The 58,262-nt window shown below is 37.9% G+C and overlaps 1 protein-coding gene across 3 annotated transcripts; it reads right to left on the reverse strand.

The window, feature by feature from the left end:
* Positions 1-5,376: 5,376 nt before the first annotated feature.
* Positions 5,377-25,434, reverse strand: LOC121878122 (C-type lectin domain family 4 member M-like). 3 transcript variants are annotated; one of them, XM_042384119.1, is made up of 6 exons: positions 25,333-25,434; positions 14,273-14,367; positions 13,707-13,958; positions 8,047-8,265; positions 7,077-7,241; positions 5,377-5,971 (listed from the first exon to the last, which is right to left on the reverse strand). In XM_042384119.1, exons 3-6 carry the CDS (start codon positions 13,930-13,932, stop codon positions 5,736-5,738), a joined length of 846 nt encoding a protein of 281 aa, XP_042240053.1. In that variant the 5' UTR covers positions 13,933-13,958; positions 14,273-14,367; positions 25,333-25,434; the 3' UTR covers positions 5,377-5,735. The 3 variants fall into 3 exon arrangements, with proteins under 3 accessions (XP_042240053.1, XP_042240052.1, XP_042240055.1); XM_042384118.1 differs by lacking the exon at positions 25,333-25,434 and adding an exon at positions 14,686-14,797; XM_042384121.1 differs by lacking the exons at positions 5,377-5,971; positions 25,333-25,434 and adding exons at positions 6,183-6,904; positions 14,686-14,798.
* Positions 25,435-58,262: the final 32,828 nt, after the last annotated feature.

Consider the following 58,262-nt stretch of genomic DNA (forward strand, 5'->3'; position numbering starts at 1 on the left):
TATTCATAGCATTAAGGAGAACTCAGGGTATCCATAAGATGATCGGGAAAGTCCAGTTGAGCCGGACTAGTGTACTGTAGGACTAGGTATGGATCATGGTTTGAAGGTCATACTATTTACGTCTGTGAACGTGTAGCGAACATGACTTCCACAAATATCATATGAAAATACATGAGAACAATGATCTGGAAAAAGGATAAATGTATCAGAACTATGTGAGGTGTTAGAAGTGACCCAGAAACTATACTTGAAAGGAAATATCTTGTATACATCGGTGTGAACTTAATACACCTCATATCCTCGCGTGATGCATACCCACGACATGTACAGTGATCAGAGAATCTTATGTCTGTGTTCAAATAGTGCAATGTGTGAGAGGAGGATCCCTATTTGCAGTTTTAAGTGAAGTGAATATACCCACGCCATGAACTTTCTGCTTTTGTTTTAGGGAGCATCCTGTGTAATGTAATTAGTCTAATCTTAACACTTACAATGAGTACTCAATTTGCCATATTTCTATATTGTCACACTGACAAATGATGCAATAGACACAGTCTACCTGTGTACACAATAAGTACTAGTTAAACTTACGTGTTGAAAGTCTAGAGAGAAACCAGGGTAGGTGTTGCCTCTAAGATATGGGTAGCTACACTGAAATGCCCTCCCGATTGCCTGGCCCCCCTGGCTGTTCAGCTATGGCTGAGTCAGGTGATTATAATTATACATAGACAAACTCCCTTCACACACTCCAACCTCCTTCTGGGCCTCTCATTTCTACCATCTTCGTACTCTACATACTGTATACGGGCTGCTTGCGGTAACAAATACATTATGCTGCCAATATCTGTATGACTAGACAGTGCAGGTAAACAGCAATGGTAAACATTAAGGCAATTTGCCTAAGGATATACGACAATGCTGTGTATTACTTGTATATACATATCCTGTAGCAGTTATCATTATCTGTTTTAGCCTCTTTCAACTTCCTTTTGTTATTGCTAAGTTAAAACTTCAAAATTGCCATAGTGTGTCTTGTTGTCTGGTATACTTTTGCTGGATGCCACATATTAGATGCGAAATCCACTAGTATGTCTCTATTTTTGAGTGCCCAGTCAATAAGTACTCGCTGCAAGTTTCCTGCTGAAGAATATAAGTGGGGAACAATGGTAACTAAGTGGGTTTGTTTCATTTTTTATTCCTCTTGATCTTGTAGGTTGGTGAGAAACAGTCACTATGCTGTCAGTCCACTTGTAGACTCGACCTTTTCCCAACAATAACTTTACTTTTTTTTTTTTTTTTTAAATTTTCGTCACTTATCAGCTTACTAGCCGTTCGGGCGGTTGGTCTGTCCAGTGTCAATTCTTACTTTGGTTATGTTAATAAAACTTCATGTACAGAACCTCTTTGGTATAGGAAAAGGCTTATTGATTTTAGTTGCCATTCGGTAAAAGTTCAAGATCAAAGAAACTGGTTGCCGTCACAAGTCGGGGGACAAGTCAATCCAGTCTCGACTGTTTTATGTTGTATGTGCAAGAATGTTTGTTGATGTAGTCCAGCAATGAGAAGACATCCCCACTATTTTTCTTAAGCTCCCTTCACAGGTACAAGTATGCTTAAAACTTCAACTCGCTCACGGTTGCCTCAACTTATTGTTTCCAAATCCGGTAATTTAATCTTTACAGTTTTTCCTTTTCACTTCTTAATTCCACTTCTTCTACTCACTCTGCCCAGCTCTCTTTTACTTCTGCCTCAAACAAGATCTTAACGTCTTTACTTTTATAGTCTCGCCCAATTTATTTATGCTTTTCTGTTTCACGTACTCTAATATTTATGTATAGTCCCACAAAAAGTATCCTTAGATTTCCCCTTTGATGATACCCAATGCATTATCATAAGTTGGTATGCTTGCTCGCCATATCAGCAACAGTTAACTATGGGGGTAGGATTCGGGGAGGGAGTCATTTTTGTATGGCATACTAGATACTTCAATATAACAAGAAATCCATTAAGCTATATTAATATACATTATGTATCACTCGAAAACATATACTCATTTTTACTATTGGTTATTAAATTTAGTGGCAAAGTTTGGAGTACAGTTTGACTATTTTGAGTAATTCAGTCAGGTCTTGACACTGTGGGTGATATCACTGCTCACTGCCACGCAGGACAGTGGTTCATATACTGTACAGTATAAGTCATATTCTATTTGAGGACTAATCAGTGTGGGTTAACAAATTTGGGATAGATCGCAAGAATGTTTTTAAGTACAGCATTGAACAAGCCAAGGTCCCGGTCCACATTTTCTTTCTTATATACGTCACTGGCCAGTCTTTCAGCACAGTCATGATTCCTAATTCCAACATGGGACGAAATCCATACAAACTCAATACGAAAGTTATTCTCTTTAGCAGTTATCACATTTCTTTTAATATCACAGGCAACTTTCGACATAGATGCCTGAAGGTCTGTTCATTGATTTCAAAGCACTTTGGGAGACAAAATATCACTCCATCTCCATTTTCTTGAAGGTAGTCTGTGGCTAAGTAGATTCCCATTAGTTCAATTTGTGTTGTGATGGCCCAGTTATTCAGCCTTTGCATGTATGTCAGTATCATCTCATTTTCTTTATACATTACACATGCACAACCTGTCCTACCTGTGTTTGTCTGCACAGAACCACCAGTAAAAGCATAACATCCACTTGATTTAAGACTCTCAGTGTGACTATTAATAGTTTCTAGTGCAAAATAAGGAATGGCATTAAAGGCTTCGTCTGGGATGATTGCGATAGTCAGTTTCAAGAAATCTGCAACACTTTTAAGAAGCCATGCCCATAGAGAGTCTTTTGTGGAAAGTTGGTGAGATAGTCAGGATTATTTAAACAGAGCATCATCTCCATTTAAGCTGTAGTTTGGGGGAACATTGTTCTTCAAAAGTTTGACACAAAACATGGTATTAAGTAGAGATATCCTCTTAGATAGAGAGGGCAACTTGAGCTCTTTCCTCATGTTTCAATTTTGGTAGATTTGGGGCATCCTAGAATGATGCGTATGGTTTTATTTTGTACTACCTCCGGTCTGTTTAGTTGTTTAGAGGGAATAGTTATAAGATGGAGAGCATGATAGTCAACTACAGATCGAATGAAGTGAAGATAGAAAGTACGAGCATAGGTGATGTTAATTCGCGGAAGCAGAACTACTGTAGCAAATGGTTATGTTCTTTATTTTCTCTATACTTCTTTCTCTATTTCTCTTTGCCCTTATTTTCTATTACTTACTATTATTCTTACTACTTCTCTTGCTTTCGTATACAGCATTAGGTGAAGGAAGGGAGAGGGGAAGAGAGGGAGGAGGAGGAGGAGGAGGAAGGAATGTGGTTGAGGACGGCCGGTTTTAACGGTTAACAAATTTATTGACAAAGCTTGGAGTACAGTTTGCCTATTCTGAGTAATTAAAGTCAGGTCTTGACACTGAGGGTGTTATCACTTCTCACTGCCACGCAGGACAGAGGTTCATACTCAAGAAATAGATAATATTCATTAACAGTATATATAGGTCAGAGTCATTTGGGTGATGTCACTGTTCACTGTCACGCAGGACAGAGGTTCATACACAAAGAAATACATCATATTCATGAACAGTATACTGTATATAGGTCAGCGTCATGTGGGTGAGATCACTGTTCACTGCCACGCAGGACAGTGGTTCATATACATTAGAAGTGATAGTGAATACTCTCATCATTGTGGGTTTTGAGCCATTTACAGACCATTATTTACATAAGTGAGCAGGCCATTTCCAGCTCCACTATTGTATGATGTAATCCCTGCTATCCTGGGTGCAGCTTTCTTCTGGGCACTGGACCTGTAAGGTTCTTGTAAACCAATTACATCAATGTTAAAAACTTTAACATACCATTATTGGTCATTAATTCTGCAGTTAACACTCCTGATGTTCCTTGAAATGAACCAAAGCGTTCGTGCTACTCGTTCCACCTTGAATTGAGTAGAGAGAGTTGTGCGTTGGCTTCATAGATCAACCTGACTAATATGTTAACTCTTTCAAATTCACTATCCTTGGATTTCTTGATACTGCTTCTCACAGCCCTTATTCCAGTGTGATTTTTATACACAGATTCCTTCATTAGTCCGGCGAGTTCCTCCTCCGAAGATGGAAAAAAAGACGGGGTTATAGACAGTTAAGGGCGTAAAAGCCTGAAGGGTCATAGGTTTTGTCAGCAAGTTACATAGAGTGACAGAATGATGAGTCAGGCTGGGGTCAGCGAATGTCAGCAACAACACATCTGACTCGTTTCCTCTCGAGGCCTGCCTGTCTGCCCTCTCTCCCTGGGTGAGACACTCATATACCACTTGTTACCCAGTGAACACCTCGCTTAAGTCTTCTCCTATAAGTGCACTAAGACACTTCCCTAGTAGAGAAGGTACAATACATTATCAACTGAATTCTGTACCTGTGAAACTATATCTTTCTACAATAAAGGAAAACCAACAAAGTGTTTACTTCAGCCCTGCCACTTATCAATTCAAGAACTAATATATATATATATATATATATATATATATATATATATATATATATATATATATATATAATATATATATATATATATATATATATATATATATATATATATATATATATATATATATATATATATATATATATATATTGCGTGACCAACACACCCATATAATTATCTAGGAGTGTAGGTTATTGTTTTGAAGTGTAATTATCAAACTTAATAGAAAACGTTCAAAAAATAAAGTAACCGTTAAGAAGTGTCATAATTCACTCTCCCCGTATTGAGTAAAGTTGATTTATCATAAGTGTCTTGTAGGTATACAATGGTAGTGTAACAGTACCATGTTTTTAGAATAAATTGTGTTAAGGTTAAGAGAAAATTTGTATAAAAATTCAGCTTAGACAATGACACCCACAATAACGCCCGAAACGAGTGTTCCCGCTCAAACTTTGAGTGCCTAGGAGGGCTGACCAATGACAGAGTGAGTACCATAAGCCCGAGCCAATAAGAAGAGCCTGTGAAATGTGACATTATGAGTGCGTGTCGTTCCTTAGAGTCCGTCTGTGTTTAAGATCAGTCTGTGTTGGAATTTTGTCTATAGAGGTGTGGGGCGTCTGAGGCAATAGCGACATGGCAAGTATTTGATATTTAGTAAATCCTTATGTTCCCATTTGGCGTGAGATACAAACTCCACATGTAACAGCACCATTTGTGTTATATAAATATTTACCCAAATGTATAGTACCAAATTATTCACTAAGTTATTCAACAATGACTCGGTAGTTATTCACCAAGGTGATATTTTTTTTTATTATTATTATTTATTGGGCACTCCCCTACATCCTTGTGTAAGGTGAAGCGCAGAAGCGTTTACAGCGACCAACAGGGAAGCATGCTAAGTTCATGCTTGCCTTTGTCTCATGAGTTAAGGGTTCTGTCATTGGTCAGCCCTCCTAGGCACTCAAAGTTTGAGCGGGAACACTCGTTTCGGGCGTTATTGTGGGTGTCATTGTCTAAGCTGAATTTTTATACAGATTTTCCCTTAACCTTAACACAATTTATTCTAAAAACACGGTACTGTTACACTACCAACCGTTCAGAAATAAGTCAGTAACATTGCTCAGAAAGCCTCGAATCACATTTACCCCCATGGCTAACAATACTTTTTGGGGGACTGCACATTACAGTAGTTATATCTCCAGCAGTTGTTCACAAATAAAAGGTTGTTTGGTCTCGCAGTTAACATCGTTGAGGAATGGGTACTCGTCGGTAACTAGTAGAAGACAGTCTTCATTCCCGTTGGCGTCGTTAGGTTCATTTGACTTCCAGGCTGTTATTTGGAAATCCACTGAAGCACCCGATGTCCACACCCACCTGTGTTCTATGTTGAGGTCTGATGCGCCCAGCCAGAAGTTTTTCTTCACTTCTGAAAGAGTGAACAGTGGATGCGTCAGAGTGGACGGGACGGGCAAGGCTGCAATCTATGTAGAGGGCAATGTTTGCGAGGAGTAGTTATCCACACTTTATGGGTGTCTTAATATGTATACAGCAGTGTTTGCTTGATTTTCCGAAGTGAATTAAATCACATAAAATAACTAAATGAAGTTTATTCAAATTGGAATAAGAAAAATCATGAATTGGATTAAGAATTTAATTTTCATTGATGTTTACAGTTATATGTAAAATTACCCAGAGGATTCTTTAATTTACATCATAGAGTCTTCTATTGACTGCCTTTCTTAATATTTTCCTTCCCTGGCTCTTTTTAAATATATCCAGCATTTTGAATTTTGTTTCTTTAACGTCCAGTTATTTAATTAATTTTCTTTTTTGCTCTGGTCATTCTACATGTGGAAAGTGACTTGGCTAAAAATTGGACCTTATTGAGTATTGGACAAGTTTGCCAGTAATCATCACAACAAAAGAGTAAAGCAGTTGTATGATGCTGTAACTTCGAAAAGGAAAATTTTATGATCATAAACATGTTATGTGAATTGTCACCTTTCATTTTCCTTTAAATTAATTTCGCCACAATTGCACCTGTATACCATCCCTCTACCTCCCCGGCATCCAAGTCCTGAAGACGCAACAGCGTGGTGGGAACGTAGGTCTACTGAACGCTTGTTATGGTATGGATATGGGTGTGGAATATGAAAAAGAGTTCACAAATGGCCGAGGCAAGTGTGTGATTGTCTAGAGAATGTTTCATCTTAAATCATTAAATAACCGTCAATGGTCCTCACCATTAAGAAATATAAAGCAAGCAATATCCAACCACACACTGGGAACTTTTCCCAGGCTAAATTTCAGATAGGAGAGGAGACATGTAACTTCAGTACGCCTGTGTGATGTTTTTTTTCTGAAATGAAAAACCAGTAACAAATTCTATAAACACGACTGATACTAAAGTGGGAAGTCAGTCATCATATACAGAAGGAATGAACCTAATTGGGAAATGTCACAACAGGAAATTCATTGTCTTCGGTACAGGATACTCACGGTGGGAAAAGGGAGGACACTCAAATACTCACCTTGTCGCTGGTGTAGCGCAGCCACCAGCACTTCGATGTTTTCGGGCTCGGCCAGGTCACCACCCAGCCGCTGGCAGAAATTTGTGGCGGCCATCCAGCCAAGGTCGAACCACGCATGCACATAGAAGCACTCAGAGTTGAGTCGGAAGAAGGGCACCGGACACTCTAATCAAGCCACATCAAAAATTCAATATGGTTATTCTACCACTCCGCGGGGAATGTATGTTGTGGGTTATTTTTTATTCTTACGTTATATAAAGAGCATATTGGTAGACACCCTTTTTGTTTAAACAGTTTTTGTTATTCATAATTCTAGGTTGAATGTATGTAATGTTGGCAGTTACAAAACAGACATACATCATTTTTGCCCTTTGATTAATAGTTCAAACAAACAAAAAAAGGAAAAAATTGCAGTTCCTCTATTCCTCCTTGATTAATAGTACGTAAAACCAATCTGTATAGTATTCTCGCTTCAACAATGATATCTTTCCGCTCAGACTTTCACAAAACATAACATTTTAGTATTTGTAATATATATACTGTATATATATATATATATATATATATATATATATATATATATATATATATATATATATATATATATATATATATAGGAAAAAGGGAAACAATAGAGAACCTTAGCTTTCGTCTTTATTCAAGACATCTTTCAGAAGATGTCTTAAATAAAGACGAAAGCTAAAGTTCTCCATTGTTTCCCTTTTCCCTGTGTGATTTTATCAAGATTTATCTTATCCACGTTTCCATTGTGGATCTACATGATATATATATATATATATATATATATATATATATATATATATATATATATATATATATATATATATATATATATATATATATATATATATATATATATATATATATATATATATATATATATATATATATATATATATATATATAAAACAGTACCATCAAAAATTTTACTTTATAACAGATACAGTACCTTGCATAGCACCAAAACCGTCTTGCTGTACAGCTGTATTGATATATGCCCTTCCTGATTGGGGGGGTTGCCTCCTGAAGAGCGCCTCAGTCTCACCACGAAGTATGGTGAATGTTTGGGTCATGAGATCAGTGACCTCCTGCAGCTTCATGAAAGTTTGTGTCATGGCTTGTGCTAGGGCGGCCACTTGCACACTCCCTCCAAACTCTGCGTCTTGTCCTGGAGAGTGTAAATCGAAAACACGACATAAAAACTACCATTCTAAAACATATACAGTATAGTCTCGATTTACGCGGATTTACTTTACACGCTTGGTCATTTACGCGGCACATGACCAGACGCGGCAATCGTCAGTTACGCAGTACATTCCATCATTTACACGGTACACACGGCTCGCGGGAGGCCCAGACGCGCCAATCATTAGTTACACGGTACATTCTTGACCATACACGGGAAGCGGCGCGGGGAGGGTGAGCAGTATGTCGCTCTTATGTTATCGCTGACGTCATATGACGTATTGGACTGTGATTGGGCCACGCATCCTTACCTCCCTCCGCCGCTAGCTTTGATTGGTCTAATGTAACATGACGTGCCCTGCCCTGCCGGAGGGTGAGTCGCTGACCTAAGCTGCGCCAGTCTCATTGTTCTCAGTCTCCGCATATACTGTTCTCTCTTGTGCCCGCTAATCCGTTCAACAATGGCGTCTGCTGGACCCCCACCACCCCCGAGAAACCATGAACTACCTGGACCCAGTCGCCCAAAGGCAAAGAAGATACGACGCTCTTTAAGCTATGAAGTAAAATAAAAATCGTGCAGGAGTTGGAGAAAGGAACGAGATAAGTTGATTTGGCGCGCCAGTATGGCGGGAGCGAATCTACGATCCGGACGATCAAGAAGGATGCCGCCAAGATCAAAGAACACATGAGCATCACAAAGTCTGCATGTTCGTCAATGGTTAAATATTGTCAGAATAAGGTGCTGCTCAAGACTGAGGGTTTATTGGTGAGCTACTTGATTCGTCAGGCGAGAAGTAACTTAGCAGTGGCGCGGAAAATGGGAGTTGCAGAGCCCAAACACTGCACTGCTTCTGCTGGGTGGCTGCAAGGGTTTAAAAGACGTAATAAAATAACAAACATTGAAATTGTTGTGAAGGTGCTAGTGCTGACCGTGCTGCGGCGAGTGATTTTCCTCCATTTTTACGAGAAATTATGGAGGAAGGACAGTACACCGACGACCAGGTGTTCAACATGGATGAATCCGGTCTCTTTTGGAAGAAATTACCTTCCAAGACATTTGTCGTCAAGTCTGCCAGCAAGTGTCGGGGCCGGAAGTTGCAGAAGGAGCACATCACCGTCCTGTTCATCCCCAATGCCACCGGCACCTGTAAGCTCAAGTTGTCTGTGATCCACACAGCCCGCAAGCCTACAAAAACATGGACATAACCAAGCTAAATGTCCACTGGCTAACCGCACGTAAGGCGTGGATGTTCACTGGTCTGTCCCTCCCCTGGTTTGATGACTGTTTCGTTCTTGACGTCAAGCAATTCTGCAAGCAACATAATGTTCCATTTAACATTTTGTTGCTCCTTGATAATGCACCAGGACACTCGCCCCTATTGCTGGATCGTCACCCCAACGTAAAAGTGGTCTTCCTTCCCCCTAACACTTCGTCGTTAATCCAGCCCAGGATCAAGAGTTAATTTGTAATGTCAAGTCTGCTTTCTCCACAAAGAAGTTTCGGCTCCTTAATGACTTGACCAACACCAAGGATGAATTGCGAAACCTTCTGAGTGACACCGATAGCGAGAGCGAGGACGAGGATCAAGAAGAAGAGTTGGCGGAGCATGAAGTTCGCGTCAAACAGTTTTGGAAGAAATTCAACGTCAAGGAAGCTGTTGATTTCTTGGTGGAGGCATGGGGGCAGCTGTCTGTGGCAACGATTCGTCATGCATGGCGGCATGTGTTGCAGGGTATCCCAGGTGGGAGGCAGAGTCAAGCGGTGGCTGGTGAGGTTCAGTCTGTTGCAGCGGCATTGGACCTTGCAAGAGAGGCTGCACAGAGTGTTACAGCTGCAGGCTTCTCCGAGACCACCAACGACGACATCCTGGAGGTATTCAGGCAACCTGAGGTGACTGCCGACGACTTGCTGGAAGATGATGACATAAGTGAGGCTGCAGGTGGTACAGCAGAAAAAGAACAAACATTGTCATAATGATGTAAAGGAGGCCATCGAGTATGTCGAGAAATTCAAGCTCATCCTTTCAAAAGACCCAATGAATCACCGCCAAGTTACCAATAACCTCCTGTTGCAATCTATAGAGCCGTATATTCAGTTGTATCACAACATCAATGCTAGTCGTCAACGCAATATTACGGAGTTCTTCGCCCGCAACCAACCACAACCACAGCCAACCCAAGTCAGTGATAGTGACAGTGACGATATGGACTTTGAGGGGTTTGTCAGGGAGGCCCTGCAAACCTCTGTGAATAGTGATAGTGATTCACCGGAGGGCCACTAATCTGCCCTCTGCCTCGGAACCAGCCGCCATCCCCGTATGCCGACCCATCTCTTCTACTAACGTAAGTGTTAAACATAACCTTTATATTTGTACAGTAGTGTAGTTTTTTATTTATATATTATATGTGTGTCAATACCATCATAAAATTATGATGTTATTTTTACTACAAGGTACGTATTGTGTCGGAAAAAGTGGAGTTTGGGAGTCGGCCCAGTCTCTATTTCAATTAATCCCATATGTTCTGTTATTTCATTTAAGCGTTCCTTGCTTTACGTGAACCTCCACGGGTTCAATTGACCGCGTAAATGGAGACTATACTGTAGAGGAAAAGGTAATTACTGCCAGCGACTCACCAAAATGTCTTATACTGCGAGGTGGAGTTATCACTGTGGTCTACTTCTTTATACTGTACTGTATTGGAATGTTTGACGTAGTGACGAAAAAAGATTAATGTATTTGATATTAACATTAGTAAGTGCCGAAGACTCTTCACACACACACACAGCTACTACTACTTTGTCACTCGGAATCGAGTATGGCGATCATCCAGATCCAGCTATGATACAATGATATGAGTTATTACGGATGTCACCTTTGTTGGTGAGCTCTGAGGTGACCCGGAAGGCCGATACCGGCCAGGCAGGGTCGTCCACAGATGTTGCACGTGTGGAGGGCTACATCTACTGTAGGAAGGCGGCAGCAACGTTTTCCGGCGTTGGCGCTTGTCTGCCTCGGTATGCAGTCGGGCTAACTCGAAAGTATTGACACCTTCTCGTGTGGTGCTCCTCCAAGCGTTACGGCGTGAAATGATCGTTTCCCAGGTGAGGGGGTCGATTTAGGACTGTTTCAGGTTTGTCTTAAGACTGTCCTTATACCTTTTCAGTTGCCTGCCAGCGTTACGTTTATTATTCGTTAGGTGACTTTAAAGTAGCTGTTTTGACAGTCTACTGTCGTCCATGCAGGTAACATGACCAGTCCAGCATAGCTGTTCATGGATAATGGTAGCCTCGATGCTCTTACAGTTCGTGTCAATGAGAATACTGGCACTTGTTCTCTTGTCTTCCCAGCGAACTCGGAGGATAGAACGTAGACTACTTTGGTGACAGTTTTCAAGTGCCTTGAGGTGCCTCCTGTATGTAACCCATGTCTCACTGCCATGTAGCAGGGTGGGGATCACCACTGCTCGATATACAGTACGTGCAGCTTTGTAGATAATTTCAGCCCCCTACAGCTGAAGACACGGGTACGAAGTCTGCCAAAGGCTTCAGATGCACATCTGATCCGATGTTAAATCTCTTCATCGATGTCCGCGATTGTGGACAGGTGGAAGCTGAGATATTGAAAGTGATGGAAGTGTGGCTGAACAAGGGGCAGGCTGAAAGAGAATCTGAGTCTTACATACATTCACCTCAGGGCCGAAGTATACATACGCAGCTGCGTAGATGTTCAGGATCTCCTCTCGGTCGCTTTCAATGTGAGCGACGAGGGTGAGGTCGTCTGCATACTGAAGTTCAGTAATGGAAGCTGCCGACACCTTTGTTCCTGCCTTGAGCCGTTTTATGTTGAAAAGACCCTTCATCCAGTACTAGATGTCCACCTCTTTGACTAAATTGGCACTGGCACGAATAAGAAAGGCAGCCAAGAAAATGGAAAAGAGAGTTAGTGTTAGTACACATCCTCGTTTTGCCCCCGTTTGGAGTTGTCTCACAATGGCGATGAATTTTGGTGGGCAGCCAAAACAGCTGAGGGTTCCCTGTTGACTGAGTCGAAGGCCATGGTTAGGTCGATGAAGGCCATGTACAGGTAATGACACTGTTCTCTGCATTTTTCCTGTATCTGGCGGGCAGCAAAGATCATGTCACTGTTACCGTGATGGTCTAAAGCCACATTGAGATCCTGGGAGGAAGTTTTCCACCTCACGAACAGGGCTGTTTAAGGGGACTAAGGCGATAATCTTGTCAGCTACGGACAGCAGCAAGATCCCGCGGTAGTTGCCACAGTCTAGTTGGTCTCCCTTGTTCTTTATACATATTGACGATGAAAGAGTTTTTAAGAGCTTGGGGGATTTCCTTCTTTTCCCATATATTCTCTAATAAAGAGTGGAGACGGCTGGTAAGCAGAGGTCCTCCTGCTTTATGCACCTCGGCTGGAATTCCATCTGTTTAATGGCAGTAGCTACCTCATCCAGGGATTGAGGATAGCAGAGGTGGGTCAGCTCAGGAGGCTGAGGGACCCGCTGGGTGGTCAGAACATCCACATCGGTGTTTCTGTTGAGCAGTTAATGCTTTCTTCATCTTTAATTAGGGAGTTACCGTCGGATGAACGGAGGAGGACTGCACCATGAGTGATTGGCCCATAAATAAAATGTTTTAGTAGAATAGAAAGATTCGCGCAAGTTGTGCTGATCTGCAAGTTTTTGCGTTTCACATGCTTTATTTTTCAACCATTCGTTCTTTAGATTGCGAAGTTCGTGCTGGACCCTCATTTTCTTCTTGCAGAAAGTATCAGTGGACTTCCATATACAAACAATACCTCACTAGTCGGTCCTTTGCGTGTGAACAGAGATCTCTACCACTGCGCCACAAGGACAAATGAGATATACATATGTAGCCTCGTGTTTCTTAGCTGGATTCGGTAAAGTACTACTCCGACCACATAGTTGGTACGGGCAATCCCCAATGGAGGTTCACGGTGCTTAACAAGCACGATGGACAGACTTTGTGTGGAATATAACAAAGCCTAGGAATGCTTTTGTTGTCCTTGTGGCGTGGTGGTCGCGATCCCTGTTCACACGCAGAGGTCCAGGGTTCGATTCCCGACAAGTGAGGTATTTTATATATATATATATATATATATATATATATATATATATATATATATATATATATATATATTATATATATATATATATATATATATATATATATATATATATATATATATATATATATATATATCCAAACATCACACACACTTCTTCATGCTCACGCATACATACACACACATAAACCCGAGTACATAAACCCAAGTACACACACATAGACCCGAGTACATAAACACCAAGTACACACACAAAGATTAACACACACATAAACCCGAGTACATAAACCCAAGTACACACACAAAGATTAAAGATACTAACCAGGGTGGCAATGAGGAGGTTGGAGTTGGGATTCGTTAATTAGGTTCATCAGCAGCTGACCCATATTCTCGATCACCATTTGATTAATCACCACAGCAGCTCGCATCTCGGACTCGGTAGCGGTGGGGAGTTCGTCTACTTGGTTGTCCTGAGCATCCGCCCCGTCACCCGAGCACCACCACCCTACCACCACCACCACAGGCAACAAACCAACTACACGTACCATCACTTCACTATACGCTGTCTCTTTTCCTGTTCAGTAATGGATGGTGTTAAAGATATATACTCCAATATTGTCTTCATATACTGACATCACAGTTTTATGGTTTCAAGTGGTATGGTATTTTTTTAGTATACTGTATGTATGTGTATATATATATATATATATATATATATATATATATATATATATATATATATATATATATATATATATATATATATATACCGTACCACCAATATAGTTCAGCTTTAATTTTGCATAGGCATTAGCATCCTAAGCCGCTTTGGTTAAATTTCTAAAACAACAAAACTTTTACTTTTTTAACTGGCCAGGGTGAACTTACCTTAGACAATTTCTAAGATGGGAATGTAGAGGGAATTAGTAGAGAATATCTGTAAGTAGGACGTGCTTACTGCTGAGTACTAGCCTTCCTTCACTCTGTAATTAATTCAAGTGTAAGTAAATGACAAAAACGTGGAATAGTACCAACCTAAATTATATTTGTTTTGCATGAATAAAATAGTTTTATATATATATATATATATATATATATATATATATATATATATATATATATATATATATATATATATATATATATATATATATTATTTTTTTTTTTTTTTTACTGTTATTCTTAAGAATTGTCCTTCCATTTCGCTATACAGTTAGTAAGATGCGGTTTTAAAGAATATCGAAACCAAGAAGGAATTTTATAGGTGTCTATCTCATCCAGAACGATGAAGATGAACTCACGACACAGCACACTACGTCAGGTGTATAAAGTAACTGTCTCCTCTCACAGCGGCAGCAACAACTACAACAACAGTGACACCACCCCAGCTAAACTAGAACTGAGGCCTCTTTGTTGATCTGATCTGTAATGTCCATACAGTGTAGTGAGAAACGAGACATAAGAGTGAAGCTATCATAGACGTCATTTTTACAAGATTCATGTGGAAAGGATCATTATGACTATTGTGGGTTAGCTTGTTTATACCCCCAGTGTCGTGCTTGAAGATTAGGACAGGGATGCCAATTGTTTAATTTCGCTACTTGTTTATGGCGAAGTCCTCATTACTGATTTCATATTCATTTTTTATTGGTATAAGATGGAAGGTATTTCAAGGCGGTGTTTTTCTCAATTTCCTAATACAATATCTACCGTATTATGTTTACCTTCTGTGAGTCAGGTTTATAGTTTATTGTTCACTGTTGGAAACTTTTTCTGACATGACATCACTGATATATTAAGTACAGCATGACCTAAAACATACAACACTCCTGAGTGACTGCTTCTGGGTAGTTCGCTAAAGTGGGGAATCACTCAATATGGTCTCTCTCTCTCCATGTTATGAAAATGTTACTACCATGACTAGGTACAGTCAAACAAAGATGCACTGAACCCACCCTGGGTTTCGTATTCACAATTTTACGTGGCAATACTAGTAAATTAAGGTTGTATGTAATGGTAATTGATGGATCTATTTTTGGCTGTATAAATATTAAGCAAACCAAAGGTAGCATTTTTATAATAATAACCTATTCATCGTTATTTAAGATCCTGAAAAGTTTCCAGATTTCTTATATTTTCTTAGATAATGAAGAAAATTATAATAATGAATTGGCAATTCAACTACAACCACAGCTGCCACAAGATTTTCACATCAAATCTTCTTCATTATTTAAGCAATTAATATACAAACATTTGGAAACTTCTCATAGGGTGGGGTCAGTGCAACTTTGGTTGACTGTACAGTACATCTTATCATAGTGTTATACACAGTGGTCGAAGTGGAAAACCAGAAGTGGGGGTACACAACCACTCACACATAAAATAGTGTTAACGTTTTCCATTGGTGTATTGGAATCCCCAATCAAGAAGCATGACTCCTGCATCCTGTACATTGCATCACGTGATTGTCTTACTGAAAATATTGCTTTGGGTATGAGAATGACGCATTGAAAGAGTGGTAATAGTAGTGTACTGTATATAACATTTTAGTTGTGGATTCCATGAAGGAACTTTTACATATGATTGTAATTGTTCTTATCCATGCACTGAATCGTTCATTTATACTTGAAGCTATTCACTCAGGTGAATATAATAATTTTTATGATAACATATTTTCAAGCAATTTGCATATATAATTTAAGAAATTTGATATTTCTGACTGTAGGACATGTGAAGCTGAACAACTAGCAATTGTATTTATCATTTCACCACTTATCAGCTTACTCGCCGTTCAGCCGGTTAGCCTATCCAGTGTTAGTACAAGAGGAAACCGGAGTCCGGTGTATTTGGGCTAAGCAGGACTCAAACTCTTAACATATTATTGAGAGATTCGCACATTTTCGTTGTAACATTGATTATAATTATGAGACAGGGGGATAAGAGTGTGAGTGTGTGTAAGGCAAAGGTTAATCAACTATTATGATACATTTCATAACTATGGCATTTTGCATTAGTGCAGTGGTTCCCAAACTTTTTTTTAGTTATTACCTGACTTCCTTCATAATGGTCCCACCCCACCTGATGTCTGGAGCATCTGCTGTGATTATATACTTAAAGGAAGAATATTTACAGTTCATTTTTTTTTCGGGGGTTCTCTCAGCTCTGGTCTCAGTTACAAATACTATAAACAACAAAATACTCAGTGAAACGGATGAGGTTGTTTTCCTGCAGCCAAATTCTCGATATGAGGCTGAGTGGTGGTTAGTACTAATGTGACTTCAGATGACACATCCAGCCTGTTATAGCTCACTGTGTTCAGTGGAGGATGCAGGAAGAACCGGGCTTACACAAACATGCTGGTGAAAACTTAATAAAAAGTTCCAGCCCAATAGTTGGATACGTCACGCAGTAGCTACTGTATACAGTATATGCAATTCCTGTACTTCCATATATTTTTGGCAGTGTATCCCAATAAGACACTAAAAAAAGTCATATTACCCCAATAAGGTAACTTCCTCCATGTTTGGGAACCACTGCATGATTAGTAGATGGAAAAGTGAGTAATATTTGCTCATTTTATAATTATGGAATAATGTAATCTGTGACCATACACCGCAACGGGATGACCATGCCCAAATAGTAGGGATACATAAAATGACAAATTAAAGAAGTAGGGGTATGTGTACCCACGTGTTAGCTTCCCTTTCGAGCACTGGTTATACTTGTTTCTTGGTGTGTAACAATCATCGCACGACTATCTACTGTACGGTACAAGCTTTATGACGCTTCAACTTAACTCATTTTATTGTAAATTTCTTTTCCTTTTCCAGAGACCCAGAATGTCTCCAGATCGCTTCACTTAGTGTCTGAGTCTAACGTTTGTCTATAGGGGGTGATTGTAATGAGTGCGGGTATGGAATTATAAGGTTATTACTTATGCTGCGTAGACGTATTTCTGGAAAAGGCGACATCTGTAAACATCTTCTAGTGAAGTGAGAGGACAGGTAGCTTTATTACAAATATTCAGAATTGTATTGGAACATGATTATTTGGGCAAATTTAGGGAGATTTTCTTGTATATATTGATGTGTTACGAACACCTTTCGCTGCTTACCAGCTTCCCCCGCTGATTACCAACGGCCAGGTCGCCTCTACAGAAGCAGTAGATATATCACAAGTGTCTTTGAATTACCACTAGCTGTCCCGCCAGTCTCCGGTAATTTCCCGACGATCGGTATCAGCGTACAAACAACCTGTTGGTTGGCAGGTAGATTTCCACCAGGTCACAGAAACACACTTGTGAACTGCAGTCCTCTTTAATAATCACTAAATCTTGACAAAACTCTTCCCAGGGTATGTCCTCACAACTGGACTTCTCACTTCGAATATATACTGTCAGCACACTAAGAGTGTACAATTCCTAGTCTTTTCACTATATATCACTCACAAAAATTCCACACTCTGAGCAGAAAAGGGCGACTCCTTGCCCCTTGGCAACTCGTTGGTGCTTATACTCGTATACTTCTTTTCAGACGCCCGGAGCATCCTAGTGCCACCTAAGCATTGCAGGTAGGAACGAGATATACCTGGAAAGTTCTAGAAAGATCAAGGCTTGCAACACGTAAGTAAATTATAAATAAATGATGCAATACATTCTAGAAAATTCTTATAGACAATAGATCAATATATGCAAGAAAATCTCCTACAACTTGCCAAGTTAAACTGGTACTTGAAATAGACAATACTCAGAACACCTAGTTCACAAAAATTTTGCGAAATTATACCTCTGCATAACAGATGTATTACCTATGTAAGAATTTTCTAGAATGTATTGCATCATTTTTTTATGATTTACTTACATATTGTAAGCCTAGATTATTCTAGAACTTTCCTGGCGTATCTCGTTCCAACCAACAACGCCTAGATGGCGCTAGAATGCTCTAGGCATCTGAAGAAAAGTATATAAGCACCAGCGAGCTGCCTAGGAGAGTACTAAAGATAACCAGAAGCGGAATAATCCCCCACATCAATGAAAGAATAGCAATTGCAAAATCACAACTTACGAAGCTCAGAAGATTCCGCCAATTAAACACCAACACGCAACTGCACCTATACAAAGCACTATCAGACCAAACTTAGAATACCCTCCGATACCTCTGAACACAATCGCAAGAACAAACAAACTTAAATTTCAAGCAGTGCAAAATATAGCCCTCAGAAGAGCGGCAAAACACAGACCACCATACACACAAACAGCACAAGACATACACACACAACACGGCATAGACCCACTCAACACCAGAAGACACACCCAAGCAAATGCAATATGGGAAAAAATCCATCAAGAACAGGATCCCATACTAAACCAACTAAATGAGGAAAACAACAACACATCACACAGATGGTGGCCTAGAAGCAGGAAAACTAATAACGAAGAACCAGAGCCTCTATATACACAATAAAAAAGAAGCAAAAGATGGGAACAACTCTCCAGTCACACAAGGACCTGGAGGGACCCCACAAACAAACAAAGACCTCAAAAGATCACAAACACCCACAATAAAAACTAGAAACGAAACAGATGGGGATCATCCCTCCAGTGCCACATCAAATAGAACAACTTAGTTTAGCTTGGCTGAGACCGGCCTTCCCTAACCGCAAAGTCCTCTAATGCAGCACTGTTGAAGGAAGACAAAACCTCGTCCCCGCAAAGTGGTTAGCCCACCTGCTGTCAACCTCCTCCAATATTTCCCACTTCTGAACTTTACCTTGTACTGTACCCTTCTTGCACCTTCAGAGCTAATGCTCTCTTCTCTCCGTATCACCACCCACCACCAGGAGAGTACAGAGAACGACTGCTGGATCCGGAGCTGTGAAGACTTGCCTTTTTTCTGCTGCGTGGTTGAGAAGTCTGCAACTTCGTTGTGATTGGATACTCAATCCTAGTGATTGACCTTACCCATCATAGCGACTGTGCAATTACCATCTCAGATTGTACGAGAAACAATCAAGCCTCTGGAAAACATATATTTGGGCTCCCAAAAATTTTGACTACTCCCCGTGCGTCTACGTCCTGGATTGGCCAATCAGCGGTACCCCACGGTGGCGTGATACATGCACGTTTACTGCGGTGCTCTGATTGGCTGACCGGACGTGGCGTGGTAGGGAGACTGTCCCTACTCTCTAAGTCCTCTTCTTTTCCTTCTTTCTTCCCCCTCATGCACCCCGTTCCTCCGTTCCGGGACTTAGCGATACGGTCGATCCGGCAAGGGAACCTGTGATAGTACAGGGCACCCCTTGTCCGGGGGGGACACTGGTAGGTGGCGACATAAATAGACATAACTTATAGTCACAGGTAACTTGGACGCAGAACCCTACGAGCCCGACGCCCGTCCAAGACGGGGGAGGGGGGGTCAGTGCTCCCAGGCAGGAGCCCTGTGTTATAGACAGGATTGTGATGTAATCAGGGAAGATGACCACAAGCATTAGGATTAAACATAGAGATAAGGGACATCCTATTGGAAGAGGAAAAATGGCAGAAATCACCTATAACAAATTACAAGTCCCATTAACAAGAATATTCAGTACCAACGAAGGTTTCAAAGTAATCTGCAAAGAGGACTAAATCCTCTCAAAAGAATCCAGAGATGTTTTTTACAATGAAGGAATTGTTGTTGTCATGCCCCCAGAACAAAAAGCAAAAAGATCTGTTTTTGTTCGCCAAGTCGACCCGGAGATCGAGAGGAAGACATCTGAAGATCTGAAAGATGAATTGGAACGTCAAAACAGTTGGATGAAGATCGAGGAAGTTATCAAGATAAAAGACTACACTCGTGTTTTCAAGATTACCTTCGAAGAAGTTTCAATGGCTGAAAAAGTAATACAACAAGGCTTTCTAACATTTAACATGTCAGTAACACCTCATCAAATAAAGAAGGAAACATTTATCAATCTGCAAACCTGTTTTCCTTGTTACAAGTATGAAGAACACACAACGAAAGACTGTCCAGAAAAAGAGAAAAAGTACTGTTCAGACTGTGCAGGCGACGACCATACCTACACTGAATGTAAGAACCCACAGGTTGGCTGTCTCAACTGTAAGAGAAACGGGAATGCACATATAGGACACGGGACGTTAGCAATGGCATGCCCAATAAAAAAACACATGATAAAGTACAAGGAACAAGAAACAAGGAAAAGGGAACTAGTAAAGGAAGACACGACATACGTTGAAATAGCCAAGAGAGCGGTCCAAGAGGCTCACAGACCAAAATCCACCATCTTAAACTTAAGCGAACCAATACATAACAGGAAATGAATAGTATGATCCACGCACACCTGCACAATATCATTGCACCCGGATCATACAATGACGAGTTAAGGAAAATGTTTAAATTGAATAGCCAACCGGAGATGATATTCCCAGAGAATCCAGAATCCGAAAAATGATTTCAGCCAATATACGCAGGCGAACTGAAAGAAAGACTACAGCTAGAAAAAAGGTATGAGCAAGGAGCAACAGCTGATACACAAGAAATACAAGCGACTGTTAGAGACCCCAGAAAAATGACTAGAAGTGACAAAGAGAAGACAGAAACAACAAAAGGACAGACTACAAGACAAAGGACAAGGAGGAGAGAAGAGAAGATGGAGACTGATCACAACAGACAACCTGAATCTGCTGAAGATATTGGATTAAAAGTGATCACTACACCAAAACATGGAATCCCAACATCGAGACCAACAGGAGGGACAATAGCAAAAAACTGTAAGGAGGGATATACAAGTGGACATATCAAGATTACGTCTGGACACTAATCACTATGGACAAACTAAAGATTACGACCAATGACTTTAAAATACTAGACCCGTCAGAGCTTAGAAGAGTCAGAAGCGGGAAACAGGACGATAGGTCTCCACTCCAACTGCCACAATCCAAGTTTAAGAAATAATGGACAACAGACAACAGTAAGAACTTTAAGAATAATACAACACAACGTAAGAAACTGGAAGACCGAGAGAATTAACCTAAGTAATATATATCAAGAAATTAACCCTGACATTATACTAATAACAGTCACGGTGAGACAGACAACAACATAAAAATCTTTAACTATTGTTATTGCTATGCACAATTGTGAGAGCCGGCCACATGTTAAGTGAAGAAACTGTTTACAACTCAGAATAGCTTACTAAGCGAGAAGGAGCTGGTAGCAGCTGTGTGACTGCCTGAGGGACAGTCTATCGCCTTCTACTGTAAAGGCAACATCTCGATTCTCGTCAGCCAACATCTTCCTGCAGGACATTAGATTTGTTCTCGTTGGTCTAACCCTAGACCCCAAAACGTGAGTGTGATTGTGAACTGTTGAATACTCTGAGAACTCTAAATAACTTTAATAAGTGTAATTATGTACTGTATATTGATCGTATTATTCAAACTGTGTCCTAATGTACCAGCAGTTGTTATATGTGAATTGTATTCAACAGGTTTTGACCGAATTATACTCATCGCGTCAACGACAAGGGTCTTCTTGTCCTGCACAAACCAAAATCGCTCCTATGAGCGAGAAAAATGACGGAGTAGCTATAGCGGTTAAAAGAATCTTAAAATATAAACTAATCGATGACTTCCAGGATGAATGTCTAGTAATAAAAATAAATACAACTCAAGGAGACGTTATCAATGCTACTACTTATCTGCCACCGAGACGACCCTACTTACCTATAGAAGACCTATTAAAATTGGCTAACAATAGTCACCCGATGTACATCTTAGGAGACTAACGCCAGACACAGGATTTTCGACAATACGAATAATAACGCCGTGGGAAACGCCCTTAATCAATTAATAAACCAGGGGAAAATCAATTATCTACGTCCTAACTTTCCAACCTGGAGAAATCACAATACACAATCGACACCAGACAAAAATTTTACCAACAAAAAAGCCTTTTTCAATTACCATATAAAACAAGGACCTCTCACAGGCAGCGACCATCTACCAATTATACTAACACTGTCAACAAGCCCCATACAGATACCAATAAAAACAGAGACTGAAAATGAGCAAAACAGACTGGGACAGCTTCAAAGAAAACTTAGGTAATCACCATTCGATTAACCTACAAGGGAAAACAACAGAAGACATAGACTCAGAAATGGACAGACTGCACTCAGCAATACAAACATTTATAACCAAACACACTCCTACTTCACACTTTAGAACATTACCCAACAATAGACGAACAGAAGAAGTTAAATTAATCCAAACCCATTACAATGAAATAAACAGGTATATGGAAAGACACGGCAGTAGCTATATACGACGCAGACAGCACTACAGATAAAATTAAGAGACGCATGTAAGGAAACAAACAACAAAAAATGGAATGATATTATAATGGCTGCCGATAAGACTAAAGACACAAAAACATTTTGAACTTCCATAAACAATGTGAAGGGGCATAACAAGCAAAAAACACCATACATTAAAGACCAAAATGGAACAAAACTGTACGAGGAAAATGAACAAGAGTCAGCATTCAAAAGGGAATGGGTAAAAGTTTTTAAAATATCAGATGAGGAAAATTAAGATTTTGATAGCGAACACGAAGAAGGGATAGAAGATGAAATGGGAAGACACATACATACTGTAGAACCACCCCAAAGCAATATATTGACTATAACTTACTACCTAATAATCAAATAATAACTATGGGTGAAATGATGCACTGTCTGAGGAAGTTTAAAGGAAAGGACCCCGGTCTCACAGGTATTACACGAAATATGATCATAAAGCTATCGTAAAACATCTTAAAAACATTATTGAACACCTATAACGCATGCTTAATAACCGGTTACTTTTCATACAAACTAAAATATGCTAAAATGATATTTATTCCCAAGGAGGGTAAGAAAAATAAGAAAATATTAAACTACAGGCCAGTATCTTTATTAGAAATTACCGGGAAACTACTGGAAAAAAAATAAATTCAAGACTTATAACCCTTTTAACACAACAGGGGAAAACAAACAATAGACAACAGGGATTTATGCCCAACAGAAATACCCTAACTGCAATAGCTACAATAACGGAAATAATGGCAATAGAAAAAAGCAAGGGAAACCAGATCAATTTAATTTTAAGAGACGTTTCTAAGGCTTTTGATAACGTTTGGCATTTAGGATTAAAATATAAAATATTAAAATTGGGACTTAACGAACATTTGCTAAGAATATTGTGAAACTATTTAGATGATAGGAGCACAAATTCAAATTGAAAACATTATGGGAACTATGTTTAATCTCGAGAGTAGAGTACCTCAAGGAGGATGCCTTTCTCCAACACTATATACAATTTATACCTCAGACACACCTCAACCAACCCCCTTTAGCGAATATGTAATGTTTGCTGATACAGTATTACTCAAATAGTATCATACCCAGGAAAATCAACCCAATTTATGGCACGCTACACGGTAACAACGATAAAAAAAACATAAATGATTTAGGGAAAAAATGGAAAATCAGGACAAATAAGAACAAATTCAAGATAATACCAATAGCCAAGATCAAAACAAGTCCAGTAATAGTCGACCAGGAACTATACCCAAACGACACTGAAGGCAGAATGCTTGGACTAAAACTAACATAAAGAGGATATATAACATACATAAAGGATAAAGAACGACAGGCAAGAATAAGATTATAAAACATAAAACGTTTTAAGAACCTTACTATAAATAACAAAAGAAAGATTTATATAGCCCTTGTCAAATCAATTATGGACTACCCATCCATCCCATTGAACACCCTCAGTAAAATGAGCATTAAAAGGTTACAGTCACTATAAAATATAGCCCTCAGATTTATATATAGCATAAACTATAGGCCATATCAATAATGAACAGCTACACAAGAGAGCAAACCTCCTAGCAATCAATGTAGAAATGCACAACAAAGCCGCAAATATTTGGAACAAAGTGACTGAACTCAACACAGAAACTTACCAAAACTGGATAAATAATATAGACAACGAAGAATTCCAAGAACACAGTTGGTTTAAATCAGCCAGGAAGAAAGTAATTGAATCACATCCTGCCCCAATATACACATAAAACATTAATAGAGAGAATAAAAGATGATAGTGACCTACCAGCTCCACTAAGAACCTGGCAGGCCTCTCCACACAGTGTACTTTTAGACGAACACAACTAACATATAACTAACACCTTAGCAAAAAAAAAATGTGACTACCCTCCCAGCCACACAAGGACCTGGGAGGGCTCACTAGCTCCATCGCAGTAAAAAAAATATAATAAGCAGCCCTATATAAATAAACCAACATTAATACAAAGGTCTGACGACCCAAGGGAGCAAAACAAAGATAAAACACCAATAGGATATATGAAGCGCTCTGGTTAAGCCCAGATTCTTTCTACTCCTACTGTATTTCAGTTTCACCACTTTTTCTTCAACCCCTAATAATCTTCTTTCACCTCATAACTCATGACTCTAAAGCCAAAGGAGAGTACACACTCTGAGATAAGACCTCAGCCATGAAAGTTGGGATGGAGAAAATGAAAATCTGAGGTTAAATCCTCCGTCCTCAACCCCTCCTGAGAAGCTGAACCTCCTCACCGTGAAGAAGTTTTGTATTTATTGAGGACTAACACACAGCCGATTTTTCATAGAAAACGATTATAAAAACGCTGCATTTCCACTGTGTTTTAAAGTGAACACTGTCGTACTTTGTGCAAATGTGTCAAAAAGTGGTTATTTCTAAATTAAGTCTAACCTAACCTTAATTGATATGAAAAACAAGCAGCAGAAGCTTTGTTAGACCTCACCAACCTAACCGAACAAACCTACCTAACCTTACCTATCTTCCTAGCCGGGGGGGCTCCGCCCCTCGGATCCCCCCGGTATATTAAACAGAAAGAACTTACTATGATATGGCGTGATTTTGCGTTTTTTGTGGACGTGAGAGCAGCCACCCGAACCGAACAGTTTATAAGCATACACTGGGCATTGTCGCTGATCCGGCCCAGGCGCAGTGTTACCACAAGTTCAGATGAAGAATTCCCTAGACTAAGGCTGAAAATTCCCTAGATTGGATCAAAATTCCCAAAATCCATTTTCCACACACACACACACACACACACACACATATATATATATATATATATATATATATATATATATATATATATATATATATATATATATATATATATATATATATATATATATATATATATATATATATATATATATATATATATATTAGTTTAAAATGAAAGTCTTATTGTGGTTTTTAATATTTTTTGTGGCTTTATTGTTTTATCATTATTATTTAATATTTGGTTAATATATTTGTGGCAGAAACAAAATAAAATTATTGTTATGGTTTTCCTGACAAGAGTAAACACTCCATTAACATTTCGAGTATTTACATGTACTTAATCTAAGGTATAGAATCCAGCAAAACATAAATGTATACCAAATTAACTACTTAATTATAAAAAAAAGCAAATTTGATTCCAACACTTTGCTTAGAGTTTATAATATTTTATGAGTTATGACTTGAGTATATCAACAATGATTTGATAACCTTCTGAATCAGAAGCATTGCTCTTGACATTTCGCACAAGCTTCAGCAGTTTTGGATGATCGTACAAATTCCCCAGAAGTGGGAACGCTGCAGGCGTCAAATTGTTTTGAAATACGATAATATTCTGGGATGAGACCACTGCATTACCGCCAAGAAGACAAAGTAGTGCCCGCCTAGCCTCCAAATTATCTACCAAACGAAGCATTTGCACAAGAAATTATTATCATATCAGTATTCACTGATGAAAATAGAGTAATAATGTAAACATAAAAAAAATCGTCCCTGGGTCAGTCACCAATATTAACCAGAAGTTGTTTACTTCTTCAGGTATAAAGGGAGTTACGAAGGTCGTCCGCCGGCCGAGTGATGTCCTTATGGTTAACCTTCGGTGACTAGGGACAGGCCAAACAACTGAAGGGTGTTACGGGCATCAACGACGTGCCAGTTAAGCTTACCTCTGAATTCTGGGACAAAACGGCATGGGGGGATCATCTCCCACACACTTGTCAACCATCAGTGAGACAAGACGTGCCCTGAAGGCGCTCCGGGTTTTGGCAGTCAGGCCGAGTCTGTTTGGTCCGCCCACCCCCTCCCTGCTATATCCCAGCTCCCTACCAGCCTTATTACACCGGGATTTATTCAGCAAAATATTCAAGTGATCAGTGCAATGATTGATTACCAAACAGTGTTCCGATAGTGCATCCCAAGGAAAAGCACAAAAACACAGCAGTGTAATACCAGATAGTGGGCACTTTGTAGGTCACCTTAAAAGTGCCAGTGACAAGGACCACCGAGGTGTTTACATATATCGTGGATACTGTGCCGGCGACCCTAAGCGCCAGAGACAAGGACTCTTGGTGTTTACGATTGACAAATATTAACAGATGTCTACCAGTGTCAGTGGCCCTCTAAGTGCCGCCAGTGAGTTTCTGGCCTCCAGGGACAAACACTTGCGTCCGTCCACAACAACAGATTTCAACAGATGGCCACCAATTACTTACTGTCGACGCTCTCTGTACCTTCTAAAGATGGGAACGGTTATCCTGTGGGCAGTGTTATCGCGCAACTCAAGTCACTGAACACATTACATGCGTGCAGCCCTAGACAGGGGCGTCATAAACAAAAGCCCATTAGGACCATAACCTCCACCAGGAAACCAGACCGTACCATTACACTGAAGTTCCACGGATATGGTATGATGTCCCATCTTTACTGCTCTCTAACGTCACTTCCTTAGCTAACAAGTTTGACGAGCTGGCAACCACAGTCAGGTCAGTCGCCCCGAACGTCGTTGCCATATGTGAGGCTTGACAAATTGTGCCTGAAACATGTCATATTTAGGGATATCAACTCTTTCATCACCTTCGTTCGCATGAACGCGGAGGGGACGTTGCCCTCTTCTGTCAAGATGACCTACGCCCGTCACGCCTGGATGTTCAAGTCCCAGCAGATGGGGAGGCATTATGGGTATGTGTTGTGCCACGGGCCCACCCGCGCCACACTGCTTCTATCATAATCTGCGTGTCATACCATCCGCCTCGCTCACCCACCAGAGACACTCTTATCAATCATCTCATTACCACCTCAGACCTCCTCAGAGTTAGGTACCCGTGTGCCAAGTTAGTATTATGCAGGGATTACAATGAAATTGACACCACTGATATCCAGGACCAGCTATCACTATCACAAGTTGTGAACTTCCTACACACGGTCAAAATACCCTTGACCTTATCTTGACCGACTTAGCGGACCAGTACCAACCACCTCAACCAATGCCTCCTATCGGGTGTAGCACACACCTATCAGTGCTCTGGTCCCCAGCTGCCACTCCCACTCAAGAACAGAGACCCTACAACAAGACCTACAGGCCAATTACTGACTCTGCAGTGCGTCTCTTCGGGCAGTGGATAGTTCACCATCCCTGGACTGAAGTACTTGGTGTGGATGACGTGGACACCAAATGGATAAATTATACCAACACCACCACGGAAGTTCACCACCACTTCTTCCCCGAGAAGTCCGTCAGATCTCACCCAGCTGATTTGCCCTGGATCGCACCTAGGATCAAAAGACTTATGCAACAGAGAGACAGAGCCTTTTATCTCAATGACTACAACCACTACAGGTCCCTTCGCAACCGAGTCATCCGCGAAATATGCACTGCAAAGAAGTCTCACTACCCAACCAAATTGCAACACCTGAAGCAGACCAACATCAGTCAGTGGTATGGTAAGCTTAAAGAACTCTGTGGACTAAGCAATAAGACACCCCTCCCCTTCTTTAGCCATCTCACTAACGTTGATGCAGCTGAGCAATCAAATAACCATTTTACTATATGCCAGACGCTCCCCCGGCTTAACACAACCAATCTCCCTGCTTACCTACCAGCCCCCTTTCCCATTGACTTAGTATAAGAATTTGAAGTAGCAAAACGTCTGGACAAACTGAAGTTAAAGCGCTCCACCACCCCCATTGACTTACCAATGAAACTCTTCAAGGAGTTCTCCCCAGAGCTTGCAAAACCCCTCTGCTCCATCATCAATGCTTCCCTCAGTCAAGCCAGATGCCCAGCTGACTGGAAGACTTCATATGTGTCACCAGTGCCCAAGTTAACCAGCCCACGACCCTTAAATTATTAATTATCTGTTTTAGTGATGGTGAATTATTAATTATCCGCCTTAGTGATGGTGAATTATTAATTACCTGCCTTAGTGATGGTGAGTTATTGTATGACCTACTGAAGCTGAGTTATTAAATATCTGCCTTAGTGATGATGAGTTCTTAACATCCCATTTAGTGAAGGTGAACTATTATTTATCTGTTTTAGTAATGATGAGTTATTAAGTATCCGCCTTAGAGATGGTGAATTATTAATTCCCTATCTTACTGACTATGAGTTATTAAGTATCTTCCTTAGTGAAAGTGAATTATTATTTATCTGTTTTTGTGAAGGTGAGTTATTAAGTATCCGTCTTAGTGATGATGAATTATTAATTACCTGCCTTACTGATTATGACTTACTAAGTATCTGCCTTAATGATGGGGAGTTATTAACATCCTCATTAGTGATGGTGAATTATTAAATATCTGCCTTAGTGATGGTGAGTTATTAAGTATCTGCCTTAGCGATGGTGAGTTATTAAGCATATGTCTTAGTGATGGTCAGTTATTAAGCATATGTCTTAGTGATGGTGAGTTATTAAGTATTTGCCTTAATGATGGGGAGTTATGAACATCCTCCTTAGGGATGGTGAATTATTAAATATCTGCCTTAGTGATGGTGAGCTACTAAGTATCTGCCTTAGTGATGGTGAGTTATTAAGCATATGTCTTAGTGATGGTGAGTTATAAAGCATATGTCTTAGTGGTGGTGAGTTATTAAGTATCTGCCTTAGTGATGATCAGTTGTTAAGTACCCACCTTAGTGACGCTGAGTTATTAAGTATCCGCCTTAGTGATGGTGAGTTATTAAGTATCTGCCTTAGTGATGGTGAGTTATTAAGCATATGTCTTAGTAACTGTGAGTTATTAAGTATCCACCTTAGTGATGATGAGTTGTTAAGTATCCACCTTAGTGATGATGAGTTGTTAAGTATCCACCTTAGTGACACTGAGTTTTTAAGAATCCGCCATAGCGATGGTGGTTTATTAAGGATATGTCTTAGTGATAATGGTAAATTAAGTATCTTCCATAGCGGTGGTGAGTTATTAAGTATATGTCTTAGTGATAATGAGTAACTAAGTATCTTCCTTAGTAATGGTGAGCTATTAAGTGTCCTCCAAAGTGATGATCAGTTATTAAGTATCCCACTTAGTGATGTTGAGTTGTTAAAGTATCCATCTTAGTGACGGTGAGTTATTAAGTATCCGCCTTAGTGATGGTGAGTTATTATGTATCTGCCTAATTGATGGTGAGTTGTTAAGTATCCACCTTAGTGACACTGTGTTATTAAGTATCTGCCTTGGTGATGGTAAGTTATTAAGCATATGTCTTAGTGATGGTGAGTTATTAAGCATATGTCTTAGTGATGGTGAGTTATTAAGCATATGTCTTAGTGATGGTGAGTTATTAAGTATCTGCCTTGGTGATTGTGAGTTATTAAGTATCTGCCTTGGTGATGGTGAGTTATTAAGCATATGTCTTAGTGATGGTGAGTTATAAAGCATATGTCTTAGTGATGGTGAGTTATAAAGTATCTGCCTTAGTGATGGTGAGTTATTAAGTATCTGCCTTAGTGATGGTGAGCTATTAACATCCTCCTTAGTGATGGTGAATTAATAAATATCTGCCTTAGTGATGGTGAGTTATTAAGTATCTGCTTTAGTGATGGTGAGTTATTAACCATATGGCTTAGTGATGGCGAGTTATTAAGCATATGTCTTAGTGATGGTGAGTTATTAAGTATCTGCCTTAGTGATAGTGAGTTATTAACATCCTCCTTAGTGATGGTGAGTTATTAAGTATGTGCCTTGGTGATGGTGAGTTATTAAGCATATGTCTTAGTGATGGTCAGTTATTAAGCATGTCTTAGTGATGGTGAGTTATTAAGTATCTGCCTTAGTGATGATCAGTTAAGTATCCACCTTAGTGACGGTGAGTTATTAAGTATCCGCCTTAGTGATGGTGAGTTATTAAGTATCTGCCTTAGTGATGGTGAGTTATTAAGCATATGTCTTAGTAACTGTGAGTTATTTAGTGTCCACCTTAGTGATGATGAGTTGTTAAGTATCCACCTTAGTGATGGTGAGTTATTAAGTATGTGTCTTAGTGATGGTGAGTTATTAAGCATATGTCTTAGTGATGGTGAGTTATTAAATATCTGCCTTTGTGAGGGTGAGTTATTAAGTATCTGCCTTGGTGATGGTGAGTTATTAAGCATATGTCTTAGTGATGGTGTGTTATTAACCATATGTCTTAGTGATGGTGAGTTATAAAGTATCTGCCTTAGTGATGGTCAGTTATTAAGTATATGTCTTAGCCTTAGTGATGGTCTTAGATAATGAGTAACTAAGTTAGTAATGGAGAGCGAATAAGTGTCCTCCATCCTCCTTAGTTATGGTCCACCTTAGTGATGATGAGTATCCATAGTGAAGTTATCTGCCTTAGTGATGGTGAGTTATTAAGTTTCTGCCTTAGTGATGGTGAGTTATTAAGAATTATGTATTAGTGATGATGGTGTGTTAGTCTTAGTGATGGTGAGTTACATCCTCTTTAGTGCCTTAGTGATGGTGAATTAATAATTATATCTGCCTTAGTGATGGTAGTTAGATGATGGTGAGTTATTAAGTATCATCCTCTTTAGCTTAATGTGATTAAGGTGATGGTGAGTTATTAAGCATATGCCTTAGTGATGGTGAGTTATTAACATCCTCCTTAGTGATGGTGAGTTATTAAGTTTCTGCATTAGTGATGGTGAGTTATTAAGTTTCTGCCTTAGTGATGGTGAGTTATTAAGTTTCTGCCTTAGTGATGGTGATCTGCCTTAGTGATGGTGAGTTATTAACATCCTCCTTAGTGATGGTGAATTATTAAATATCTGCCTTAGTGATGATGAGTTATTAAGTATCTGCCTAAGTGATGGTGAGATATTAAGCATATGTCTTAGTGATGGTGCGTTATTAAGTATCTGCCTTAGTGATGGTGAGTTATTAAGCATATGCCAAAGTGATCGTGAGTCATTAAATATCCGCCTTAGTGATGGTGAGTTATTTAGTATCCGCCTTAGTGATGGTGAGTTATCAAGTACCTACCTTAGTGATGGTGATTTATTAAGCATATGTCTTAGTTATGGTGAGTTATTAAGCATATGTATTAGTGATGGTGAGTTATTAAGTATCCGTCTTAGTGATGGTGAGTTATTAAGTATCCGCCTTAGTGATGGTGAGCTATTAAGTGTCCGCCTTAGTGATGGTGTGTTATCAAGTATCCCCTTAGTGACGGTGAGCTATTAAGTATATATCTTAGTAATTGTGAGTTATTAAGTATCCACCTTAGAGATGATGAGTTGTTAAGTATCCACTTTAGTGACAGTGAGTTATTAAGTATCCGCCTTAGCGATGGTGATTTATTAAGTATATGTCTTAGTAATAATGATAAATTAAGTATCTTCCACAGCGGTGGTGAGTTATTAAGCATATGTCTTAATGGTGGTGAGTTATTAAACATATGTCTTAGTGATGGTGAGTTATTAAGTATCTGCCTTGGTGATGGTGAGTATTAAGTATCTGCCTTGGTGATGGTGACTTATTAAGCATATATCTTAGTGATGGTGAGTTATTAAGCTTATGTCTTAGTGATGGTGAGCTTTTAAGTATCTGCCTTACTGACGGTGAGTTATAAACATCCTCCGTAGTGATGGTGAGGTATTAAGTATCTGCCTTGGTGATGGTCAGTTATGAAGCATATGTGTTAGTAATGGTGAGTTATTAAGTATCTGCCTTAGTGATGGTGAGTTATTAAGCATATGTCTTAGTAATTGTGAGTTATTAAGTATCCACCTTAATGATGATGAGTTGTTAAGTATCCACCTTAGTGATGGTGAGTTATTAAGTATCTGCCTTAGTGATGGTGAGTTATTAAGCATATGTCTTAGTAAGTGTGAATTATTAAGTATCCATCTTCGTGATGATCAGTTGTTAAGTATCCACCTTAGTGACGGTGAGTAATTAAGTATCCGCATTAGTGATGGTGAGTTATTAAGTATCTGCCTTAGTGATGGTGAGCTATTAAGTATATTTCTTAGTATTTGTGAGTTATTAAGTATCCACCTTAGTGATGATGAGTTAAGTATCCTTCTTAGTGGTGGTGAGTTATTAAGTATCCACCTTAGTGATGATGAATTGTTAAGTATCCATCTTAGTGACGGAGAGTTATTAAGTATCCGCCTTAATGATGGTGACTTATTAAGTATCTGCCTAAATTATGGTGAGTTGTTAAGTATCTGCCATAGTGATGGTGAGTTATTAATTATCCGCCTTAGTGATGGTGAGTTATTAAGTATCTGCCTTAGTGATGGTGAGTTATTAAGCGTGTCTTAGTAATAGTGAATTATTAAGTATCCACCTTAGTGATGATGAGTTGTTAAGTATCTGCCTAAGTGATGGTGAGTTATTACGCATATGTCTTAGTGATGGTGAGTTATTAAGTTTCTGCCTTAGTGATGGTGAGCTATTAAGTTTCTGCCTTAGTGATGGAGAGTTATTAAGTATCTACCTTAGTGATGGTGACTTACTAACATCCTCCTTAGTGATGGTGAATAATTAAATATCTGCCTTAGTGATGATGAGTTATTAAGTATCTGCCTAAGTGATGGTGAGTTATTAAGCATATGTCTTAGTGATGGTGAGTTATTAAGTGTCTGCCTTAGAGATGGTGAGTTATTAAGCATATGTCTTAGTAATTGTGAGATATTAAGTATCAACCTAAGTGATGACGAGTTGTTAAGTATCCACCTTAGTGATGGTGAGTTATTAAGCATATGTCTTAGTGATGGTGAATTATTAAGCAAATGTCTTAGTGATAGTGAGTTATTAAGTATCTGCCTAAGTGATGGTGAGTTTTTAAGCATTTGTCTTAGTGATGGTGAGTTATTAAGTATCTGCCTTAGTGATGGTGTGTTATCAAGTATCCCCCTTAGTGACGGTGAGCTATTAAGTATATGTCTTAGTAATTGTGAGTTATTAAGTATCTACCTTAGTGGTGGTGAGTTATTAAGTATCCACCTTAGTGATGGTGAGTTATTAAGTATCCGCCTGCGTGATGGTGAGTTATTAAGTATCTACCTTGGTGGTGGTGAGTTATTAAGTATCCACCTTAGTGATGGTGAGTTATTAAGTATCTGCCAAAGTGATGGTGAGTCATTAAATATTCGCCTTAGTGATGGTGAGTTATCAAGTATCCGCCTTAGTGATGGTGAGTTATTAAGTATCCACCTTAGTGGCGGTGAGTTATTAAGTAACCGCCTTAGTGATGGTGAGTTATCAAGTACCTACCTTAGTGATGGTGATTTATTAAACATATGTCTTAGTTATGGTGAGTTATTAAGCATATGTATTAGTGATGGTGAGTTATTAAGTGTCTGCCCTAGTGATGGTGAGTTATTAAGTATCTGCCCTAGTGACGGTGAGTTATTAAGTATCCGCCATAGAGATGGTGAGTTAATAAGTATCCGCCTTAGTGATGGTGAGCTATTAAGTGGCAGCCTTAGTGATGGTGTGTTATCAAGTATCCTCTTCGTGACGGTGAGCTATTAAGTATATGTCTTAGTAATTGTGAGTTATTACGTATCCACCTTAGAGATGATGAGTTGTTAAGTATCCACTTTAGTGATGGTGAGTTATTAAGTATCCGCCATAGCGATGTTGATTTATTAAGTATATGTCTTGGTAATAATGATAAATTAAGTATCTTCCATAGCGGTGGTGAGTTATTAAGCATATGTCTTAATGATGGTGAGTTATTAAGTATCTGCCTTGGTGATGGTGAGTATTAAGTATCTGCCTTGGTGATGGTGACTTATTAAGCATATGCCTTAGTGATGGTGAGTTATTAAGCTTATGTCTTAGTGATGGTGAGCTTTTAAGTATCTGCCTTAGTGATGGTGAGTTATTAACATCCTCCTTAGTGATGGTGAGGTATTAAGTATCTGCCTTGGTGATGGTGAGTTATTAAGCATATGTCTTAGTGATGGTGAGTTATTAAGCATATGTCTTAGTGATGGTGAGTTATTAAGTATATGTCTTAGTGATAATGAGTAACTAAGTATCTTCCTTAGTAATGGAGAGCGATTAAGTGTCCTCCAAAGTGATGATCAGTTATTAAGTATCCGCCTTAGTGATGGTGAGTTATTATGTATCTGCCTAATTGATGGTGAGTTGTTAAGTATCCACCTTAGTGACGCTGTGTTATTAAGTATCTGGCTTGGTGATGGTAAGTTATTAAGCATATGTCTTAGTGATGGTGAGTTATTACGCATATGTCTTAGTGATGGTGAGTTATTAAGCATATGTCTTAGTGATGGTGAGTTATGAAATATCTGCCTTTGTGATGGTGAGTTATTAAGAATATGTCTTAGTGATGGTGAGTTATTAAGCATATGTCGTAGTGATGGTGAGTTATAAAGTATCTGCCTTGGTGATGGTGAGTTATAAAGTATCTGCCTTGGTGATGGTGAGTTATTAAGAATATGTCTTAGTGATGGTGAGTTATTAAGCATATGTCTTAGTGATGGTGAGTTATAAAGTATCTGCCTTGGTGATGGTGAGTTATTAAGTATCTGCCTTAGTGATGGTGAGCTGTTAACATCCTCCTTAGTGATGGGGAATTATTAAATATCTCCCTTAGTGATGGTGAGTTATTAAGTTTCTGCCTTAGTGATGGTGAGTTATTAAGAATATGTATTAGTGATGGGGAGTTATTAACATCCTCTTTAGTGATGGTGAATTAATAAATATCTGCCTTAGTGATGGTAAGTTATTAAGTATCTGCTTTATTGATGGTGAGTTATTAAGCATATGGCTTAGTGATGGCGAGTTATTAAGCCTATGTCTTAGTGATGGTGAGTTATTAAGTATCTGCCTTAGTGATGGTGAGTTATTAACATCCTCCTTAGTGATGGTGAGTTATTAAGTTTCTGCCTTAGTGATGGTGAGTTATTAAGTTTCTGCCTTAGTGATGGTGAGTTATTAAGTTTCTGCCTTAGTGATGGTGATTTATTAAGTATCTGCCTTAGTGATGGTGAGTTATTAACATCCTCCTTAGTGATGGTGAATTATTAAATATCTGCCTTAGTGATGATGAGTTATTAAGTATCTGCCTAAGTGATGGTGAGATATTAAGCATATGTCTTAGTGATCGTGCGTTATTAAGTATCTGCCTTAGTGATGGTGAGTTATTAAGCATATGCCAAAGTGATCGTGAGTCATTAAATATCCGCCTTAGTGATGGTGAGTTATTAAGTATCCGCCTTAGTGATGGTGAGTTATCAAGTACCTACCTTAGTGATGGTGATTTGTTAAGCATATGTCTTAGTTATGGTGAGTTATTAAGCATATGTATTAGTGATGGTGAGTTATTAAGTATCTGCCCTAGTGATGGTGAAATATTAAGTATCTGCCCTAGTGACGGTGAGTTATTAAGTATCCGTCTTAGTGATGGTGAGTTATTAAGTATCCGCTTTAGTGATGGTGAGCTATTAAGTGTCCGCCTTAGTGATGGTGTGTTATCAAGTATCCCCTTAGTGACGGTGAGCTATTAAGTATATGTCTTAGTAATTGTGAGTTATTAAGTATCCACCTTAGAGATGATGAGTTGTTAAGTATCCACTTTAGTGACGGTGAGTTATTAAGTATCCGCCTTAGCGATGGTGATTTATTAAGTTTATGTCTTAGTAATAATGATAAATTAAGTATCTTCCATAGCGGTGGTGAGTTATTAAGCATATATCTTAATGGTGGTGAGTTATTGAACATATGTCTTAGTGATGGTGAGTTATTAAGTATCTGCCTTGGTGATGGTGAGTATTAAGTATCTGCCTTGGTGATGGTGACTTATTAAGCCTTAGTGATGGTGAGTTATTAAGTTTCTGCCTTAGTGATGGTGAGTTATTAATTTTCTGCCTTAATGATGGTGATTTATTAAGTATCTGCCTTAGTGATGGTGAGTTATTAACATCCTCCTTAGTGATGGTGAATTATTAAATATCTGCCTTAGTGATAGTGAGTTATTAAGCATCTGCCTAAGTGATGGTGAGTTTTTAAGCATATGTCTTAGTGATGGTGAATTATTAAGTATCTGCCTTAGTGATGGTGTGTTATCAAGTATCCCCCTTAGTGATGGTGAGCTATTAAGTATATGTCTTAGTAATTGTGAGTTATTAAGTATCTACCTTAGTGGTGGTGCGTTATTAAGTATCCACCTTAGTGATGGTGAGTTATTAAGTATCCGCCTGCGTGATGGTGAGTTATTAAGTATCTACCTTAGTGGTGGTGAGTTATTAAGTATCCACCTTAGTGATGGTGAGTTATTAAGTATCTGCCAAAGTGATGGTGAGTCATTAAATATTCGCCTTAGTGATGGTGAGTTATCAAGTATCCGCCTTAGTGATGGTGAGTTATTAAGTATCCACCTTAGTGGGGGTGAGTTATTAAGTATCCGCCTTAGTGATGGTGAGTTATCGAGTACCTACCTTAGTGATGGTGATTTATTAAACATATGTCTTAGTTTTGGTGAGTTATTAAGCATATGTATTAGTGATGGTGAGTTATTAAGTGTCTGCCCTAGTGATGGTGAGTTATTAAGTATCTGCCCTAGTGACGGTGAATTATTAAGTATCCGCCATAGAGATGGTGAGTTAATAAGTACCCGCCTTAGTGATGGTGAGCTATTAAGTGTCAGCCTTAGTGATGGTGTGTTATCAAGTATCCCCTTCGTGACGGTGAGCTATTAATTATATGTCTTAGTAATTGTGAGTTATTACGTATCCACCTTAGAGATGATGAGTTGTTAAGTATCCACTTTAGTGATGGTGAGTTATTAAGTATCCGCCTTAGCGATGTTGATTTATTAAGTATATGTCATGGTAATAATGATAAATTAAGTATCTTCCATAGTGGTGGTGAGTTATTAAGCATATGTCTTAATGATGGTGAGTTATTAAGTATCTGCCTTGGTGATGGTGAGTATTAAGTATCTGCCTTGGTGATGGTGACTTATTAAGCATATGTCTTAGTGATGGTGAGTTATTAAGCTTATGTCTTAGTGATGGTGAGCTTTTAAGTATCTGCCTTAGTGATGGTGAGTTATTAACATCCTCCTTAGTGATGGTGAGGTATTAAGTATCTGCCTTGGTGATGGTGAGTTATTAAGCATATGTCTTAGTGATGGTGAGTTATTAAGCATATGTCTTAGTGATGGTGAGTTATTAAGTATATATCTTAGTGATAATGAGTAACTAAGTATCTTCATTAGTAATGGAGAGCGATTAAGTGTCCTCCAAAGTGATGATCAGTTATTAAGTATCCCGCTTAGTGGTGGTGAGTTATTGAGTATCCACCTTAGTGATGATGAGTTGTTAAGTATCCATGTTAGTGACGGTGAGTTATTAAGTATCCGCCTTAGTGATGGTGAGTTATTATGTATCTGCCTAATTGATGGTGAGTTGTTAAGTATCCACCTTAGTGACGCTGTATTATTAAGTATCTGCCTTGGTGATGGTAAGTTATTAAGCATATGTCTTAGTGATGGTGAGTTATTAAGCATATGTCTTAGTGATGGTGAGTTATTAAGCATATGTCTTAGTGATGGTGAGTTATTAAGTATCTGCCTCTGTGATGGTGAGTTATTAAGTATCTGCCTTGGTGATGGTGAGTTATTAAGAATATGTCTTAGTGATGGTGAGTTATTAAGCATATGTCTTAGTGATGGTGAGTTATAAAGTATCTGCCTTACTGATGGTGAGTTATTAAGTATCTGCCTTAGTGATGGTGAGCTGTTAACATCCTCCTTAGTGATGGTGAATTATTAAATATCTCCCTTAGTGATGGTGAGTTATTAAGTTTCTGCCATAGTGATGGTGAGTTATTAAGAATATGTATTAGTGATGGGGAGTTATTAACATCCTCTTTAGTGATGGTGAATTAATAAATATCTGCCGTAGTGATGGTAAGTTAATAAGTATCTGCTTTAGTGATGGTGAGTTATTAAGCATATGGCTTAGTGATGGCGAGTTATTAAGCATATGTCTTAGTGATGGTGATTTATTAAGTATCTGCCTTAGTGATGGTGAGTTATTAACATCCTCCTTAGTGATGGTGAGTTATTAAGTTTCTGCCTTAGTGATGGTGAGTTATTAAGTTTCTGCCTTAGTGATGGTGAGTTATTAAGTTTCTGCCTTAGTGATGGTGATTTATTAAGTATCTGCCTTAGTGATGGTGAGTTATTAACATCCTCCTTAGTGATGGTGAATTATTAAATATCTGCCTTAGTGATGATGAGTTATTAAGTATCTGCCTAAGTGATGGTGAGTTATTAAGCATATGCCAAAGTGATCGTGAGTCATTAAATATCCGCCTTAGTGATGGTGAGTTATTAAGTATCTGCCTTAGTGATGGTGAGTTATCAAGTACCTACCTTAGTGATGGTGCTTTATTAAGCATATGTCTTAGTTATGGTGAGTTATTAAGCATATGTATTAGTGATGGTGAGTTATTAAGTATCTGCCCTAGTGACGGTGAGTTATTAAGTATCCGTCTTAGTGATGGTAAGTTATTAAGTATCCGCTTTAGTGATGGTGAGCTATTTAGTGTCCGCCTTAGTGATGGTGTGTTATCAAGTATCCCTTTAGTGACGGTGAGCTATTAAGTATATGTCTTAGTAATTGTCAGTTATTAAGTATCCACCTTAGAGATGATGAGTTGTTAAGTATCCACTTTAGTGACGGTGAGTTATTAAGTATCCGCCTTAGCGATGGTGATTTATTAAGTTTATGTCTTAGTAATAATGATAAATTAAGTATCTTCCATAGCGGTGGTGAGTTATTAAGCATATGTCTTAATGGTGGTGAGTTATTGAACATATGTCTTAGTGATGGTGAGTTATTAAGTATCTGCCTTGGTGATGGTGAGTATTAAGTATCTGCCTTGGTGATGGTGACTTATTAAGCCTTAGTGATGGTGAGTTATTAAGTTTCTGCCTTAGTGATGGTGAGTTATTAAGTTTCTGCCTTAATGATGGTGATTTATTAAGTATCTGCCTTAGTGATGGTGAGTTATTAACATCCTCCTTAGTGATGGTGAATTATTAAATATCTGCCTTAGTGATGATGAGTTATTAAGTATCTGCTTAAGTGATGGTGAGATATTAAGCATATGTCTTAGTGATGGTGCGTTATTAAGTATCTGCCTAAGTGATGGTGAGATATTAAGCATATGTCTTAGTGATGGTGCGTTATTAAGTATCTGCCTTAGTGATGGTGAGTTCTTAAGCATATGCCAAAGTGTTCGTGAGTCATTAAATATCCGCCTTAGTGATGGTGAGTTATTAAGTATCTGCCCTAGTGATGGTGAGATATTAAGTATCTGCCCTAGTGACGGTGAGTTATTAAGTAACCGTCTTAGTGATGGTGAGTTATTAAGTATCCGCCTTAGTGATGGTGAGCTATTAAGTGTCCGCCTCAGTGATGGTGTGTTATCAAGTATCCCCTTAGTGACGGTGAGCTATTAAGTAAATGTCTTAGTAATTGTGAGTTATTAAATATCCACCATAGAGATGATGAGTTGTTAAGTATCCACTTTAGTGACGGTGAGTTATTAAGTATCCGCCTTAGCGATGGTGATTTATTAAGTATGTCTTAGTAATAATGATAAATTAAGTATCTTCCATAGCGGTGGTGAGTTATTAAGCATATGTCTTAATGGTGGTGAGTTATTAAACATATGTCTTAGTGATGGTGAGTTATTAAGTATCTGCCTTGGTGATGGTGAGTATTAAGTATCTGCCTTGGTGATGGTGACTTATTAAGCATATATCTTAGTGATGGTGAGTTATTAAGCTTATGTCTCAGTGATGGTGAGCTTTTAAGTATCTGCCTTAGTGATGGTGAGTTATTAACATCCTCCGTAGTGATGGTGAGGTATTAAGTATCTGCCTTGGTGATGGTCAGTTATGAAGCATATGTGTTAGTAATGGTGAGTTATTAAGTATCTGCCTTAGTGATGGTGAGTTATTAAGCATATGTCTTAGTAATTGTGAGTTATTAAGTATCCACCTTAATGATGATGAGTTGTTAAGTATCCACCTTAGTGATGGTGAGTTATTAAGTATCTGCCTTAGTGATGGGGAGTTATTAACATCCTCTTTATTGATGGTGAATTAATAAATATCTGCCTTAGTGATGGTTAGTTATTAAGTATCTGCTTTAGTGATGGTGAGTTATTAAGCATATGGCTTAGTGATGGCGAGTTATTAAGCATATGTCTTAGTGATGGTGAGTTATTAAGTATCTGCCTTAGTGATGGTGAGTTATTAACATCCTCCTTAGTGATGGTGAGTTATTAAGTTTCTGCCTTAGTGATGGTGAGTTATTAAGTTTCTGCCTTAATGATGGTGAGTTATTAAGTTTCTGCCTTAGTGATGGTGATTTATTAAGTATCTGCCTTAGTGATGGTGAGTTATTAACATCCTCCTTAGTGATGGTGAATTATTAAATATCTGCCTTAGTGATGATGAGTTATTAAGTATCTGCCTAAGTGATGGTGAGATATTAAGCATATGTCTTAGTGATGGTGCGTTATTAAGTATCTGCCGTAGTGATGGTGAGTTATTAAGCATATGCCAAAGTGATCGTGAGCCATTAAATATCCGCCTTAGCGATGGTGAGTTATTAAGTATCCGCCTGAGTGATGGTGAGTTATCAAGTACCTACCTTAGTGATGGTGATTTATTAAGCATGTCTTAGTTATGGTGAGTTATTAAGCATATGTATTAGTGATGGTGAGTTATTAAGTATCTGCCCTAGTGATGGTGAGATATTAAGTATCTGCCCTAGTGACGGTGAGTTATTAAGTATCCGTCTTAGTGATGGTGAGTTATTAAGTATCCGCCTTAGTGATGGTGAGCTATTAAGTGTCCGCCTTAGTGATGGTGTGTTATCAAGTATCCCCTTAGTGACGGTGAGCTCTTAAGTATATGTCTTAGTAATTGTGAGTTATTAAGTACCCACCTAAGAGATAATGAGTTGTTAAGTATCCACTTCAGTGACGGTGAGTTATTAAGTATCCGCCTTAGCGATGGTGATTTATTAAGTATATGTCTTAGTAATAGTGATAAATTAAGTATCTTCCATAGCGGTGGTGAGTTATTAAGCATATGTCTTAATGGTGGTGAGTTATTAAACATATGTCTTAGTGATGGTGAGTTATTAAGTATCTGCCTTGGTGATGGTGAGTATTAAGTATCTGCCTTGGTGATGGTGACTTATTAAGCATATATCTTAGTGATGGTGAGTTATTAAGCTTATGTCTTAGTGATGGTGAGCTTTTAAGTATCTGCCTTAGTGATGGTGAGTTATTAACATCCTCCGTAGTGATGGTGAGGTATTAAGTATCTGCCTTGGTGATGGTCAGTTATGAAGCATATGTGTTAGTAATGGTGAGTTATTAAGTATCTGCCTTAGTGATGGTGAGTTATTAAGCATATGTCTTAGTAATTGTGAGTTATTAAGTATCCACCTTAATGACGATGAGTTGTTAAGTATCCACCTTAGTGATGGTGAGTTATTAAGTATCTGCCTTAGTGATGGTGAGTTATTAAGCATATGTCTTAGTAAGTGTGAATTATTAAGTATCCATCTTCGTGATGATCAGTTGTTAAGTATCCACCTTAGTGACGGTGAGTAATTAAGTATCCGCATTAGTGATGGTGAGTTATTAAGTATCCGCCTTAGTGATGGTGAGCTATTAAGTATATGATTTAGTAATTGTGAGTTATTAAGTATCCACCTTAGTGATGATGAGTTAAGTATCCTTCTTAGTGGTGGTGAGTTATTAAGTATCCACCTTAGTGATGATGAATTGTTAAGTATCCATCTTTGTGATGGTGAGTTAGTAAGTATCCGCCTTAATGATGGTGACTTATTAAGTATCTGCCTAATTTATGGTGAGTTGTTAAGTATCTGCCTTAGTGATGGTGAGTTATTAATTATCCGCCCTAGTTATGGTGAGTTATTAAGTATCTGCCTTAGTGATGGTGAGTTATTAAGCGTATGTCTTAGTAATAGTGAATTATTAAGTATCCACCCTAGTGATGATGAGTTGTTAAGTATCTGCCTAAGTGATGGTGAGTTATTAAGTATATGTCTTAGTGATGGTGAGTTATTAAGCTTCTGCCTTAGTGATGGTGAGTTATTAAGTTTCTGCCTTAGTGATGGTGAGTTATTAAGTATCTACCTTAGTGATGGTGAGTTATTAACATCCTCCTTAGTGATGGTGAATTATTAAATATCTGCCTTAGTGATGATGAGTTATTAAGTATCTGCCTAAGTGATGGTGAATTATTAAGCATATGTCTTAGTGATGGTGAGTTATTAAGTGTCTGCCTTAGAAATGGTGAGTTATTTAGCATATGTCTTAGTAATTGTGAGTTATTAAGTATCCACCTAAGTGATGACGAGTTGTTAAGTATCCACCTTAGTGATGGTGAGTTATTAAGGATATGTCTTAATGATGGTGAATTATTAAGCAAATGTCTTAGTGATAGTGAGTTATTAAGTATCTGCCTAAGTGATGGTGAGTTATTAAGCATATGTCTTAGTGATGGTGAGTTATTAAGTATCTGCCTTAGTGATGGTGTGTTATCAAGTATCCCCCTTAGTGACGGTGAGCTATTAAGTATCTGCCTTAGTGATGGTGTGTTATCAAGTATCCCCCTTAGTGACGGTGAGCTATTAAGTATATGTCTTAGTAATTGTGAGTTATTAAGTATCCACCTTAGTGATGGTGAGTTATTAAGTATCCGCCTTCGTGATGGTGAATTATTAAGTATCTACCTTAGTGGTGGTGAGTTATTAAGTATCCACCTTAGTGATGGTGAGTTATGAAGTATCCGCCTTAGTGATGGTGAGTTATTAAGTATCCACCTTAGTGGGGGTGAGTTATTAAGTATCCGCCTTAGTGATGGTGAGTTATCAAGTACCTACCTTAGTGATGGTGATTTATTAAACATATGTCTTAGTTATGGTGAGTTATTAAGCATATGTATTAGTGATGGTGAGTTATTAATATCTGCCCTAGTGATGGTGAGTTATTAAGTATCTGCCCTAGTGACGGTGAGTTATAAAGTATCCGCCTTAGAGATGGTGAGTTATTAAGTATCCGCCTTAGTGATGGTGAGCTATTAAGTGTCAGCCTTAGTGATGGTGTGTTATCAAGTATCCCCTTCGTGACGGTGAGCTATTAAGTATATGTCTTAGTAATTGTGAGTTATTACGTATCCACCTTAGAGATGATGAGTTGTTAAGTATCCACTTTAGTGATGGTGAGTTATTAAGTATCCGCCTTAGCGATGGTGATTTATTAAGTATATGTCTTGGTAATAATGATAAATTAAGTATCTTCCATAGCGGTGGTGAGTTATTAAGCATATGTCTTAGTGATGGTGAGTTATTAAGTATCTGCCTTGGTGATGGTGAGTATTAAGTATCTGCCTTGGTGATGGTGACTTATTAAGCATATGTCTTAGTGATGGTGAGTTATTAAGCTTATGTCTTAGTGATGGTGAGCTTTTAAGTATCTGCCCTAGTGATGGTGAGTTATTAACATCCTCCTTAGTGATGGTGAGGTATTAAGTATCTGCCTTGGTGATGGTGAGTTATTAAGCATATGTCTTAGTGATGGTGAGTTATTAAGCATATGTCTTAGTGATGGTGAGTTATTAAGTATCTGCCTTAGTGATGGTGAGCTATTAACATCCTCCTTAGTGATGGTGAATTATTAAATATCTGCCTTATTTGTGGTGAGTTATTAAGTATCTGCCTTAGTGATGGTGAGTTATTAAGAATATGTCTTAGTGATGGGGAGTTATTAACATCCTCCTTAGTGATGGTGAATTATTAAATATGTGCCTTAGTTGTGGTGAGTTATTAAGTATCTGCCTAAGTGATGGTGAGTTATTAATCATATGTCTTAGTAATGGTGAGTTATTAAGTATCTGCCTTAGTGATGGTGAGTTATTAAGCATATGTCTTATTAATTGTGAGTTATTAAGTATCCACCTTAATGATGATGAGTTGTTAAGTATCCACCTTAGTGATGGTGAGATATTAAGTATCTGCCTTAGTGATGGTGAGTTATTAAGCATATGTCTTAGTGATGTTGAGTTATTAAGTATCTGCCCTAGTGATGGTGAGTTATTAAGTATCTGCCCTAGTGACGGTGAGTTATTAAATATCCGCCTTAGTGATGGTGAGTTATTAAGTATCCGCCTGAGTGATGGTGAGCTATTAAGTGTCTGCTTTAGTGATGGTGTGTTATCAAGTATCCCCTTCTTGACGGTGAGCTATTAAGTATATGTCTTAGTAATTGTGAGTTATTAGTATCCACCTTAGAGATGATGAGTTGTTAAGTATCCACTTTAGTGATGGTGAGTTATTAAGTATCCGCCTTAGCGATGGTGATTCATTAAGTATATGTCTTAGTAATAATGATAAATTAAGTATCTTCCATAGTGGTGGTGAGTTATTAAGCATATGTCTTAGTGATGGTGAGTTATTAAGTATCTGCCTTGGTGATGGTGAGTATTAAGTATCTGCCTTGGTGATGGTGACTTATTAAGCATATGTCTTGGTGATGGTGAGTTATTAAGCTTATGTCTTAGTGATGGTGAGCTTTTAAGTATCCGCCTTAGTGATGGTGAGTTATTAACATCCTCCTTAGTGATGGTGAGGTATTAAGTATCTGCCTTGATGATGGTGAGTTATTAAGAATATGTCTTAGTGATAATGATTTATTAAGCATATGTCTTAGTGATGGTGAGTTATTAAGTATCTGCCTTAGTGATGGTGAGATATTAACATCCTCCTTAGTGATGGTGAATTATTAAATATCTGCCTTAGTGATGATGAGTTATTAAGTATCTGCCTAAGTGATGGTGAGTTATTAAGCATATGTCTTACTAATGGTGAGTTATTAAGTATCCACTTTAATGATGATGAGTTGTTAAGTATCCACCTTAGTGATGGTGAGTTATTAAGTATCTGCCTTAGTGATGGTGAGTTATTAAGCATATGTCTTAGTGATGGTGAGTTATTAAGTATCTGCCTTAGTGATGGTGAGTTATTAAGTATCTGCCTAAGTGATGGTGAGTTATTAAAGATAAGTCTTAGTGATGGTGAGTTATTAAGTGTAAGCATAAGTGATGGTGAGTTATTAAGCATATGTCTTAGTAGCTGTGAGTTATTGAGTATCCAACTTAGTGATGATGAGTTGTTAAGTATCCACCTTAGTGATGGTGAGTTATTAAGTATCCGCCTTAGCGATGGTGATTTATTAAGTATATGTCTTGGTAATAATGATAAATTAAGTATCTTCCATAGCGGTGGTGAGTTATTAAGCATATGTCTTAGTGATGGTGAGTTATTAAGTATCTGCCTTGGTGATGGTGAGTATTAAGTATCTGCCTTGGTGATGGTGACTTATTAAGCATATGTCTTAGTGATGGTGAGTTATTAAGCTTATGTCTTTGTGATGGTGAGCTTTTAAGTATCTGCTTCAGTGATGGTGAGTTATTAACATCCTCCTTAGTGATGGTGAGGTATTAAGTATCTGCCTTGGTGATGGTGAGTTATTAAGCATATGTCTTAGTGATGGTGAGTTATTAAGCATATGTCTTAGTGATGGTGAGTTATTAAGTATCTGCCTTAGTGATGGTGAGCTATTAACATCCTCCTTAGTGATGGTGAATTATTAAATATCTGCCTTAGTTGTGGTGAGTTATTAAGTATCTGCCTTAGTGATGGTGAGTTATTAAGAATATGTCTTAGTGATGGGGAGTTATTAACATCCTCTTTAGTGATGGTGAATTATTAAATATGTGCCTTAGTTGTGGTGAGTTATTAAGTATCTGCCTAAGTGATGGTGAGTTATTAAGCATATGTCTTAGTAATGGTGAGTTATTAAGTATCTGCCTTAGTGATGGTGAGTTATTAAGCATATGTCTTAGTAATTGTGAGTTATTTTGTATCCACCTTATTGATGATGAGTTGTTAAGTATCCACCTTAGTGATGGTGAGTTATTAAGTATCTGCGTTAGTGATGGTGAGTTATTAAGCATATGTCTTAGTGATGTTGAGTTATTAAGTATCTGCCCTAGTGATGGTGAGTTATTAAGTATCTGCCCTAGTGACGGTGAGTTATTATATATCCGCCTTAGTGATGGTGAGTTATTAAGTATCCGCCTGAGTGATGGTGAGCTATTAAGTGTCCGCCTTAGTGATGGTGTGTTATCAAGTATCCCCTTCGTGACGGTGAGCTATTAAGTATATGTCTTAGTAATTGTGAGTTATTAGTATCCACCTTAGAGATGATGAGTTGTTAAGTATCCACTTTAGTGATGGTGAGTTATTAAGTATCCGCCTTAGCGATGGTGATTCATTAAGTATATGTCTTAGTAATAATGATAAATTAAGTATCTTCCATAGTGGTGGTGAGTTATTAAGCATATGTCTTAGTGATGGTGAGTTATTAAGTATCTGCCTTGGTGATGGTGAGTATTAAGTATCTGCCTTGGTGATGGTGACTTATTAAGCATATGTCTTAGTGATGGTGAGTTACTAAGCTTATGTCTTATTATTGGTGAGCTTTTAAGTATCTGCCTTAGTGATGGTGAGTTATTAACATCCTCCTTAGTGATGGTGAGGTATTAAGTATCTGCCTTAGTGATGGTGAGTTATTAAGCATATGTCTTAGTGATGGTGAGTTATTAAGTATCTGCCTTGGTGATGGTGAGTATTAAGTATCTGCCTTGGTGATGGTGACTTATTAAGCATATGTCTTAGTGATGGTGAGTTATTAAGCTTATGTCTTAGTGATGGTGAGCTTTTAAGTATCTGCCCTAGTGATGGTGAGTTATTAACATCCTCCTTAGTGATGGTGAGGTATTAAGTATCTGCCTTGGTGATGGTGAGTTATTAAGCATATGTCTTAGTGATGGTGAGTTATTAAGCATATGTCTTAGTGATGGTGAGTTATTAAGTATCTGCCTTAGTGATGGTGAGCTATTAACATCCTCCTTAGTGATGGTGAATTATTAAATATCTGCCTTAGTTGTGGTGAGTTATTAAGTATCTGCCTTAGTGATGGTGAGTTATTAAGAATATGTCTAGTGATGGGGAGTTATTAACATCCTCCTTAGTGATGGTGAATTATTAAATATGTGCCTTAGTTGTGGTGAGTTATTAAGTATCTGCCTAAGTGATGGTGAGTTATTAAGCATATGTCTTAGTAATGGTGAGTTATTAAGTATCTGCCTTAGTGATGGTGAGTTATTAAGCATATGTCTTATTAATTGTGAGTTATTAAGTATCCACCTTAATGATGATGAGTTGTTAAGTATCCACCTTAGTGATGGTGAGTTATTAAGTATCTGCCTTAGTTATGGTGAGTTATTAAGCATATGTCTTAGTGATGTTGAGTTATTAAGTATCTGCCCTAGTGATGGTGAGTTATTAAGTATCTGCCCTAGTGACGGTGAGTTAATATCCGCCTTAGTGATGGTGAGTTATTAAGTATCCGCCTGAGTGATGGTGAGCTATTAAGTGTCCGCTTTAGTGATGGTGTGTTATCAAGTATCCCCTTCTTGACGGTGAGCTATTAAGTATATGTCTTAGTAATTGTGAGTTATTAGTATCCACCTTAGAGATGATGAGTTGTTAAGTATCCACTTTAGTGATGGTGAGTTATTAAGTATCCGCCTTAGCGATGGTGATTCATTAAGTATATGTCTTAGTAATAATGATAAATTAAGTATCTTCCATAGTGGTGGTGAGTTATTAAGCATATGTCTTAGTGATCGTGAGTTATTAAGTATCTGCCTTGGTGATGGTGAGTATTAAGTATCTGCCTTGGTGATGGTGACTTATTAAGCATATGTCTTAGTGATGGTGAGTTATTAAGCTTATGTCTTAGTGATGGTGAGCTTTTAAGTATCTGCCTCTGTGATGGTGAGTTATTAACATCCTCCTTAGTGATGGTGAGGTATTAAGTATCTGCCTTGGTGATGGTGAGTTATTAAGCATATGTCTTAGTGATGGTGAGTTATTAAGCATATGTCTTAGTGATGGTGAGTTATTAAGTATCTGCCTTAGTGATGGTGAGCTATTAACATCCTCCTTAGTGATGGTGAATTATTAAATATCTGCCTTAGTTGTGGTGAGTTATTAAGTATCTGCCTTAGTGATGGTGAGTTATTAAGAATATGTCTTAGTGATGGGGAGTTATTAACATCCTCTTTAGTGATGGTGAATTATTAAATATGTGCCTTAGTTGTGGTGAGTTATTAAGTATCTGCCTAAGTGATGGTGAGTTATTAAGCATATGTCTTAGTAATGGTGAGTTATTAAGTATCTGCCTTAGTGATGGTGAGTTATTAAGCATATGTCTTAGTGATGTTGAGTTATTAAGTATCTGCCCTAGTGATGGTGAGTTATTAAGTATCTGCCCTAGTGACGGTGAGTTATTAAATATCCGCCTTAGTGATGGTGAGTTATTAAGTATCCGCCTGAGTGATGGTGAGTTATTAAGTGTCCGCCTTAGTGATGGTGTGTTATCAAGTATCCCCTTCGTGACGGTGAGCTATTAAGTATATGTCTTAGTAATTGTGAGTTATTAGTATCCACCTTAGAGATGATGAGTTGTTAAGTATCCACTTTAGTGATGGTGAGTTATTAAGTATCCGCCTTAGCGATGGTGATTCATTAAGTATATGTCTTAGTAATAATAATAAATTAAGTATCTTCCATAGTGGTGGTGAGTTATTAAGCATATGTCTTAGTGATGGTGAGTTATTAAGTATCTGCCTTGGTGATGGTGAGTATTAAGTATCTGCCTTGGTGATGGTGACTTATTAAGCATATGTCTTAGTGATGGTGAGTTACTAAGCTTATGTCTTATTGTTGGTGAGTTTTTAAGTATCTGCCTTAGTGATGGTGAGTTATTAACATCCTCCTTAGTGATGGTGAGGTATTAAGTATCTGCCTTGGTGATGGTGAGTTATTAAGCATATGTCTTAGTGATGGTGAGTTATTAAGTTTCTGCCTTAGTGATGGTGAGTTATTAAGTATCTGCCTTAGTGATGGTGAGATATTAACATCCTCCTTAGTGATGGTGAATTATTAAATATCTGCCTTAGTGATGATGAGTTATTAAGTATCTGCCTAAGTGATGGTGAGTTATTAAGCATGTGTCTTAGTAATGGTGAGTTATTAAGTATCTGCCTTATTGATGGTGAGTTATTAAGCATATGTCTTAGTAATTGTGAGTTATTATGTATCCACCTTAATGATGATGAGTTGTTAAGTATCCACCTTAGTGATGGTGAGTTATTAAGTATCTGCCTTAGTGATGGTAGGTTATTAAGCATATGTCTTAGTGATGGTGAGTTATTAAGTATCTGCCTTAGTGATGGTGAGTTATTAAGTATCTGCCTAAGTGATGGTGAGTTATTAAAGATATGTCTTAGTGATGGTGAGTTATTAAGTATATGCATAAGTGATGGTGAGTTATTAAGCATATGTCTTAGTAGTTGTGAGTTATTGAGTATCCAACTTAGTGATGGTGAGTTATTAAGTATCTGCCTTGGTGATATTGAGTTATTAAGTATCTGCCTTGGTGATGGTGAGATATTAAGCAAATGTCTTAGTGATGGTGAGTTATTAAGCATATGTCTTAGTGATGATGAGTTATAAAGTATCTGCCTTAGTGATGATGAGTTATTAGGTATCTGCCTTAGTGATGGTGAGCTATTACCATCCTCCTTAGTGATGGTGAATTATTAAATATCGCCTTAGTGATGGTGAGTTATTAAGTTTCTGCCTTGGTGATGGTGAGTTATTAAGCATATGTCTTAGTGATGGTGAGTTATTAAGCATGTCTTAGTGATGGTGAGTTATTAAGTATCTGCCTTAGTGATGGTGAATTATTAAGTATCTGCCTAGGTGATGGTGAGTTATTAAGCATATGTCTTAGTGATGGTAGGTTATTAAGCATGTCTTAGTGATGGTGAGTTATTAAGTATCTGCCCTAGTGATGGTGAGCTATTAACATCCTCCTTAGTGATGGTGAATTATTAAATATCTGCCTTATTGATGGTGAGTTATTAAGTATCTACCTTAGTGATGATGAGTTATTAAGCATATGTCTTAGTGATGGTGAGTTATTAAGCATATGTCTTAGTGAGGGTGAGTTATTAAGTATCTGCCTTAGTGATGGTGAGTTATTAAGTATCTGCCTTAGCGATGGTGAGCTATTAAGCATATGTCTTAGTTATGGTCAGTTATTAACCATATGTCTTAGTGATGGAGAGTTATTAAGTATCTGCCTTAATGATGGGGAGTTATTAACATCCTCCTTAGTGATGGTGAATTATTAAATATCTGCCTTAGTGATGGTGAGTTATTAAGTATCTGCCTTAGTGATGGTGAGTTATTAAGCATATGTCTTAGTGATGGTGAGATATTAAGCATATATCTTAGTGGTGGTGAGTTATTAAGTATCTGATTTAGTGATGTTGAGCAATTAAGTGTCTGCCTTAGTGATGGAGAGTTATTAAGTATCTGCTTAAATGATGGTGAGTTATGAAGCATGAGTCTTTGTGATGGTGAGTTATTAAGCATATGTCTTAGTAATTGTGAGTTATTAAGTATCTACCTTAGTGATGATGAGTTGTTAAATATCCACCTTAGTGATGGTGAGTTATTAAGTATCTGCCTTGGTGATGGTGCGTTATTAAGCATATGTCTTAGTGATGGTGAGTTATTAAGCATATGTCTTAGTGATAGTGAGTTATTAAGCATATGTCTTTCTGATGGGGAGTTAATAAGCATATGTCTTAGTGGTGGTGAGTTATTAAGTATCTGCCTTAGTGATGGTGAGCTATTAAGTGTCCGCCTTATTGTTGGAGAGTTATTAAGTATCTGCTTAAGTGATGGTGAGTTATAAAGCATAAGTCTTTGTGATGGTGAGTTATTAAGCATATGTCTTAGTAATTGTGAGTTATTAAGTATCCACCTTAGTGATGATGAGTTGTTAAGTATCCACCTTAGTGATGCTGAGTTATTAAGTAAATGCCTTGGTGATGGTGAGTTATTAAGCATATGTCTTAGTGATGGTGAGTTATTAAGCATATGTCTTAGTGATGGTGAGTTATTACGCATATGTCATTGTGATGGGGAGTTATTAACATCCTCTTTAGTGATGGTGAATTATTAAATATCTGCCTTAGTGATGGTGAGTTATTAAGTATCTGCCTTAGTGATGGTGAGTTATTAAGTATCCGTCTTAGTGATTGTGATTTATTTAGTATCTGCCTAATTGATGGTGAGTTGTTAAGTATCCAACTTAGTCTTGTTGAGTCATTCAGCATATGTCTTAGTGATGGTGAGTTATTAAGCATATGTCTTTGTGATGGTGAGTTATTAAGCATATGTCTTAGTGATGGTGAATTATTAAGTATTTGCCTTAGTGATGGTGAGTTATTAACATCCTCCTTAGTCATGGTGAGTTATTAAGTATGTGCCTTGGTGAAGGTGAGTTATTAAGCATATGTATTAGTGATGGTGAGTTATTAAGTATCTGCCTTAGTGATGATCAGTTGTTAAGTATCCACCTTAGTGACGGTGAGTTATTAAGTATCCGCCTTAGTGATGGTGAGTTATTAAGTATCTGCCTTAGTGATGGTGAGTTATTAAGCATATGTCTTAATAATTGTGAGTTATTAAGTATCCACCTTAGTGATGATGAGTTGTTAAGTATCCGCCTTAGTGATGGTGAGTTATTAAGTATCCGCCTTAGTGATGATGAATTATTAATTACCTGCCTCACTGATTATGACTTATTAAGTATCTGCCTTAATGATGGGGAGTTATTAGCATCCTCTTTAGTGATGGTCAATTATTAAATATCTGACTTAGTGATGGTGAGTTATTAAGCATATGTCTTAGTGATGGTAGGTTATTAAGCATATGTCTTAATGATGGTGAGTCATTAAGTATCTGCCCTAGTGATGGTGAGCTATTAACATCCTCCTTAGTGATGGTGAATTGTTAAATATCTGCCTTAGTGATGGTGAGTTATTAAGTATCTACCTTAGTGATGATGAGTTATTAAGCATATGTCTTAGTGATGGTGAGTTATTAAGCATATGTCTTAGTGAGGGTGAGTTATTAAGTATCTGCCTTAGTGATGGTGAGTTATTAAGTATCTGCCTTAGCGATGGTGAGCTATTAAGCATATGTCTTAGTTATGGTCAGTTATTTACCATATGTCTTAGTGATGGAGAGTTATTAAGTATCTGCCTTAATGATGGGGAGTTATTTACATCCTCCTTAGTGATGGTGAATTATTAAATAGCTACCTTAGTGATGGTGAGTTATTAAGTATCTGCCTTAGTGATGGTGAGTTATTAAGCATATGTCTTAGTGATGGTGAGATATTAAGCATATATCTTAGTGGTGGTGAGTTATTAAGTATCTGATTTAGTGATGTTGAGCAATTAAGTGTCCGCCTTAGTGATGGAGAGTTATTAAGTATCTGCTTAAATGATGGTGAGTTATGAAGCATAAGTCTTTGTGATGGTGAGTTATTAAGCATATGTCTTAGTAATTGTGAGTTATTAAGTATCTACCTTAGTGATGATGAGTTGTTAAATATCCACCTTAGTGATGGTGAGTTATTAAGTATCTGCCTTGGTGATGGTGCGTTATTAAGCATATGTCTTAGTGATGGTGAGTTATTAAGCATATGTCTTAGTGATAGTGAGTTATTAAGCATATGTCTTTGTGATGGGGAGTTAATAAGCATATGTCTTAGTGGTGGTGAGTTATTAACTATCTGCCTTAGTGATGGTGAGCTATTAAGTGTCTGCCTTAGTGATGGAGAGTTATTAAGTATCTGCTTAAGTGATGGTGAGTTATAAAGCATAAGTCTTTGTGATGGTGAGTTATTAAGCATATGTCTTAGTAATTGTGAGTTATTAAGTATCCACCTTAGTGATGATGAGTTGTTAAGTATCCACCTTAGTGATGCTGAGTTATTAAGTAACTGCCTTGGTGATGGTGAGTTATTAAGCATATGTCTTAGTGATGGTGAGTTATTAAGCATATGTCTTAGTGATGGTGAGTTATTACGCATATGTCTTAGTGATGGTGAGTTATTAAGTATCTGCCTTAGTGATGGTGAGTTATTAAGCATATGTCATTGTGATGGGGAGTTATTAACATCCTCTTTAGTGATGGTGAATTATTAAATATCTGCCTTAGTGATGGTGAGTTATTAAGTATCTGCCTTAGTGATGGTGAGTTATTAAGTATCCGTCTTAGTGATTGTGATTTATATAGTATCTGCCTAATTGATGGTGAGTTGTTAAGTATCCAACTTAGTCATGGTGAGATATTCAGCATATGTCTTAGTGATGGTGAGTTATTAAGCATATGTCTTTGTGATGGTGAGTTATTAAGCATATGTCTTAGTGATGGTGAATTATTAAGTATTTGCCTTAGTGATGGTGAGTTATTAACATCCTCCTTAGTCATGGTGAGTTATTAAGTATGTGCCTTGGTGAAGGTGAGTTATTAAGTATCCGCCTTAGTGATGGTGAGTTATTAAGTATCTGCCTTAGTGATGGTGAGTTATTAAGCATATGTCTTAGTAATTGTGAGTTATTAAGTATCCACCTTAGTGATGATGAGTTGTTAAGTATCCGCCTTAGTGATGGTGAGTTATTAAGTATCCGCCTTAGTGATGATGAATTATTAATTACCTGCCTCACTGATTATGACTTATTAAGTATCTGCCTTAATGATGGGGAGTTATTAGCATCCTCTTTAGTGATTGTCAATTATTAAATATCTGCCTTAGTGATGGTGAGTTATTAAGTATCTGCCTTAGCGATGGTGAGTTATTAAGCATATGTCTTAGTGATGGTGAGTCATTAAGTATCTGCCTTAATGATGGGGAGTTATTAATATCCTCCTTAGTGATGGTGAATTATTAAATATCTGCCTTAGTGATGGTGAGTTATTAAGTATCTGCCTTAGTGATGGTGAGTTATTAAGCATATGTCTTAGTGATGGGGAGTTAATAAGCATGTCTTAGTGGTGGTGAGTTATTAAGTATCTGCCTTACTGATGGTCAGCTATTAAGTGTCCGCCTTAGTGATGGAGAGTTATTAAGTATCTGCTTAAGTGATGGTGAGTTATAAAGGATAAGTCTTTGTGATGGTGAGTTATTAAGCATATGTCTTAGTAATTGTGAGTTATTAAGTATCCACCTTAGTGATGATGAGTTAAGTATCCACCTCAGTGATGCTGAGTTATTAAGTATCTGCCTTGGTGATGGTGAGTTACTAAGCATATGTCTTAGTGATGGTTGAGTTATTAAGCATATGTCTTAGTGATGGTTAGTTATTAAGCATATGTCTTAGTGATGGTGAGTTATTAAGCATATATCTTAGTGATGGTGAGTTATTAAGTATCTGCCTTAGTGATGGTGAGTTATTAAGCATATGTCTTAGTGATGGTGAGTTATTAAGCATATGTCTTAGTGATGGTGAGTTATTAAGCATATGTCTTAGTGAGGTGAGTTATTAAGTATCTGCCTTAGTAATGGTGAGTTATTAACATCCTCCTTAGTGATGGTGAGTTATTAAGTATCTGCCTTGGTGATAGTGAGTTATTAAGCATATGTCATAGTGATGGTGAGTTATTAAGTATCTGCCTTAGTGATGGTGAGTTATTAATCATATGTCTTAGTGATGGTGAGTTATTAAGCATATGTCATAGTGATGGAGAGTTATTAAGTATCTGCCTTAGTGATGGTGAGTTATTAAGCATATGTCTTAGTAATTGTGAATTATTAAGTATCCACCTTAATGATGATCAGTTGTTAAGTATCCACCTTAGTGACGGTGAGTTATTAAGTATCCGCCTTAGTAATGGTGAGTTATTAAGTATCCGCCATAGTGATGGTGAGCTATTAAGTGTCCGCCTTAGTGATGGTGCGTTATCAAGTATCCCCCTTAGTGACGGTGAGCTATTAAGTATATGTCTTAGTAATTGTGGGTTATTAAGTATCCACATTACTGATGATGAGCTGTTAAGTATCCACTTTAGTGACGGTTAGTTATTAAATATCCGCCTTAGCGATGGTGATTTATTAAGTATATGTCTTAGTGATAATGATAAATTTAATATCTTCCATAGCTGTGGTGAGTTATTAAGCGTATGTCTTAGTGATGGTGAGTTATTAAGCATATGTCTTAGTGATGGTGAGTTATTAAGCATATGTCTTAGTGATGGTGAGTTATTAAGTATCTGCCTTAGTGATGGTGAGTTATTAAGCATATGTCATTGTGATGGGGAGTTATTAACATCCTCTTTAGTGATGGTGAATTATTAAATATCTGCCTTAGTGATGGTGAGTTATTAAGTATCTGCCTTTTTGATGGTGAGTTATTAAGTAGCCGCCTTAGTGATGGTGATTTATTAAGTATCTGCCTAATTGATGGTGAGTTGTTAAGTATCCACCTTAGTGATGCTGAGTTAAGTATCTGCCTCGGTGATGGTGAGTTATTAAGCATATGTCTTAGTGATGGTGAGTTATTCAGCATATGTCTTAGTGATGGTGAGTTATTAAGCATATGTCTTTGTGATGGTGAGTTATTAAGCATATGTCTTAGTGATGGTGAGTTATTAAGTATCTGCCTTAGTGATGGTGAGTTATTAACATCCTCCTTTGTTATGGTGAGTTATTAAGTATGTGCCTTGGTGATGGTGAGTTATTAAGCATATGTCTTAGTGATGGTCAGATATTAAGCATGTCTTAGTGATGGTGAGTTATTAAGTATCTACCTTAGTGATGATCAGTTGTTAAGTATCCACCTTAGTGACGCTGAGTTATTAAGTATCCGCCTTAGTGATGGTGAGTTATTAAGTATCTGCCTTAGTGATGGTGAGTTATTAAGCATATGTCTTAGTAACTGTGAGTTATTAAGTATCCACCTTAGTGATGATGAGTTGTTAAGTATCCACCTTAGTAATGGTGAGTTATTAAGTATCTGCATTAGTTATGGTGAGTTATTAAGCATATGTCTTAGTGATGGTGAGTTATTAAGCATTTGTCTTAGTGATGGTGAGTTATTAAGTATCTGCCTTAGTGATGGTGAGTTATTAAGCGTATGTCTTAGTAATAGTGAATTATTAAGTATCCACCTTAGTGATGATGAGTTGTTAAGTATCCACCTTAGTGACGCTGAGTTTTTAAGAATCCGCCTTAGCGATAGTGGTTTATTAAGTATATGTCTTAGTGATAATGGTAAATTAAGTATCGTCCATAGCGGTGTTGAGTTATTATGTATATGTCTTAGTGATAATGAGTAATTAAGTATCTTCCTTAGTAATGGTGAGCGGATAAGTGTCCTCCAAAGTGATGATCAGTTATTAAGTATCCAGCTTAGTGGTGGTGAGTTATTAAGTATTCACCTTAGTGATAATGAGTTGTTAAGTATCCATCTTAGTGACGGTGAGTTATTAAGTATCCGCCTTAGTGATGGTGAGTTATTATGTATCTGCCTAATTGATGGTGAGTTGTTAAGTATCCACCTTAGTGACGCTGTGTTATTAAGTATCTGCATTGGTGATGGTAAGTTATTAAGCATATGTCTTAGTGATGGTGAGCTATTAAGCATATGTCTTAGTGATGGTGAGTTATTAAGCATATGTCTTAGTGATGGTGAGTTATTAAGTATCTGCCTTGGTGATGGTAAGTTATTAAGCATATGTCTTAGTGATGGTGAGTTATTAAGCATATGTCTTAGTGATGGTGAGTTATTAAGCATATGTCTTAGTGATGGTGAGTTATTAAGCATATGTCTTAGTGATGGTGAGTTATAAAGTGTCTGCCTTAGTGATGGTGAGTTATTAAGTATCTGCCTTAGTGATGGTGAGCTATTAACATCCTCCTTATTGATGGTGAATTATTAAATAGCTGCCTTTGTGATGGTGAGTTATTAAGTTTCTGCCTTAGTGATGGTGAGTTATTAAGCATATGTATTAGTAGGGTGTGCCATACGGAGGCGAATTTTTTTTTTTGAGTTTGAAAAATCGGCCCATGGTATTAATGATGTAGTTCTATGTGCAGAATCAGGTTAATTTATTAGGATGAAAATGATCCAAAATAGTGAAACGAATGATCTTGACACATTTATTAAATTTAATATTCCTTTAGAAAACAAAATCATCAAATACAAAAACCGGTTTTACTACTACGACCCGGTGTTGCTGCACACCATAGAGAACATGTCTTTCTTGCTTCTGTTTCTACTCATCACCTCCCTGTTGACCACCTGAGCTCGGATGTAGCCTTCCCTCCTCTCCTGGCTGTACACGTGACTGCTGGCCTCGCTCACTTGCTGTACACAACGCTCTATACTCTGGGTGTGCGAGGGCCAGGCAGGGACATGCATGGGGTTGTCCAGGAAAGCTCTGACTTGAACATTGGTGA

The sequence above is a fragment of the Homarus americanus genome, unplaced genomic scaffold (genome assembly GCF_018991925.1).
Source record: "Homarus americanus isolate GMGI-L3 unplaced genomic scaffold, GMGI_Hamer_2.0 scaffold45562, whole genome shotgun sequence".
Taxonomy (NCBI): domain Eukaryota; kingdom Metazoa; phylum Arthropoda; class Malacostraca; order Decapoda; family Nephropidae; genus Homarus; species Homarus americanus.

Excerpts from the sequence above, each read along its gene's own strand:
- LOC121878122 (XM_042384119.1), bottom strand. The coding sequence starts at position 13,932 with ATGGTACGTGTAGTTGGTTTGTTGCCTGTGGTGGTGGTGGTAGGGTGG. Across the intron at positions 8,266-13,706 it reads ACCTCCTCATTGCCACCCTG|GACAAGACGCAGAGTTTGGA; the intron begins GTTAGTATCTTT and ends TACACTCTCCAG. Across the intron at positions 5,972-7,076 it reads TGCGCTACACCAGCGACAAG|AAGTGAAGAAAAACTTCTGG; the intron begins GTGAGTATTTGA and ends TCACTCTTTCAG.